The sequence below is a fragment of the Pristiophorus japonicus genome, chromosome 23 (assembly GCF_044704955.1).
Source record: "Pristiophorus japonicus isolate sPriJap1 chromosome 23, sPriJap1.hap1, whole genome shotgun sequence".
Taxonomy (NCBI): Eukaryota; Metazoa; Chordata; class Chondrichthyes; family Pristiophoridae; genus Pristiophorus; species Pristiophorus japonicus.
In genome coordinates, this window is record NC_091999.1 from 57323530 (window position 1) to 57395618 (window position 72089).

General features: G+C 49.3%; 1 pseudogene; it reads left to right on the forward strand.

The window, feature by feature from the left end:
- The first annotated feature begins 8595 nt into the window (after positions 1–8595).
- LOC139235554 (zinc finger protein 229-like) lies at positions 8596–34415 on the forward strand (annotated as a pseudogene).
- Positions 34416–72089: the final 37674 nt, after the last annotated feature.

Genomic DNA, 72089 nt, shown 5'->3' on the forward strand with positions numbered 1-72089 from the left:
AGTATATCCTTTCTTCAATACGGAGACCAAAACTGTACACAGTACTCCAGGTGTGGCCTCACCAATACTCTTTACAGTTGTAGCAGGACTTCTCTGCTTTTATACTCTATCCCCCTTGCAATACAGGCCAACATTCCATTTGCCTTCCTGATTACTTGCCGTACCTGCATACTGACTTTTTGTGTTTCATGCACAAGACCCCAAGTCTCTCTGTAATGCAGCTCTTTGCAATTTTTCTCCATTTAAATTATAATTTGCTTTTCTATTATTTCTGCCAAAGTGGATAACTTCACATTTTCCCACATTATACTCCATCTGCCAAATTTTTGCCCTCTCACTTAACTTTTCTATATCCCTTTGAAGATTTTTTGTGTCCTCCGCGCAATTTTTGTAACAGCAAACTCTTTCCCTTCATCCAAGTCATTAATATGGATTGTAATTAGTTGAAGACCCAGCACCGATCCCTGCGGCACCCCACTAGTCATGTTTGCCAACTGGAAAATTACCATTTATCCCGACCCTCTGTTTTCTGTTGGTTTGCCAATACTCTATCCACGTTAATACATAACCTCCAAACCTGTGAGCTTTTATCTTGTGCAGAAACCTCTTATGTGGCACCTTATCGAATGCCTTCTGGAAATCCAAATACACCACACCCACTGCTTCCCCCTAATCCACCCTGCTCATTACATCCTCAAAGTACTCCAGTGAATTTGTCAAACATGATTTCCCTTTCATAAAACCATGTTGAATCTGCTTGATTGAATCATGCTTTTCCAAATGTCCTGCTACTGCTTTCTACTCCAGCATTTTCCCAATGACAGATGTTAGACTAACTGGTCTCAATTGTTCTGCTTTTTGTCTGCCTCCTTTTTCAAATAGGCACGTTACATTTGCGGCTTTCCAATCTGTTGGGACCGCCCTAGAATCCAGGGAATTTTGGTAGATTACAACCAATGCATCCACTATCTCTGCACCCACTTCTCTTAAGACCCTGGGATGCAAGCCATCAGGTCCAGGGGACTTGTCTGCCTTTAGTCCTATTATTTTACCTAATATTACGTCATTAGTGATAGTGATTGTATTGTGTTCCTCCCTATCTATAGCCTCTCGCTTATCCACTGCTGGGATGTTTTTAGTGTCTTCTACCATGAAGGACTCTTACTATCTGTTTTTATATTTTGTGCTAGTTTTCTTTCATAATCTATCTTCCCTCTCAATCATTTTTTTAGCCGTTCTCTGCTGCCTTTTAAAAATGTCATAAACCTCTGGCCTCCCACTGGACTTGGCCACACTGTATGCCTTTGTTTTCAATTTGATACCTCCTTTATTTCCTTAGTTAGCCACGGATGGTTATCCCATCTCTTACAGTCTTTCCTTCTCATTGGGATAAATTTTTGTTGCAGGTTATGAAATATCTCCTTAAATGTCTGCCACTGCTCATCAACCGTCTCATTTATTAATCTATTTTCCCAGTCCACGTTAGCCAACTCTGCCCTCATACCATTGTAGTCTCCTTTATTTCAGCTTGGGACCCTGGTTTGAGAACCAACTTTCTCACCAACCAAAATATGGTTGAATTTGAAATTCAACCATATTATGGTCACTCATTCTGAGAGGATCTTTTAGTACTAGATCATTTATTAATCCTGTCTCATTACACAGTACTAGATCTAAGATAGCCTGCTCCTTGGTTGGTTCCACAACATACTGTTCAAGGAAACTATCCCAGATACACTCTATGGACTCCTCCTCAAGGCTACCCTGGCCAATGTGCTTTGTTCAATCAATACGAAGTTTAAAATCACCCATAATTATTGCCGTTCCTTTATTACAAGCCTCCATTATTTCTTGATTTATACTCCGTTCAACAGTGTAGCTACTGTTAGGGGCCTATAGATTCTGCCCACCAGTGACTTTCCCTTTATTATTCCCCGTCTCCATCCAAACTGATTCAATATCTTGATCCTCTGAGCAAATATCGTTTCTCACCAACGCACTGATCTCATCCTTTATTAACAGAGCTACCCCACCTCCTTTTCCTTTCTGTCTGTCCTTCCAAATTGTCAAATATCCCTGAATATTTAGTTCCCAGTCCTGGTCACCTTGCAACCACGTCTCTGTAATGGCTATCCGATCATACCCATTTGTATATATTTGTGCCGTCAACTCATCTATTTTGTTCCAAATGTTATGTGCATTTAGACAAAGAGCTTTAAAATTGTTTTTATTTTACCTGTTTTTCCTGCTTTTTTCCTCTGTCCAACCCTCCCCAACAGCACTGACAACCCCCCCCCCCCCCCCATGGCGAGGATATTGGTCCCGGCTCTGTTGAGGTGCAACCCGTCCGGCTTGTACAGGTCCCACCTCCCTCCAGAAGCGGTCCCAATGCATTAGGAATCTAAAGCCCTCCCTCCTGCACCATCTCTCCAGCCAGGCATTCATCTGCTCTATCCTCCTATTTCTGTACTCACTAGTTAATGGCGCCAGGAGTCATTCTAAATATTACCCTAGATCATGTCACTGTTTATAATTACACATGACCCAGTCTCGGTTTATATTACATTCGACCCTGCCTCTGTTTATATTACACTAGACCCTGTCCCTGTTTATACTACACTTGACAGTATCTCTGTTTATAAATAGAAGTATAGAGTACAAACACATGGATATTATGATGAACCTGTACAAAACACTGGTTCGGCCTCAACTGGAGTATTATGCCCAATTGTGGGCAACGCACTTTAGGAATAATGTGAAGTCCTTGGCGAGGGTGCAGAAAAGATTTACGAGAATGATTCCAGGGGTGAGGGACTTCAGTTACCTGGACAGACTGGAGCAGCTGGGGTTGCAAATGGGATGGAGTATAAAAGCAGAGAAGTCCTGCTACGACTGTACAGGCTATTGGTGAGGCCACACCTGGAGTACTGTGAACAGTTTTGGTCTCTGTATTTAAGGAAGGATATACTTTCATTGGAGGCAGTTCAGAGAAGGTTCACTCGGTTGATTCCTGAGATGAGGGGGTTGACTTATGAAGAAAGGTTGAGTAGTTTGGGCCTATACTCATTCGAGTTCAGAATAATGAGAGGTGATCTTATTGAAACATAAAACATATTGGAGGGCTTGTCAAGGTGGATGCAGAGAGGGTGTTTCCATTCATAGGAGAATCTAGAACTGGGGGCATAGTTTCAGAATAAGGGGTTGCCCATTTAAAACTGAGATGAGGGGGAATTTCTTCTCTGATGGTTCTAATTCTGTGGAATTCTCTGCCCCAGAAAGCTGTGGAGGCTGGCTCATTGAATATATTTTAGGAGGAGAAAGACAGATTTTTTGAGTGATATGGGAGCAAAGGTTTATGGGGAGCAAGCGGGGAAGTGGAGTTGTGTCCATGATCAGATCAGCCATGATTTTATTGAATGATGGAGTAGGCTCGAGGGGCCAAATGGTCTCCTCCTGCTCTTATTTCTTGTGTTCTCTTTGGAGCAGGGAAGATTGAGAGGAGATTTGATAGAGGTGTTCAAAATCATGAGTGGTCTTGCAGAGTAGATCGAGAGATACTGTTCCCATTGGCAGAAGGGTCGAGAACCAGAGGACACAGATTTAAGGTGATTGGCAAAAGAACCAGAGGTGACACAAGAAGAACCCTTTTTGCGTAGCGAGTGTTTAATATCCGGATTGCACGGCCTGAAAGGGTGGTGGAGGTAGACTCAATCACGGCTTTCAAAAGGGAGTTAGATAAGTATCTGAAAGAAAAACATTTGCAGGGCTGTGGGGTAAGGGCGGGGGAGTGGGAGGAGCTGAGGTGCTCTTACAGAGAGCTGGCACGGTCTCGACGGGCCGAATGGTCTTGTTCCGTTCTGTAACCGTTCTCTGATTCTATGGTTCTAACTCTCTCAGCATAATCCTCTATTCACTTCTCCCTCATATGCTGATCTTCAGTGCATCGATACTGGAAACACAGAGCGACCAATCCAGAGCCGCTCTGTATCAGGGTGGGTGCTGGATACGGAAGTCACTCCCTGGCCTCCTGTGTGGGTCTGTTTGTTCCATCAGTTTGACCTGGAGTGGTGAGGGTGGAGAAGCTGCTGGGTTTAACCCCCAGTACCTCTGGGCCCAGTTGGGACCAACAATTTCCGATGAGAGACTGTCAACGGCGGTGGATTCTAGGGGAGATTAGGTTGTGAAACAGACACTGCCCGCACAATGTAGAATTGTATTGTTTTCGGAACAAGTATTTCTGTCGGGGCTTTCAATATACAGATTTGTTTTAATCCATTCTTGGGATGTGGATGTCACCAGTCGGGCCAGAATATATTTCCAATTTCCATTTGCCCCTTGACAAGGTGATGGTGGGCCTTCTCGAACTGCTGCAATCCGTGTGGTGAAGGCCCTCCCACAATGCTGTTAGATGAGGAGTTCCAGGATTTTCACCCAGTGATGATGTAGGAACGGTGATATATGCCCAAGTCAGGATGGTGTGAGACTTGGAGTGGAACTTGGAGGTGATGGATTTCCCAAGCACCTGCTGCCCTGGTCCATCTGGGTGGGAGAGGTTGTGGGTTTTGAAGGTTCTGTCAAAGTTCTGGTCGAGTTGCAGATATATGAAGTCTCTCCCCTTCATCCCGCCCACCCCTCCCTCCTCCCATAGAGGCTAGAGTCTCGTGTCGGCCCAGACCGGGTGGTGGGTTCCTGTCCCTGAAGGACATTCAGGGTGTGGTGGGTTTGTCAGCCTTTTCTGACCTTGATGGTCCAAATTGTCCCACTCCCTGATTCTCTGGCTTGGAATTATTTAGGAGATGTGATAGATGTAGACAGACAACTGTTTGGTGCAAGAACAAATATTTTATTTAGAAACTAGCGCACCACACTAATTACCTGAATAGCATATAACAAAATGTACAGAAAAAGGGCGAAAACGAATACGCAACGGGTACAGAGGCTATGCAGTGAAAAAAAACATCTCCCACCACTACACTAACTGAGCTCGGCTCTGAAATTGCAGGGACTATGCTCACCAAAGGATTTCTCCACAGTTTAGACCAGTTGCACACTGCTTTCTCTCTCCAGAAGTTATCATGGGCAACTTTAATCTACATATTGATTGGGCAAATCAAACTGGTAGCAATGCAGTGGAGGAGGATTTCCTGGAGTGTATTAGGGATGGTTTTCTAGACCAATATATCAAGGACCTAACTAGAGGGCTGGCCATCCTAGACTGGGTGATGAGTAATGAGAAAGGACTAATTATCAATCTTGTTGTGCGAGGCCCCTTGGGGAAGAGTGACCATAATATGGTAGAATTCTTTATTGAGATGGAGAGTGACACAGTTAATTCAGAGACTAGGGTCCTGAACTTAAGGAAAAGTAACTTTGATGGTATGAGACATGAATTGGCTAGAATAGACTGATGAATGATACTTAAAGGGATGACGGTGGATAGGTAATGGCAAACATTTAAAGATCACATGGATGAACTTCAACAATTGTACATCCCTATCTGGAGTAAAAATAAAACAGGGAAGATGGCTCAACCGTGGCTAACAAGTGAAATTCAGGATAGTGTTAAATCCAAGGAAGAGGCTTATAAATTTGCCAGAAAAAGCAGCAAACCTGAAGACTGGGATAATTTTGTAAAAAAGCAGAGGAGGACAAATTGTTTTATTAGGAGAGGGAAAATAGAGTATGAGAGGAAGCTTGCTGGCAACATAAAAACTGACTGCAAAAGCTTCTATATATATATGTGAAAAGAAATAGATTCGTGAAAACTAGTCCCTTGCAGTCAGATTCAGGTGAATTTATACTGGGGAACAAAGAAATGGTGCACCAGTTAAACAAATACTTTGGTTCTGTTTTTTATCAAAGGAAGACACAAATAACCTTCCGGAAATACTTGGGGACCGAGGGTCGAGTAAGAAGGAGGAGCTGAAGCAAATGCTTATTCGGTGGGAAATGATGTTAGGGAAATTGATGGGATTGAAGGCCTATACATTCCCGGGGCTTGATAGTCTGCATCCCAGACTACTTAAGGAAGTAGCCCTAGAAATAGTGGATGCATTGGTGACCATTTTCCAACAGTCAATCGACTCTGGATCAGTTCCTATGGATTGGAGGGTAGCTAATGTAACACCACTTTTTTAAAAAAGGAGGGAGAGAGAAAATGGATAATTATAGACTGGTTAGCCTGACAGCAGTAGTGGGGAACATCTTGGAATCAATTATGAAAGATGAAATAGCAGCACATTTGGAAAGCAGTGACGTGATCGGCCCAAGTCAGCATGGATTTATGAAAGGGAAATCCTGCTTGACAAATCTTCTAGAATTTTTTGAGGATGCAACTGGTAGAGTGGACAAGGGAGAACTAGTAGATGTGGTGTATTTGGACTTTCAAAAGGCTTTTGACAAGGTCCCACACAAGAGATTGCTGTGCAAAATTAAAGCACATGGTATGGGGGTAATGTACTGACGTGGATAGAGAACTGGTTGGCAGACAGGAAGCAGAGAGTCGGGATAAATGGGTCCTTTTCAGAATGGCAGGCAGTGACTAGTAGGGTACCGCAGGGCTCAGTGCTGGGACCACAGCTATTTACAATATACATTAATGATTTGGATGAGGGAATTGAGTGCAGTAGCTCCTAGTTTGCAGATGACACTAAGCTGCGTGGCAGTGTGAGCTGTGAGGAGGACGGTAAAAGGCTGCAGGGTGACTTGGACAGGTTAGGTGAATGGGCAAACACGTGGCAGATGCAGTATAAGGTGAGGTTATCCACTTTCGTGGCAAAAACACGAAGGCAGAATATTATCTGAATGGTGGCAGATTAGAAAAAGGGGAGGTGCAGTGAGACCTGGGTGTCATGGTACATCAGTCATTGAAAGTTAGCATGCAGGTTCAGCAGGCGGTGAAAAAGGCAAATGCTTTGTTGGCCTTCATAGCGAGGGGATTTGAGTAGAGGGGCAGGGAGGTCTTACTGCAGTTGGACAGGGCCGTAGTGCGGCCTCACCTGGAATATTGTGTTCAGTTTTGTTCTCCTAATCTGAGGAAGGACATTCTTGCTATTGAGGGAGTGTAGCGAAGGTTCACCAGACTGATTCCCAGGATGGCAGGACTGACATATGAGGAGAAACTAGATTCACTGGGCCTGTATTCACTGGAGTTTAGAAGGATGAGAGGGGATCTCATAGATATATATAAAATTCTGACGGGACTGGACAGGTTAGATGCAGGAAGAATGTTCCCGATGTTGGGGAAGTCCAGAACCAGGGGACATAGTCTAAGGATAAGGGGTAGGCCATTTAGGACTGAGATGAGGAGAAACGTCTTCACTCAGAGAGTGAAATTCCCTGTGGAATTCCCTACCGCAGAGAATTGTTGATGCCAGTTCATTTGATATATTCAAGGGCAAGTTAGATATGGCCCTTACGGCTAAAGGGATCAAGGGATATGGGGCGAAAGCAGGAAAGGGGTACTGAGGTGAATGATCAGCCATGATCCTGTTGCATGGTGGTGCAGGCTCGAAGGACTGAATGGCCTACTCCTGCACCTACTTTCTATGGTTCGATGTTTCCTCAATCTTGTGGAGTCTTTGGCTGGTTGCAGTGTCTTCGGTATTAGCACTGGTCGAAGGTTTGACGGTAAATACGTTTTTTTCCTTGAGTCAGTGCTGGATGATTGTTGGGTTTTCAGTGACTCCGAGGCTTCTTGTTCAGTTCTTCTTGTTGCGTTGCTGTAACCTCGTGGGGCAAGTTAGATATTTCAAACCAAAAGAGCCCAGAGTCCAAGTGCTTTTCAAGAGTGTTCTCGGATACGTTTCTTCAGAAGTGTTTCCTCAGCCCAAAAGTTACCACAGCCCAAAAGTTATACCTGAGTGCACAATTGTTTTCCGATGACTGCTTTTGTGCGATTTTGGCAGGTTGATCAACTCTAATGTGATCCCTTTGTGAGATATTTTGGTGGGCTGATTGAGCATTAGCCTGATACAAGATTCCCAAATGTGTTGATGGGGTTTTCAAATGGTGCCATTATAATGTAATCAGGTCTTGATACTGTCCATTGTGTGTTTTGCTGAATCCAGGGTTTTTCTGTGTAGCTGCTTTAAGAACTATTAAAATATGTATCTGGGTCCCTGGTAAGTGGGCTTTTGTTAGACTGCTAATGTCTCCCTGGGGCCTGCCTCCCATGTGGGGTAGCAGCCCTATGCCGACCCAGCATACAATTTAAAATGTCCAAACTCAATCTAAAAGGCACTAGTTTAATCCAAAGGCACCTAATAGTGGGATATTTCTGTCCACATTTCTCCTCCAAAAGTCTAACACAGTTCCGATTTAAATTCCAGACACATGTCCATTGAGTAGGGGGTCCCAGAATTTTGTGAATCCTACAGACATTAGTGACCAGTTGGGTCATTACGACAATCCAATAGCTTTCATGGTCACTTATTTTCTGCTGATGGCCGCACAAATAGCCAGGTTCATTCAGTTCAATTTCACAACCTGCCCTTGTGTTTTTGTGGGTTATCTCTCACCCACCCTTTTTCCTGTTTGAAACTCACTTTACAGGGTATTAAAAGGGGAGGATTTGTCGACCAGAGGCTCAAACCAAACATCACATTAAGATCTGATAGAGTCACTCGATTCATCGGGAACGGAATATCATCGGCCTTTGACCATGGAAGCGAAAAGCACTGTTCACAGTGGGGAGAAACAGTACACGTGCTCTGTGTGTGGACAAGGCTTCAGCCGATCATCCAACCTGGAGAGTAACAAGTGCAGTCATACTGGGGAGAAACTGTGTAAATGTGGGGACTGTGGGAAACAATTCAACTACCCGTCCCAGCTGGAAATACATCGGCGAGTTCACATCGGGGAGAGGCCATTCAGCTGCTCAGAATGTGGGGACGGATTCAGTTGTTCATCCCACCTGTTGAGGCACCAGCAAGTTCACACGAGGGAGAGGCCGTTCATCTGCTCCGAGTGTGGGGAGGGATTCACTCATTCATCTACCTTGCTGAAACACCACCGAGTTCACACTGGGGAGAGGCTGTTCACCTGCTCTGAGTGTGGGAAGGGATTCACTACATCATCTCATTTGCTGACACACCAGCGAGTTCACACTGGGGAGAGGCTGTTCACCTGCTCTGAGTGTGGGAAGGGATTCACTCAGTCATCTAACCTGCTAACACACCAGCGAGTTCACACTGGGGAGAGGCTGTTCACCTGCTCTGAGTGTGGGAAGGGATTCACTCAGTCATCTAACCTGCTAACACACCAGCGAGTTCACACTGGGGAGAGGCCATTCACCTGCTCTGAGTGTGGGAAGGGATTCAGTACGTTAGCCCATGTGTTGAGGCACCAGAACGTTCACAAGTGACTACAGGGGTGGGATATGCTGTTATTGCTGCTGTTAATCACATCCCGACTGAACCATGTTCATTCTGACAGTTGGGGTTTGTTTCTGCTGATGTTAATAACTCCTGTAACTGGACTTGAGTTTAATATTTGGGATATAGACAAATAAATTCCTGTTGCTTTCAACACATTGCTGTAGATTTTTTTCTTTCCCACCTGTGTGTTTATCTTCACCTGGCTGGAGCTCAGTGAGGACAATCTGGGGGAAGATCGTATGGGGGGAGAACTTCAGCCTCGACACAGTCCTTCAGGGTCACACTGAGAGGGGCAAACGGCACTTTGGTCTTTCTCATCTCTCTTCACCGTTAGCAAAGTCACCGTGCGGGTTAATCTTGACGGTGTAAGGCGTGGATGATATCCACCCAAGGGTGTTTAAAGAGATGGGACGTGTGCTCTGTCAGCCCCTTGCCCATATCTCCAACAGCTCAGTAGAGTCATGGGTTGTTCCCTGAGATTGGAAGGTAGCACACGCAGTTGCCATTTTCCAAATTGGCCACAAGTCAGAGCTCAGGAACTGAAGGCCCATCAACGTGACCTTGATCACTGGGAAGGTGCTTGAAGGGATCCTGAGAGATGCTGTTTTCCATCATGAGGAAAGGGAAGGGGCCATTACAGATACTGAACATGGATTCCAGTAAACATGGTCACATCTGACAAACTAGCTTCAGTTTGTAAAGAAGTTGTTAGGTTGGTGGATGGGGGAATCCGGTTGACATTGTCTACCTCAGGATGTCAAACTCATTTTCTATGGTGGGCCTGGTCCAATATCCTGGCACTTGGCTTGGGCCACATTCAGCAAAAGCTATTAAAATAGGAATAAATGAAGATAAACTACATCGGAATTTACATTTAGATTTTATTTACTGCCGCTGCTCCCGATCCCTGGCACATCTTAGCTTGAGCATTCATGAACTGACCCTGCTCAAACCATAACCAGAAGGATATCGGCGCATGGTTCTGCCTGTAACCACAAGGCTGTGTCACTGCCACACACAGATACCGTTTCCTTGTTTCACATCTCCATACAAACACCATCTCCTCACAGATCCTCTTTCTACACAATAGCAGTAGACATGAGCAAGGACATGAGGCTTATTAAAAGACACATTTCATTACAGCAAAGGTTACACTGGGAGAAATGTTCAGTTATTTTCCATTACCAACAAAATGCCGGACAAACCAGCAGCACACTTACACCTGAACAGTGTCTCATCGGCCTACAGGCTTTTCTTAAAAAGATTTTCTGCCTGGATATAAACTTAAACCAGCTTTGCAGGCATGATGTCCTATTCACACATTGAAGGTGAGAGAGATGCTGTGGGGCACACACTCAGTCCAATAGCTGAAAGTGATTAACAGACTGGGTTTTGTATTTAGTGATCCCGGGCATGTTACCAATACCAGCAAAGATGAAGCCCATGGAATAAAAGGGACAGTGGATACTGTCTCACTGTGAGCGAGTCAGAATGAGAAGCTTTAACAACAGCCGATGTTTCACAAAGGGAGACCTCACCAGACCAAAGGACATTGGTGGCGTTTAATGGGCTGTTTGTGTCACTGGGCGACAGGAGGCTATTTGTGACAGAAGGAAAGCTGGTCACAGCAAACAAACAGTTTCCCGGCATGTCCAGGGCCCACTCTGACCCCCACCTTCTCTCTCTCACTATTGGTGGACACTGCTAATACACGGCCCAACACAATCCCCCTCCCCCTACATCCTCACTGTGCTGGAATCCACACCAATCGCCCCATCTGCTCCTTGTTCTCTCCCTGGATCCTGAAACTACAGAACTTACTGATCCATCCTGAAGTCTCCAGGCTCTAAAACTGAAGCTTGGTGGCCCTCAGTCCCCACTCCTTGATTTACCTCCCCTTCTCTTTCCCCCTTGGTTGTGTTCCACACTCTGGGCCTTCCCCGGGGATTCTCAGTATGAATAGGGGGATGTGTGTTGAGACAGGATGTCTCAGCTCTCCACCTTTAAAGGGACAAGTGGATGACCAGCTGGGCTGAATGGCCCTCCTTTATGACATCACTGCAGTGCCTAGCAACCACCCTCCCTGAGCCCTGTGCATTATGGGCTGTATTGAGCTCAGTGCTGTTGCAGGAAGGGAAACAAGAGCAGGATTCGACCCGTGTGGAGCCCAGGATTAATGGGGAGAGGTACAGGATCAATTTATACCTTATTGAGTGAGAAATGTCAGTGTCCCGGACACTCCCTGTCCCTCAGTATCTGTGTCGGGGAGAGACCGATGGGTTCACTCTGTATCTAACTCGTGCTGTGCCCGACTGGAGAGTGTTTGATGCTGACATGGGCTGCTCAGCTCAATGAGCACAACATTTAACCCAAAGATGATCAGATAAACCCATTAGCTTCTCCCCTGGACACAGGTACTGAAGGACATGGAGTGTCTCTATTAATTTGGCTGGTGTCCTTGATCAAATTTAAACATCTCGCATCTCTTTTTAAAAATTTGTTCATGGGATGTTGGTGTCGCCTCTCATCTCTCATTCTTCTAAATGCTGGAGAATATCGGCCTGGTCTACTCAATCTCTCATAGGACAATCCCCCCATCCCAGGAATCAGTCTGGTGAATCTTCATTGCACTCCCTCTACAGCAAGTTTATCTTTCCTTAAAAGCATCTGAAGGTAACAATGATGTAATTTACTGTGTTCTGTAAGCATGTGCTATTTTGTTTTATTTTATCTGCATTGTATTGTGTTTAGTTCATAAAATATTGGTCCGAATTAAATTGGAGTTATTGAAATTAACAAAGCTATGCTTTATTCAAGGTTAATAATGATAGCTTTACGAATAATTTCTGCTGTTTTAACGAATTTTTAATTCCGAAGGAAGTTTTGAAGTTCCAAACTTTAAAAAAAAGAACCAAGTGTTGATTTAAAACAAACTTCTGTTTGTTCACTTCAGTAGTAACGAATTCAGTCTTCTGTTTATAATCAATTTACAACTGGAGTATAGTCACAGATGGAGCACGTGTAACCAGGCACGGGTATCTCCATGCTTACGAACAAAGGAAAAAGCTTACATTTATAGACTGTTTTCTTATCAAACTGGAGCCGGCATTGCCTAATATGGTAGTCTCTGGCTACTGCATTGTCCAGAGACACAAGTTTACATCAGCAACACATTTAGAAGCATTGTGGCCTGACCAGGGTGATCACAAACCACCAGTTCTGGACTTTTCTTATCCAAACAATATTTCTAATCAATTCTATTATTAATATCGAAGCCTGGTTGGTCGCAAAACACCAGCTGTTGCCCAGTGAAATCTGTCTCTCTCTCCCTAATAATACGAACCACATTTTTTCCTCTATCAAATGAATTAAACATCAACCCCTTTCAGAAGCCGAATTAACCAGGGTCCACATGTTAACCTGTCCCACAGGTTTCTTTATGGGTTACATTCCCTGTTGACAGTGTTTTATATCTTTCTTTGTCTTTACTAATCCTGGTTTCCTCTCAGCATCCTTCCCTTTCCTTATATTTTCAATGTCCCTTATTGACTTCCTTACAGCATAATGCAATGACCAGAATCCCTGAAGCTATTATCCGTGCTATCACCAATCCCAGCTGGAACAATCTAACTTGATACTACTTTCCTCCATTCCTAATTGGCAAGTATTGGGATTGCCCGTTCTGTCTCTCTCTTCCTCTGTATGATTTGCACTGTGTGTTTCTGGGATGTCCTAATTCGCTGAATTATGAGCTTTAAAGCCAGAAACAGGGAGAATATAGTGTCCAATATGTGGAATGACTCGAATGGCTTCATCCTCCAGAGGCAGTCTCATCTGCAGATAAGTTGCGTTGTGATGATGTACCAGAACCAACGTTTAGCACCGATGCATGTGTTCCTCGGTGGAATCAAGCTAAAGTGATGTTCTAGTATGGGGCATCGGGTTGAACCCACATTCATATACGTGACAGTAGTAGTCACACAATACTGTCCTTTTCCTTTATACACGGTATTAGTTTGGCCTTCGCCCCATTTACTTATTTCAATCTGGCATTCTGGAGATTCTTTCTCGAGGGTGAACCCACAAGCTGGAACATCTACAAACCCATGTTGTCCCTTTCAGAGTACAACACTGCATATCTGGTGCTATCCAAGTTCCTCCCTTCTTAATCAGATATCTTGGATATTCCTCCTACTGTTTATGGATCGGACCTAACTCAGTCTTCCAACCTTGCAAACGATTCCACCCTGCACACCGTCCAAGGTTTCGTTTCATTTCCATTTTTCCTGAGCAAAGGCAAGACCAATCCCACTGGTCTAATATCTTCACTTCTTTCTCCTTCCCTAGGGGCCAAAATCCCCATTCCTATTGGCTGCATCACATCAAAGCCTGTGACTTGGTTCCCCTAAACCATTTTCTCAGTTGTTCTTCATGAATAAACAAAGGGATTTGATTACTCTCTCTCTTGTCCAGTCCCTTCTGTACCACATTCATCATAAATGTCACAGAGGTACACATTATACCTCTTGTAAGCCACATTGTGTTCCCATTCACTTTCTATATCTGTTCTGTTTACTCCTGTTAACCTTGCTGTGGCTCCTATTCTGAGCTATCCTGTCAGCTCTCACTTTCCTTGTGATTTAAGCTGATTCTCCTGGTGTTCCCCATCTTCCTCATCCCTTGGTTCCTGTTTTCTATTCTTTCCTAATACATCCTTTTACAAATTATCTTCCCATTTTATCTATTAATTGTGAATATCTCTCTTCACAAAATCTAGTTGATAGATTCAAGCTCATGTTTAAAACCTTTGATTTCAATTAACAATTTAAAAACACACATTGTTACATAATACATTTCCTGATTCAGTTACTTCTAGTCCATTAAATGTGGGTTCTTTTACTGGATGGGACAGGTCGTGTTCTTTTTGTGAGGTGGGATGTCATTTTATTTCAGTCCCAGATATGATCACTATCAGCGTTTGTACTTGGCAAACCAATAGTTAACATTACTGATCAACATACGACATTTCTTACTTTAAAATAACCTGCCGTCATTACCTTTTAAGTTTGTATTGAAGTATTTTATAATTGTCTTGAATTACTTATTGTCCTGGTGTGATACTAACACTTTAAGTGAACACTATTAATTTAGTGTTTGGGGTCAGGGTGTGTCCCAACCCACCTGGTTCAGGGGAGTCTTCCTGGTCTCCCAATCTTCCCAAGGAGCAGGCTTTAGGGTTCTTTCTCTATTACCACCAAAATTATGCTTTTGAGGGTCTATACCTCGGTTTATCAAGGATTACAAAACTAACCCTTTTGAGGTGCTCGGCTTCCTGCTGGAGATGGCCTCTCACTTGGATCCATGTTTTGTTATGGAGCCTGTGAGGTCTGGCCTCCTGATCTCCCACCTTCAGCTTGTAGCTGATCTGTACACAGCTATGGCTACCTTGTCCAGACATAGACAGGCTGGCTTTTTTTGTTTTTAGCCTCTCTACAAGCTTTCTTTGTTCAGTACTTAGTGGAGGCCTTGAATCTGACGACCATTCTAGCTGTAAGGAAATCCTAATTTGATCAGCATTCTCGCTCCTGTTAATTCTAATGCCTCTGACAGGTAGCAGTGTGTTTAACTCTATCCTGATTATTTCAAAGTCGCTTTCTCTATGGAGAATGTGTCACGACCTTGATGGTTTAAAAAGTTCACTCACTCTCCTGAGCCACATTAGCCATTTCATGTTGTGCTGTTGTCGACAACTGAGCATGCCTGAGACTCGTTCACACACACACACGCAGCGGTATCCCAGTATCATGCCACATGTGACATCTGATCCAAGCCATTTGAGGTGATCTTATCAAAAGATCGTGGGGTGTCTGAAGATCTTTGCTCATCTCCCTCTGCACGGTCCCAATGTCTCGGGTCGTGGCCAGGTGATCAAATTCAGTTTTCTTATTGTTCAGTATAGGCAATGACACAAACATCTGAGAGAGAAATCTTAGCAATTTCCAACACTTCCCTGACTTTAACAAGAAGTTACATTAACACCAGATTGTACCCAGGTGATTTATGACAATTCACCCAGGAACAATGAGTGAAGAAACATTTCTATTTGGAGGTGTAACTTTCCTGTTTTCCTCTTATATCCTCACTCATTTCCTCTCATTACATTTTATACAGTGTTCACCATTTCATTCATGAGCCCGGAGGAACTTTACTGTCTGATACAATATTATCATACTGTCTTTAAACATCGATCAAACATTCCCACTTGGTCCAAGTTTTGAAATAGTTTCTTTGTTGAATTTTCTTTAACCGAACCTCTTCTTGGACCTTTTATTCTCCAAAATATGCCAGAGAGCAATTCAATCCACAAGAGGAAGGATGTTAGTTACATTTAGCATAACAGTCGCCCCCAAAAATTTATTTCTGAATACATAGTTTGGACAGAACCACAGAGACGGGACTTTTTCAAAAATAAAACTTAATTATCTCAATTTTCAGTAAATTTTCCTTCCCATGTGTTTGACCAGCGAAGCTTAGCAATATATATATATATATATAAAATCAGTTTTAATTTCACAAACAAATTATGCCCAGACTAAGTCATTTTACAAAGAAGACAAAAGTAACAATTGCGTTTGGATGCAAGTCATTTATCTTCCCCTTCGAGCAGTGTGACTTGGACAATAGGATAACATCGGATATACGGCACAGAAACAGGCCATTCGGCCCAACCAATCCATGCCGGCGTTTATGCTCCACTCGAGCCTCCTCCCTTCTTTCCTCATCTAACTATATCCACATAACCCTCGATTCCCTTCTCCCTCATATACTTGTCTAGCCTCCCCTTAAATGCTTCGATACTATTCATTCAACCACTCCCTGTGGCAGTGAGTTCCACATTCTCACCACTCTCTGGGTAGAGGTTTCTTCTGAATTCCCTATTTGATTTCTTGGTGACTATCTTATGTTAATGGCCTCTAATTATGCTGGTCCCCACAAGTGGAAACACTGTATCTATTCTATCAAAACCTTTCATCATTTTAGAGGTATTAGGTCACCCCTCAGCCTTCTTTTTTCAAGAGAAAAGAGACCCGGCCTGACCATCCTTTCCCGATAGGTATACAATCGCCTTTCTGGTATCATCCTTGTAAATCTTCTCTGCACTCTCTCCAGTGCCTCTGTATCCTTTTTATAATATGGTGACAAGAATTGCACACACAAAGTCTAACCAAGGTTCGATACAAGTTTAGCATAACTTCACTACTTTTCCATTCGATAACAATTCAATTCTATAACAATCGATCCCAATAATTTAACTCAATACTTTAAATTCTTAAGTCCAACTTTGTCAGCATGCTGCGCCATTCGATGTCTGCAGATAACTGGAGATAATTTTGTGTTAACTGCTGGATCTTTTCCTATGCCATCAACCTCTTATCCAACTGGAACTGGCATTGCCTGATATAGTAGTCTTTAGCTATGGCATAGTCCAGAGACACAAGTCTGCATTTTCTTCAACATACATCAACAATGTTAGAAGCACGTAAAATACTGGTCTTCCTGTGGCAAGCACAAACCACGAGTATCTGAACTTTTCTTATTCTAACATAATATTTCTAATCTAAATATTCTATGATGAAAATATCCATGGCCAGTTGCAAACACCAACTGTTGCTCAGTGAAATCCCTCTCTAATGATAACAACCACATTTTCCCCGATATGGAATGAACTAAACATGAACACCTTTCAGAAGCTGAATTAACCGAGTTCCCGATGCCAACACCCCTCACATCTTCCATTCACTTCAACTGAAAGGAAAACCAGATTGCATCAGTCGGGATTTGAAAGATATTTACAACAGATGCTAGATATTCTTAGAGTTAGCATTGATCTATATTCTGTCTACTCGAGGAGTTTGATAACAGACTTTCTCCTTTGAATGTAGAGCTGGAATATTGGGCCAGGATGTATTTACTTGTTCATCTTGTTGACTCTAAACCGTTGCCAATTATTTGATGTGACCTGTATTTTCTTAAATACATTTCCTGAATGGATTCAAATTTAAATTGAACCCAGGTTTGCAGGCGTGATGCTCCATTCACACATCGAAGGTGAGACAGATGCTGTGGGACACACGTTAAGTCCAGTATCTGAAAGTGATTCACAGACTGGGTTTTGTGTTTAGTGATCCCTGGTATGTTACCGACACCTTCCCTCAATACCAAAGCTAGGAGAGGCACTCTGGAAGGTATGGGAAACTTGAACTAGTCCACAAGAGTAACCAAAGGTATGAGAACTGAAATAATCAAGAGTTAGAAAGGAGAAAAGGCCCCAAAATGGTGCACTCAGTAACAGGACATCAATTAGTGTCCTCTTATCTTGGAACATTAAATACCGACACACTCTGTTATTGAAACATCAAAATATTATATTCCAGCCCAGTTAAAAGGTTATTATCATCAGAAACAAACTTCAACTGTCGGAATGGACACGATTCAGTCGGGATGTGATTAACAGCAGCAATGATAGCAGAATCCAACCACTGCAGTCACTTGTGAACTTGCTGGTGTCTCAGCAGGTGGGATGACCGAGTGAATCCCTTCCCATACTCGGAGCAGGAGAACGGCCTCTCCCCAGTTGAACTCACTTGTGCCTTAGCAGGCTGGATGACAGTGAATCGCTTCCACCACACGGGGCAGGTGAACGGCCTCTCCCCAGTGTGAGCTCGCTGGTGTGCCACCAGGTCGGATGACTGAGTGAATCCTTTCCCACATTCAGAGCAGGTGAACGGCCTCTCCCCAGTGTGAACAAGCTGGTGTTTCACCAGGCTGGATGACTGAGTGAATCGCTTCCCACACACGGGGCAGGTGAACGGCCTCTCCCCGGTGTGAATGTGTTGATGAATTTCCAGTGCAGATGGGTAGCTGAATCCCTTCCCACAGTCCCCACATTTCCACGGTTTCTCCGTGGTGCGGGTGTGCTTCCGTCTCTCCAGGTTGGATGGATCAGTTGAAGCCTCCTCCACACACAACACGTTTACAGTTTCTCCCCGCTGTGAATGGTTCGAGGGTTTTTCAGGCTGTGTAACTGGTTAAAGCTCTTTCCACAATCAGTGCACTGAAACACTCTCACTCGGGTGTGTGTGTCTCAGTGCTTTTACAGTCACACTGATGTTTGTAATCTTTCCCCACAGACAGAATAAACAAACATTTATCCTTCCACATTCAAAGGCCGATGATATTCAAGTCCTGATGAATCGTGTGACTCTATCAGATCTTGACGTGACGTTTAGTTTGAGTTTCCCTCCTTCAAATCCTCCCCTTCAAACACCCTGCAAAAGGAGTTTACAAAAGTCATCACTGTAAGTACAGGATCGAAATTCAGAAGAGACAATTCTAGTTTCTATGGAACATTCTTTCCTTCTGCTGTGTGGTTTTAAGTATTGTCTTAATAAAAATAATAAAGAGGGAGAAGATAGACTGAGAGTAAACTGGCAAGAAATATAAGTACAGTCAGAGCTTCTAAGATATATAAAAAGGAAGAGATAGCTAAAATAAACGTTGGTCCCTTCGAGGATGAGACGGGGAATTAATAATGGGAAACGGGGAAATGGCAGAGACTTGAAACAAATATTTTGTGTGGTCTTCACGGTGGAAGACACTAAAAGCATCCCAATAATAATAGATAATCAAGGGGTCACAGGGAGCGAGGAACTTAAAACAATCACTATCACGAGAGAAAAAATACTCGACAAACTATTGGGACTAAAGGTGGACGTCCCCTGGACCTGATGGCCTGCTTCCTGGGGTCTTAAAAGAAGTGGCTGCAGAGAAAGTGGATGGATTGGTTGTAATCGACCAAAATTCCCTGGATTCTGGCAAGGTCCCAGTGTATTGGAAAAACTCAAATGCAACACCCCTATTCAACAAGGGAGGGAGGGAGAGAGAAAGCAGGAAACTATAGAGCAGTTAGCCTAACATCTATCATTGGGAAAATGCTGGAGGCCATTATTAAAGAAATAGTAGCAGGACATTTAGAAAATCATAATAGTCAAGCAGAGACGGCATGGTTTTATGAAAGGGAAATCACGTTTGACAAACTTGCTCGAGTTCTTTGAGGATGTAACGAGCAGGGTGGATGAAGAGGAACCAGTAACAGTTGTGTATTTGGATTTCCAGAAGTCATTCGATAAGGTGCCAGATAAAAGGTTACTGCACAATATAAGAGCTCACAGGATTGGCGGTAATATATTAGCATAGATGTAGGATTGGCTAACTAACAGAAAACACAGAGTCGGGATTAAATGGTTCATTTTCAGGTTGGCAAACTGTAACTAGTGGGGTGCCACACGGATCAGTGCTGGGGCCTCAACTATTTACAATCTATATTAATGACTTGGATGAAGGGACGGAGTGCACTGCGGCCAAATATGCTGCTGATACCAAGATAGGTGGGAAAGCAAGTTGTGAGGAGGACACAAATAATCTGCAAAGGGTTATCGACAGGCTAAGTGAGTGGGCAAAAATTTGGCAGATGGAGTATAATGAGGGAAAATGTGAGGTTATGCACTTTGGTAGGAAGAATAAAAAAGCAAATTATTATTTAAATGGCGACTACAAAATGCTGCGGTACAGAGGGATCTGGGGGTCCTTGTGCATGAAACACAAAAAGTTAGCATGCAGGTACAGCAAGTAATCAGGAAGGCAAATGGAATGTTGGCCTTTATTGAAGGGGAATGGAGTATAAAAGTAGAGAAGTCTTGCTGCAACTGTACAGGGTGTTCGTGAGACCACACCTGGAGTACTGCGTACAATTTTGGTCTCCTTATTTAAAGAGGGATATACTTGCATTGGAGGCAGTTCAGAGAAGGTTCACGAGGTTGATTCCTGAGATGAAGGGCTTGTCTTATGAAGTAAGCTTGAGCAGGTAAGGCCTGTACTCATTGGAGTTTCGAAGAATGAGAGGTGATCTTATTGAAATGTGTAAGATTCTGAGGGGGCTTGACAGGGTAGAAGCAGAGAGGATGTTTGCCCTCGTGGGGGAATCTAGAACTAGGGTGCATCGTTTCAGAATAAGGGGTCGCCTATTTAAAACGGAGATGTGGAGGTATTTCTTCTCTGAGGGTCATGAATCTTTGGAATTCTCTCCCCAGCGAGCTGTGGAGGCTGAGTCAGTCAATATATTTAAAGGGGAGATAGACAGATTTTTGAATTATAAGGGAGTCAAGAGTTATGGGGAGCAGGCAGGAAAGTGGAGTTGAGGTCAAGATCAGATCAGCCATGATTTCATTAAATGTCAGAGCAGGCTCGAGGGATCAAATGGCCTACTCCTGCTCCTATTTCTTATTGTTAATCTGTGAACCTTGACCTGAACGTTCCAAACTGTTACTGATTTTGAGGAATAGACAAAATATCTAAGCTTTGATAAATGCATCATCTCACATATCCAACTGAGCTAACCTGCTCTAACTATGTCAGTATTTGTGTCAGCTGTGACTCAGTGGGTAACACACTTGCCTCTGGGTCACAAGGTTGTGGGTTGATGTCGCACTCCAGAGACATGAACACAAAAATCTCGGCTGATGCTCCAGTGCAGTGCTGAGGGACTGCTGTACTGTCGGAGGTGCTGTCTTTTGGATAAGATGTTAAACCGAGGCCCTGTCTGCTCCCTCAGGTGGACGTAAAAGGTCCCATTGCACTATTTCAAGCAGAACAGGGGAGTTATCCCCGATGTCCTGGCCAATATTTTCCCTTAACATCAGTGAAGCAGATTATCTGGTCATTATCACATTGTAAATTGGTTGCTGCATTTCCTACGTTACGATAGTAACTACACTTCAAAAAGAACTTAATTGACTGTAAAGTGCTTTGGGGCATCTGGTGGTCGTGAAAGGTGCGAAATAAATGCAAGTCTTTTTATTTTCTATGTGTCTTTTATTACTCTCCCTTCTCCCATTGTGCCTCCTTTTGTCTGCTGTCACTTCCCACCTCCTCTTCCCCACCCAACTTTACAGTTCATTTCTTGTGTACATGGTCTCTCTCTCTCTCTCTCTCCTTTCCCTCACTCTACCGCTCCCTATAAGCTGTCCATCTGCCATATCTCCCAGTTCTGATCAAATGCTCTCCCTAACCCATCACCATTTCTCCTTCCTTTATAGACGACAACAACTTTCATTTATATAGCACCTTTAAGAACATAAGAGTTATGAGCAGGAGTAGGCCATACGGCCACTCGAGCCTGCTCCACCATTCAATAACATCATGACTGACCATCAACCTCAACTCCTCTTTCCCGCCCGATCTCCATATCCCTTGATTCCCCAAACACCAAAAATGTATCGATCTCAGCCTTGAAATAACTCTGTAAAATGGCCCCTGGTGCTTCACAGGAGCATTATCAGATATAATTTGACTCCGAGGGTCAAAGAGGCACATTTTAAAGAGGTTTAAAAAGGAAAAGAGTGGCTCAAGTAAATGTTGGTCCCCTGGAGGATGAGACTGGGGAATTAATAATGGAGAACAGGGAAATGGCAGAGACTTTGAACAAATGCTTTGTATCGGTCTTCACGGTAGAAGACACTAAAAACATCCCAATAGTGGATAATCAAGGGGCGATAGGTAGGGAGGAACTTAATACAACCACTATCAGTAATGAAGTGGTACTAGGTAAAATAATGGGACTAAAGGCAGACAAGTCCCCTGGGTCTCATGCCTTACATCCCAGGGTCTAAAGAGAAATGGCTGCAGAGATAGTGGATGCATTGGTTTTAATCTACCAAAATTCCCTGGATTCTGGGGCAGTCCCAGCAGATTGGAAAACCACAAATGTTACGCCCCTATTTAAAAAAGGAGGGAGACAAAAAGCAGTAAAATACAGACCAGTTAGCCTAACATCTGTCGTTGGGAAAATGTTGGAGTCCATTATTAAGGAAGCAGCAAAGGGACATTTGGAAAAGCATGATTCAATCAAGCAGTCAGCATGGTTTTATGAAAGGGAAATCAGGTTTGACAAATTTGCTGGAGTACTTTGAGGATGTAACGAGCAGGATGGATAAGGGGGAACCAGTGGATGTGGTGTATTTGGATTTCCAGAAGGCATTCGATAAGGTGCCACATAAGAAGTTACTGCACAAGATAAAAGCTCACTGGGTTAGGGGCAATATATTAGCATGGATAGAGGATTTGCTAACTAACAGAAAACACAGAGTCGGGATAAATGGGTCATTTTCCACTTGACAAACAGTGATTAGTGGGGTGCCACAGGGATTGGTGCTGGGTCATCAACTATTTACAATCTATATTAATGATTTGGATGAAGGGACAGAGTGTAATGTAGCCAAGTTTGGTGATGATACAAAGATGGATGGGAAAGTAAATTGTGAGGAGGACACAAAAAATCTGCAAAGGCTCAATGAGTGGGCAGAAATTTGGCAGATGGAGTATAATGTGGCAAACTGTGAGATTATCCACTTTGGCAGAAATAATAAAAAAGCAAATTATAATTTAAATGGAGAAAAATTGCAAAGTGCTGCAGTACAGAGAGACCTGGGGGTCCTTGTGCATGGAACACAAAAAGTTAGTATGTAGGTACAGCAAGTAGTCAGGAAGGCAAATGGAATGTTGGCCTTTATTGCAAGGGGGATAGAGTATAAAAGCAGAGAAGTCCTGCTACAACAGTACAGGGTATTGGTGAGGCTACATCTGGAGTAGTGCATGCAGTTTTAGTCTACTTATTTAAGGAGTGATATCCTTGCATTGGAGGCTGTCAGAGAAGGTTCACTAGGTTGATTCCGGATATGAGGGGGTTGTCTTATGAAAATAGTTTGAATAGGTTGGGCCGATACTCATTGGAGTTCAGAAGAATGAGAGGTGATGTTATTGAAACATATAAGATAATGAGGGGGTTCGATAAGATGGATGCAGAGAGGATATTTGCATCCACTCATAGGGGAAACTAAAACTAGAGGACATAGTCTTAGAATAAGGGGCCACTCATTTAGAACTGAGATGGGGAGAAATTTCTTCTCTCAGAGGGTTGTAAATCTGTGGAATTCTCTGCCCCAGAGAGCTGTGGAGGCTGGGTCATTGAATATATTTAAGGTGGAGATAGACAGATTTTTGAACGATAAGGGAGTAAAGGGTTGTGGGGAGCGGGCAGGGAAGTGGAACTGAGTCCATGATCAGATGAGCCATGATCTTATTGAATGGCGGAGCAGGCTCGAGGGGCCAAATGGCCTACTCCTGCTCCTATTTCTTATGTTCTTAGGGTCTTAAAGGAGGAGGGAGAGGTTTAGGGAAGAAATTCTGGAGCTTAGGGCTGAGGCAGCTGAAGGCATGGCGACCAATGGTGGTGTGATTAAAACCAGGAATGTGCAGGAGGCCAGAGATCCTGGAGGGTTGCAGGGCTGGAGGAGGTTACAGAGATAGGGAGGGGCGAGGGCACGGGGGGATTTGAAAATAAGGATGAGAATTTTTAAATTGAGCTTCGTGCCCAGTCATCATTTCTCCTGCCTTTATAGACGCTCCCTGACCACTCTCCATTTTTCCTTCCTTTACAGACGCTCCCTGACCACTCTCCATTTCTCCTTCCTTTACAGACGCTCCCTGACCACTCTCCATTTCTGCTACATTTTTTGAAATATTTGAAGAGTTTAATAAATCTTTGAAGGTCGCAGGACAGGTTAACAAAGCTGTTAATAAAGCATAAAGGATCCTGGGCTTTATAAATCGAGGCACAGAGTACTAAGGCCGGGAAGTTATGCTAAAGCTATATAAAACACTAGCTCGACCCCAGCTAGAGGATTGGGTCCAATTCTGGGCACACTTCAGGAAGGACACAAAGGCTTTGGAGAGGGGACAGAAAAGATTTACTGGAATGGTGCCAGGGATGAGGAACTTCATTTATGTGGAGACTGGAGAAGCTGGGATTGTTCTCCTTGGAGCAGAGAAGTTTAAGACAAAATTTGATAGAGGTGTTAAAAATCATGAAGATGAGATAGAATCAATAGAGAAACTCTTTCTAACACAGATAACCAGAGGGCACAGATTAGAGACGATTGGTAAAAGCATAGGTCACATGAGGAAAACCATTTCCACACAAGGAGTGGTGAGGGTTTGGAATGCACTGCCTGACGGAGCGGTGGAGACAGAGTCAATAGTAGCCTTCAAAAGTGAATTGGACAAACACTTGAAGCAGAATGATATTGCAGGGATTTGGGGAAAGAGCGGGGGAAGTGGGATAACCGGATTGCTTCCCGAAAGTATCGGCGCAGACTCGATGGGCCGAATGGCCCCTTCTGTGCTGTAATATTCTGTGATTCTAGAATTCTTTATAGACGCACCCTGCTCTGTCACCATTGCTCCTTCATTTACAGACGCTCCCTGGTCCATTACTATTTCTCGTTGATTTACATACACTCCCTGAGAGTTTGACGCAGACACAGCGCATGCACTCACCGTTCCTTCGGGCTGGAGCGGACCCCGGACCCGGCAGGCAGGTGGAGAATGTTCCCCGGTTTATATCCCCCCTCCCCCGGTGTGGGCAGAATGTTCCCCGGTTTATATCCCCGCCCCCCGATGTGGGGAGAATGTTCCCCGGTTTATATCCCTCCCCCCGCGGTGTGGGGAGAATGGTCCCCGGTTTATATCCCCCCCCGCGGTGTGGGGAGAATGTTCCCTGGTTTATATCCCCCCTCCCCCCCAGTGTGGGGAGAATGGTCCCCGGTTTATATCCCCCCCCGCGGTGTGAGGAGAATGTTCCCTGGTTTGTATCCCCCCCCCCAGTGTGGGGAGAATGGTCCCCGGTTTATATCCCCCCCCCCGGTGTGGGGAGAATGGTCCCCGGTTTAAATCCCCCCTCGCGGTGTGGGGAGAATGTTCCCCGGTTTATATCCCACCCCGTGGTGTGGGGAGAATGTTCCCCGGTTTATATCCCTCCACCCCTGGTGTGGGGAGAATGTTCCCCGGTTTCTATCCCCCCCAGGTGTGGGGAGAATGTTCCCTGGTTTATATCCCCCGGTGTGGGGAGAATGTGCCCCGGTTTATATCCCCGGTGTGGGGAGAATGTGCCCCGGTTTATATCCCCCCCCCCCGGTGTGCGGAGAATGTTCCCCGGTTTATATCCCCCAGTGTGGGGAGAATGTTCCCCGGTTTATATCCCCACCCCCGGTGTGGGGAGAATGTTCCCTGGTTTATATCCTCCCCTCCCGGTGTGGGGAGAATGTTTCCCGGTTTATATCCGGGCCCGGGGCTGCACTCGGTGTTGTTTTCCCCAGCATTTCTTTAACCCGCTCCCTGGAGCTCGCTCACCTCCTGTGTCATCGTCTGCCACCGCCGCCTGCACATGCTCAGCTCACACTGCCCGGGTGATTGATGACAGCTCCCCACCAATAGGAAGAGCGGGGCGGGGCTGGAGGACCGAATGTGCAGTTGGACCTCCAACCAATTGGAGTGTGTGAGGGGCGGGGCTTCCGGCAGGCTGCAACGAGTGGGGTGCAGGCAAGGATCAGTGCTGGGGCCTCAGCTATTTACAATCTATATTAATGACCGAGATAAAGGGACCGAGTGTAATATTTGCTAACGATACAAAGCTAGGTGAGACAGTAAGCTGTGAGCAGAACACAAGAGTGCAAAGATATATAGACAGACGATGTGAATGGGCAGTAAGGTGGCAGATTGAGTATAATGTCGGGAAATGTGAGGTTATTCACTTTGGTCGGAAGAATAGAAAAACAGAATATCTTTTAAATGGTGAGAAACTTTAAATGTTGGTGTTGAGAGAGATTTGGGTATCCTTGTGCAAGAAACACAGAAAGCGAGCATGCAGGTACAGCAAGCAGTAAGGGGGTGGAGTATAAGAGTAAGGATCTATTGCTACAATTATACAGGGCCTTGGTGAGACCACACCTGGAGTACTGGGCAGTTTCGGTCTCCTTATCTAAGGAAAGATATACTTGCCTTGGAGATGGTGCAACGGAGGTTCACAAGATTGATTCCTGGGATGAGAGAGCTGTCTTACGATGAGAGATTGTGTAGAATGGACCGATACTCTCTGGAGTTTAGAAGAATGAGAGGGGATCTCATTGAAACATACCAGATTCTGAAGGGTATTGACAGGGTAGATGCTGAGAGCTCGATTCCCCCGGGCTGGAGTGACTAGAACTCGGGGGCTCAAGATAAGGGGCAGGCCATTTAAGACAGAGATGAGAAATTTCTTCACTGAGGCTTGTGAATCTTTGGAATTCTCTGCCCCTGAGGGCTGTGGATGCTCAGTCTATTCAAGGCTGAGATAGATAGAGTTTTGGACTCTCGGGGAATCAAGGGATATGGCGATCAGGTGGGAAAGTGGAGTTGAGGGCGATGATCTTATTGAATGGCGGAGCAGGCTCGAGGGGCCGTATGACCTACTCCTGCTCCTATCTCTGATATTCTAATATTGACATCTAAGGGGCTCTAGATTTATTAGTCCCACCCTTTATCTAAAGGGAACACACTTGCTCTGAACCCTCGCTATCTCCTCCTTGAATGCCTCCCACTGCTCTGACACTAATTTACATTCAAGTAGCATTTTCCAGTCCACTTTGGTTAAATCACATCTCTGCAAAGTAACATTTGCTTTACCCCAATTGAGAACTTTTATTCCTGGTCCATCTTTGTCCTTTTCCATAACGACCCTAAATCTAACTGAATTATGATCACCAGCACCAAAATACTCTCCCACTAATACCCCTTCCACCTGCCCAAGCTTCATTCATTAAACCTAAGTCCAGAACCACTCCCTCTCTTTTTGGGCTTGCTACGTAATGGCTAAAAAAGTTCTCCTGGATGCATTTTAAGAATTCTGCTCCTTCTATATCTTCAAACTAATTCTATCCCAGTTAATATTTGGGTAGTTGAAATCCCCGACTATTACTGCCCTATTATTTTTGCACGTATCAGAAATGTGCCGACATATTTGCTCTTCTGTCTCCCTCTGACTGTTTGGGGGTCTATAGTACATCCCCAGCAGTGTGATCGACCCTTTTTTGTTCTTCACTTCTCCCATGTGGCCTCATTTGATGATCCTTCAAACATATCATCCCTCCCCACAGCTGGAATTGTTTCTTTAATCAACACTGCGACACGCCCGCCTTTTTTTATCCCCGTCTCTATCTCGTCTTAAAACCCTGTGACCCGGAATGTTGAGCTGCCATTCCTGCAGTTCTTTTAGCCGTGTTTAACTAATAGTTACAATATCATACCCCCACATGTCTGTCTGTGCCCTCAGCTTATCTGCCTTAATCCCCAGACTCCTTGCATTGGCATTGAAGTATTTCTAGATTGATTCCTGTGATGAGAGAGCTGTCTTATGTTGAGAGTTTGTGTAGAATGGGCCTATACTCTCTGGAGTTTAGACGAATGAGAGGTGATCTCATTGAAACACATTGGCACTGGCATTTAGTGCTGCCAAACTCCCTTATTGTCTATTTTCCAGCCTTTGTTGGCTCTGCCTTCCAAACACTAGCAAAACCCCAGTGAGGATATTGTCCGGTCCTGATGAGGTGCAACCTGTCCGGCTTGTACTGGTCCCACCTCCCCCAGAAACACTCCCAATGCCTCAGGAATCTAAAGCCCTCCCTCGTGCACCAAACTCCAGCCATGCATTCATCTGCTCCATCCTCTTATTTCTGTACTCACCAGCACGGAGCACCGGGAGTAATCCGGACATGACTACCTTTGAGGTCCTGTTTATTAATCTCTTTCCGAGCTCCCTAAAATCTGCCTGCAGGATCTCATCCCTCTTTCTACTGATGTCATTGGTCCCGATATGGACCATAACCTCTGGATGTTCATCCTCCCCCGTCAAAAATGTCCTGCAGCCGCTCAGTGACATCCTTGACCCTGGCACCAGGGAGGCAACATGCCATCCTGGAATCATGTCTGTGCCTGCAGAAGCGCTTGTTTGTTCCCCTAACCATCAAATCCACCACCACTATTGCTTTTCCACTCTTCTTCCTCCCCGCCCTGTGCAGCTGAGCCACCCACGGTGTCGTGGATATGGCTCTGGTTGCACTCCCCAGAGAAACCATCGCCCTCATCAGCATCCAGAACTGAAAACCGTTAGCGAGCGAGATGCACTCAGGGGACTCCTGTTCTACTCTTGCCCCATAACGCTGAAAATTTTTTCAACTCATGTTTATCTCTTCCGAAAGTTACAAGTGAATCTGCTTCCAGCACCCTAACAGGCAGTGCGTTCCAGGCCAGAACATCTTGCTGCTTCATTAGTCCCCTCATGTAGCATCTGGTTCATTTGCCAATCACATTCAATCTGTGCCTCTGGTTACTGAACTTTCTGACACTGAAAATTGTTTCTCCTTATTAAGAGGATTGGAGGGCTGGAGGAGGTTACAGAGATAGGGAGGGGCGCGACCTTGCAGGGATTTGAACAAGAGGATGAGAATTTTAAAGCCTGAAGCCACCAGCCGTCTCCTCCAGTGCAGAATGTGACTCACTGCGAACAGAAAGGATTTTTGTTTACTTACAAAAGATGCATAATGAAGGGAAGTCAATCTCTGTATCTTCAACTGACAGCGACATGAGGGAAATGAATGACCTTTAAACACCTGGCCCACTTGGCACTGACGTGTCTGAAACTCATAATATTTTGTTTCCCTGGAGTTCCTATTGACAAATGTTAAACTGTTTTACTGACAAAAGAAATCTCGATTTAACTTTAAAAGATGAATTGTTTAACAGGGGTTCACACAGACTCACCTGATAGGCCGACTCAGGATCCACCCCAAAAGCACCGCGATTGGTTGCAGAACACGCTGCTCCCTCGGCCCTCCGACCTCTGAGCTCTCTTCCTGTTGGTTCCCAGGTCAATCAATCACCACTCGCCAACATTACACTGCCACATTAAGTTGAGGGGCTCGGAGGAAGAAATAAAATGGGGTCGTGAATCTGAGTTAAGAAATAAAATTAGAGAAGCATGATTAAATTTATAAACAAAACAATTAAAATCAAATCAAATGAATTGTTGCATTGAATACATCCTTCTGGGACAAGTGTGAAACAAGTGATGTGTGGGCTGTGCAGAGTGTCTGTGCCCGGTTACACAGCGTGTCCCTGGCTCCCCGCTCCAAGTGCACATGTTTCAGCTCACATCCAACTGACTGGATAAACCTCGCCCGTCTAAACCCCATCACACAAATAGCAGCATTTGATGTTTAGTTATGCTCAACCTTAATAAAACACTGGTTAGGCCTCAGCTGACACATTGTGCTCAATTCTGGGCACCACACTTTCAGAAGGGTGTCGACACCTTAGAGAGGGACCAGAAGAGATTTACTAGAATGGTACGAAGGAGGAGGGACTTCAGTTATGTGGAGATAGTGGAGAAGCTGCGGTAATTCTCCTTGGAGCAGAAAAGGTTAAGAGGAGATTTGATAGTGTTCAAAATCATGAACGGTTTTAACAGACTAAATAAGGAGAAACACTTTCCAGTGGCAGAAGGGTCGGTAACCAGAGGACACAGAGTTCAGGTGATTGGCAAAAGAAGCAGAGGCGACATGAGGAACCATTGTATAAGCAGCGAGTTGTTGCAATCTGGAATGCACAGCCTGATAGGGTGGTGGAAGCAGATTCAACAGTGGCTTTCAAAAGTGAATTGGATACATACTAAAGGGACAATATTTGCAGAGCTATGGGGAAAGAGCAGGGGAGTGGAACTAACTGGATAGCTCGACCATAGAGCCAGCACAGGCACTTGGGCCGAATGGCCTCCTGCGCTTTAATTCTATGAAAATGGCGGATGATCTGATCCAGAATGCTGCGACCACATATCCCCCGAAAACCAAGACCGCCTATTTCCACCTGTGTAATATCGGCCATCTCCATCCCTGCCTCAGATCACCCTCTGCTGAAACCCTCATCCGAAACCCTCATCCATTCCTCGGTTACCTCTAGACTTGACTATTCCAACACATTCCTGGCTGGCCTCCCACATTCTACCCCACGTAATCTTCACCTCATCCAAAACTCGGCTGCCCATGTCCTAACTCGCACCAAGTCTCGTTCACACATCACCCCCTGTGCTCGCTGACCTACATTGGCTCCTGATTAAGCAACGATTCGATTTCAAAATTCTCATCCTGGTTTACAAATCCCTCCATGGCCTCGCCCCTCCCTATCTCTGTAATCTCCTCCAGCCCCACAACCCCCAGAGATGTCTGCGCTCCTCTAATTCTGCCCTCCTGAGCATCCCTGATATAATCGCTCCACCATTGGTGGCCTTGTCTTCTGTTGCCGAGGCCCCAAGCTCTGGATCGCCCTCCCTAAACCTCTGTGTCTCCTCCCCTGAAGGTACTGACTCTGGCTGGGTTCAGTTCTACATTCACTAGTTCCCCTCCCCTGAAGGTACTGACTCTGGCTGGGTTCAGTTCTACACTCACTGGTTCCCCTCCCCTGAAGGTACTGACTCTGGCTGGGTTCAGTTCTACACTCACTGGTTCCACTCCACTGAAGGTACTGACTCTGGCTGGGTTCAGTTCTACACTCACTGGTTCACCTCCCCTGAAGATACTGACTCTGGGGGTCTGTGCTCTCGTCACCTCTTTATGCACTCGACCCTCCCTATATATCTGTAATATCTCCCTGTTTTGATGATGGGCTCTCCCTGACCACTCACTCCCTGAATCTCACCATTTCAGGGAATCATACGGCACAGAATTAGACCATTCGGCCCATCGAGCCTGTCCGACTCACTGAAAGACCCACTCCCTGCACCTGCCCCAAAACACCAGAAAATGTTCCCTTTGAACATTGCTGGTTTTGAAAGTTATTATTGATGTCCCAGAATTGAGGCCAACCCTCAATATCTGAGTCTAACTAGTGAGTGATAAAGGTTGACCAGAACTTGCTTGTTGTACTCTATACTGTTATTAATGCTGGAACAGATTGATCAGCGGACCCTGCCCCCTCTCAGTCCCGCCCCTCGCACACTCCGATTGGTTGGAGGACCCACCGCCCGCTCGGTCCACCAACCCCGCCCCTACTCTTCCTATTGGCCCGAGCCGCCGTCAATCACCCGGGCAGCGTGAGCTGAGCATGCGCGGTGGAACGGCTGTGTCTGAGGCAGCGGCTGAGAGATGGGCGGAGGGAGGGAGCGGGTTAATAAACCCCGGGGGGCCGCGGGCCTCACACACACCGAGTGCGGGCCCAGGCCCCGCCCGCCCGAGACACAACACTCCGCATTATCCGCTTCACACACACCCGCTGTGGGCCTCAGGCCCCGAACAACAACCTGCGGCTCCGGCCTTTCCCCGAGCGGGGCCCCCGGGGAGGTGGGCTCTGGGCCCGTGCGGGGACCCCGGGGAGTTGGGCTCTGGGCCCGTGCGGGGCCCCCGGTGAGGTGGGCTCTGGGCCCGTGCGGGGCCCCCGGGGAGGTGGGCTCTGGGCCCGTGCGGGGCCCCCGGGGAGGTGGGCTCTGGGCCCGTGCGGGACCCTCGGGGAGGTGGGCTCTGGGCTCGGGGCCCCCGGGGAGGTGGGCTCTGGGCGCGGGGCCCCCGGGGAGGTGGGCTCTGGGCCCGTGCGGGGCCCCCGGGGAGGTGGGCTCTGGGGGAGATTAGATTATTAAACACACCCTGTCCACACAATGGAAAAGTGTTTGAGGAACAAGTATTTCTGGAGCGACTTTTAATCCATTGAACATTTACAGATTTTTAAATTTGTTCCAGGCTGTGGCCGTTGCTGCCAAGGCCGGCATTTATTGGCCATTTCTAATTACACTGGAGAAGGTGGTGGGGAGTCACCTACTTGAACCGCTGCAGTCCGTGTGGTGAAGGTACTCCCACAGTGCTGTTAGGGAGCCAGTTCCAGGATTTTGACCCAGTGACGATGAAGGAACGGCGATATATGACCAAGTCCGGATGGTGTGTGACTTGGAGGGGAACTTGCAGATGATGGTGTTCCCATTCACCTGCAGCCCTTTTCCTTCTGGGTGGTAAAAGCCATGGGACAGGTTGGGTGGCAGGTTCCCTTCCATCAGAACATCAGGATTAGGAGCAGGAGTCAGCCATATGGTCCTTCGAGCCTTCTCCACCAGTCAATACGACCATGGCTGATCTTCGACCTCAACTTGACTCACCCGCCCGATCCCCATATCGCTGAAGGACATTAGTGCGCCAGTTGGGATTTTAGTGACAATCCGCTTTCATGGTGACTCTTTTTCTAGAGCCTGTCCCACAAATTTCCCGATTTATTAAACTCAATTTTACAACAAGCCTTTGTGTTTTTCTGGGTTCTCTCACTTCTTTTTATTTGATTTATATTCATTTTACAGGTTATTAGAACGAGAGGACTTGTAGACGGGAAATTTAACTCCAACATCACATCAAGGTCGGCCAGTCTATTCATCGGGACCTGAATATCATCAAACATAACATGGAAGCAAAAAGCAGAGTTGACAGTGGGGAGAAACCGAACACGTGTTGAGTGTGTGGACGAGGATTCAGCCGATCCTGTGGCCTGGCCAAACACAAACGCAGTCACACTGGGGAGAAACCGTGAAAATGCTGGGACTGTGGCAAAGGATTCAATTACCCGTCTGAGCTGGAAAGTCATCAACACATTCACACTGGGGGGGGGGAAGCTGTTCAGCTGCTCCGTGTGTGGGAAGAGATTCACTTGGTCATGTGAGCTGCTAACACACCAGCGAGTTCACACTGGGGAGAGAGACCTTCACCTGCTCCGTGTGTGGGTCAGGATTCATTTCTTCATCCCACCGACTGAGACACCAACTTGTTCACACCAATGTGAGACCTTTTAAATGTTCTGCCTGTGAGAAGAGCTTTAAAAGCAAAAAGGAACTGCTGGCACACCAGCGCACTCACACTGGGGAGTGGCCGTACACCTGCTCCGTGTGTGGAAACAGATTCAACAGTAATTACTGTAGTGTTTGCCAGCACTCTAGTAATGACTCCACGAGGTAAGGTATTGCACTTGCACTGTTGTGACCTTAGTCCTTTTATTGCAGCTCCTGAATGAGGTAACATTAAGGAGGGTTCCCTTTTATACCTGCAGTGTGCAGGTGACCTCTCGGTCTCCACCTGTTGCACCCTCTGGTGGTACAGGTATATTGTATACAGTATAAAGATACACTCATAGGTCTTATGTAACTGTACATTGAGTGTACAGGGTATATACACGCACAACAATTATCACCTTCTGAGACACCAGCGAGATCATACCGGGGAGAGGTCATTCACTTGCTCCATGTGTGGAAAGGGATTCACTCGATCATTCAGCCTGCTGAGACACTAGCGAGTTCACAAGTGACTGCAGGGTTTGGATTCTGCTGTTATTGCTGCTGTTAATCACATCCAGGACTGAACCATGTTCATTCCACTGTGGAACTCCGCTGACCCCGCTGAAGGTTGTGAGCTCAGGGAGTGGGACCTCCAGGAGTGGAGTGTAAGAAAGCTGGGTTTCAGTATCCTGACACATATATGGCGCGATACCAGAGGAATCCTTACTGGTTAGGATCTGGAATGCACGGCCTGAGAGGGTGGTGGAGGCAGACTCAATCACGGCTTTCAAAAGGGAATTGTATAAGTGCCTGACAGAAAAAGATTTGCAGGGCTACGGGGAAATGGCGGGGGAGTGGGACTCGCTGAAGGCTCTTGCAAAGAAATGGCACAAACTTGATGGGCCAAATGGCCTCCTTCTGTGCTGCAACCACTCTGATTCTCTACTAAGGAACCGTCCAGCGTGTGCCTCGGGGTGAATGATGCCTGATTCCCTGAACTGTTTCACATTGAACCCAGTTCAGATCCAGATGAATTTAGTTTACAGAAGAATAGAGAGAAATATCACCCCCAACTGAGGGAGACAAAAGCAGCCATTAGAGAAGCTCAGAGATCTTTGGAAAAGAGAGTGCTCAATTATGGTAATCATTGCAAAAGCTTTTCCAGCTACGTCAGGAGGCAGAAGACGGTGAAAGATGGTTTCGTGCAGGGGTGGGCCATTATTTGGGCTGGAGGGCCACTGAACAAGTTTTGCTGAGCTGTTGAGGGCCGCCCGCTAATGTTCCCCCTAAGGTGGGCGGCTGCACGGTCACGCATCAATCGCGGGGTCCCGCGCAGCGTGCTCACCAGCTCCCACCGCTGGAAGAGACGCCGTGCAGCAGATTTAAAGGGACCGCTCACCAGCTCCCACCGCTGGAAGAGACACCGTGCAGCAGATTTAAAGGGACCGCTCACCAGCTCCCACCGCTGGAAGAGACACCGTGCAGCAGATTTAAAGGGACCGCTCACCAGCTCCCACTGCTGGAAGAGACACTGTGCAGCAGATTTAAAGGGACCGCTCACCAGCTCCCACCACTGGAAGAGACACCGTGCAGCAGATTTAAAGGGACCGCTCACCAGTTTTCACCGCTGGAAGAGACACGGTACAACAGATTTAAAGGGACCGCTCACCAGCTCCCACCGCTGGAAGAGACACCGTGCAGCAGATTTAAAGGGACCACGCACATTGGTGAGAACAAAGTGCTAAATTGGTAAATTTGAAACAGTCCCACTCTTGGGGCCCAAATTTGACCAGTAGAGATTTCTGTCGAACTCACCAGAGGTGCGCCGCTTTTCTATACCGATTCGGGTGCCAAAAATCTTCAGGCCGAGTTTGGCCGCTCCCCAGCCTCGCCTCGATGGAGGCGCAGCCAGGTCCCGGTGCTGAAAACAGTGCCAGGACCTCTGCACATGCACGCTAGAGTGTGCACGCATGTGCAGTAGCTCCTCGCCCCCAGAATCTCTGCGTGTGTTCAGCAGGCTGTGTGGGAGGGGCCCGAAGCACACCGCCCCTATCCCTGGCCCAATGGGCTCCCTCATCGGCGGCCCGCTGAAGGTAGGACTTCTATTTTTTGTGTGTTTATTTATTTATTGATTTATTGCGGTCTATTTTTCTTTTTGCTTTCTGGGTTGCAAGAGATCTCGAGACCCCAGTTTAAGTTCACTAAAGAGATTCTGAGCTTTCTCTGAGTTTTGACTGCACATACATGCAAGTTGAGTTGCAGTCAGTCAGAGGTTGAGGGTATATCACCAGGAGCAGATCTACACAGTGAGAAAGAACCGATTCTCCGACCTTTTTATTTGTTATTGATTGATTGATTATTACATAGAAACATAGTAAATAGGTGCAGGAATAGGCCATTCGGCCCTTCGAGCCTGCACCACCATTCAATAAGATCGTGGCTGATCATTCACCTCTGTACCGCTTTCCTGCTTTCTCTCCATACCCTTTGATCCCTTTAGCCGAAAGAGCCATATCTAACTCCCTCTTGAATATATCCAATGAACTGGCATCAACAGCTCTTTGTGGTAGGGAATTCCACAGGTTAGCAACTCTCTGAAGACATTTCTCTATCCTTGACTATGTCCCCTGGTTCTGGACTTCCCCAACATTGGGAACATTCTTCCTGCATCTAACCTGTCCAGTCCCGTCAGAATTTTATGTGTTTCTATGAGATCCCCTCTCATCCTTCGAAACTCCAGTGAATACAGGCCCAGTGAAGTCCAAAAACCATAGGGCAGTAATAGTAGGGGATTTTAACTATCCTAATATTGATTGAAGCAAATATGGTGTGAAGGGAATAGAGGGTGCGGAATTCTTAAACTGCATTCAAGAGAACTTATTTAGTCAGTATGTAATACGCCTAACACGAGAGGGGGGGGTTTGGATTTAGTTTTGGGGAATGAAGCTGGGCACGTTGAAGGGGTATTAGTGGGAGAGCACTTGAGTGCCAGTGACCATAATTCAGTCAGATTCAAGTTAGTTATGGATAAGGACAAGGATAGGCCTCGAATAAATGTTGCAAATTGGGGAAAAGCTAACTGTGCTAAGTTGAGGAGTGATTTGACCACAGTGGACTGGAAACTGCTACTTGTAGGTAAATCAGTGTCGGAACAGTGGGAGGCATTCAAGGAGGAGGCCTGGAAGGCTCAGGCCAAACATGTGACTTTAAAGAAAAAGGGTGGAATAACAATTCTAGAACCCGCTGGATGTTCTGGGACTTACAGGGGAGGATAAAGAAAAAACGGGAAGCTTGTGTCATACACCAATGGCTAAATACTGTAGCATCTTTGGACGAATATAGAAGTTAAGAGGTAAAATTAAAATGATATTAAGAATGTTAAGAGAGAGCATGAAATATTATTGGCTCGTAAAATTGAAACCCAAATATGTTCAATAAATATATTAAGAGCAAGAGGATAACTAAAGAAAAGGTAGGGCCTATTAGAGACCATGAGGGTAATCTTTGTGTGGAGGCAGAAGATGTTATCATTTTGAATGAATTTTTTGCGTCTGTTTTCACAAAGGAAAGGGGCAATGCAGAAACTGGTATTGAGGAGGATTGTTAAATTCTGGATGAAATAAACAGTGAGAGAGGAGTATTAAGGGGTTTAGCAGCTTTGGAAGTAGCTAATTCCCCAGGCCCAGATGAAATGCATCCCAGGCTGTTGAGCGAAGTTAAAGAGCAAATCGCAGATCCCTTGATCATCATTTTCCAGTCCTATTTGGATTTGGGCATGGTGCCAGAGGACTGCTAATGTGGTACCCTTGTTAAAGGAAGGAGCAAGGGACAGTCAGCACAGATTTGTTAAGGAAGATCATGTTTGACTAACCTGATTACCTCCTCAAAAAATTCAACCAAGAGGGTCGATGAGGGTAGTGCACACAATGCAGTGTATATGGCCTTTAGCAAAGCTTTTGATAAGGTCCCACATGGTAGACCAGTCACAAAGGTTAAAGCCCATGGGATCCAGAGCAAAGTGGCAAGTTGGATCCAATATTGTCTTTGAGGTGGGAAGCAAAAGGTAATGATTGATGGATGTTTTTGTGACTGGAAGGATGTTTCCAGTGGGGTTCTGCAGGGCTCAGTCATGGGTCCCTTCCTTTTTGTGGAATATATCAATGACCTAGATTTGAATCCAGGGAGTAAGATTAAGACATTTGCAGATGACACTATAATTGGCTGTGTGGTTGATAATGAAGAGGAAAGTCATGGACTGCAGGAGGATATCAATCTACTGGTCAGGTGGGCAGAGCAGTGGCAAATGGAATTTAATTCGGGGAAGTGTGAGGTAATGCACTTTGGGAAGGCTAATAGGGAAAGGGTATACACATTAATGTTTGAAGATCAGTCCCTCAAAACTGTCACCAAGCTCATGGTCTACAGGGCCATAGTGATACCCACCCTCCTGTATGGCTCAGAGACGTGGACAATGTACAGTAGACACCTCAAGTCACTGGAGAAATACCACCAGTGATGTCTCCGCAAGATCCTGCAAATCCGCTGGGAGGACAGACGCACAAACATTAGCGTCCTCGTCCAGGCCAACATCCCCAGCATTGAAGCACTGACCACACTTGATCAGCTCCGCTGGGCAGGCCACATAGTTCGCATGCCAGACACGAGACTCCCAAAGCAAGCGCTCCACTCGGAACTTGTCCACGGCAAACAAGCCAAAGGCAGGCAGAGGAAACGTTACAAGGACACCCTCAAAGCCTCCCTGATAAAGAGCGACATGCCCACTGACACCTGGGAGTCCTTGGCCATAGACCGCCCTAAGTGGAGGAAGTGCATTTTGGAGGGTGCTGAGCTCCTCGAGTATCGTCGCAGAAAGCATGCAAAAATCAAGCGCAGGCAGCGGAAGGAGCGTGCGGAAAACCAGGCTCCCTGCCCACCCTTTCCCTCAACGACTATCTGTCCCACCTGTGACAGAAACTGTGGGTCTTGTATTGGACTGTACAGGCACCTAAGAACTCAGGCGAAGAGTGGAAGCAAGTCTTCCTCGACCCCGAGGGACTGCCTATGATGATGATGATGATGATGATGATGATGATACACATTAAGCGGTAGATGATCAAAGTGACCTTGGATTGCTTGTCCACAGATCCCTGAAAGTAGCAGGCCAGGTGGATAAGGTGGTTAAGAAGACAGACAGAATGCTTGCCTTTATTGGCCGAAGCACAGAATACAAGAGCACGGAGGTTATGCTTCAATTGTATAACACTCTGGTTATGCCACAGCTGGAGTTCTGGTTGCTGTATTATAGGAAGGATGTGATTGCACGAGAGAGGGTGCAGAGATTTACTAGGATGCTGTCTGGAATGCAGCATCTTAGCTGTGAGAACAGATTGGATAGGCTGGGTTTGCTCTCATTGGAACAGTGGAGGCTGAGAGGAGACCTCATTGAGGTGACAACATTTTGAGAGGCCTGGATATAGTGGATAGCAAGGGTCTATTTCCCTTGGTGGAGGGGTCAATTACGAGGCATAGTTTTAAGGTGGTTGGTGGAAGGCTCAGAGGGGATTTGAGGGGAGGCTTCTTCACGCAGAGGGTTGTGGGGGTCTGGAACTCACTGCCTGGAAGTGCGGTGGCTGCAGAAACGATCACCACATTTAAAAGGTGCTTGGATGGGCACCTGAAGTGATGTAATCTGCAGGGTTACGGACCTCGAGCTGGTAATTGGGATTAGACTGGATAACCTCCTGTTGGCTGCCGCAGATACGATGGTAAGTACTGCAGCGAATCGAATATGGCCAGGGTGATCTCCTGGGCTCGTTTCGATCGCCTGGATGGGTCAGAGAGGAATTTTCCCAGATTTCTTTCCCCAATTGGCCTGGGTTTTATCTGGTTTTTGCCTCTCCCAGGAGATCACATGGCTCCGGTTGGGGTGGAGTGTAGAATGTTTCAGTGTAAGGGGTGTCGCAGTTGTGTGAGGCGGACTGGTTGGCCCGGGTGCTCTTTACCTTTCCGCCATTGTTCATTGCTCACAGGTTTATATGTAACCTTCAGGGCTGCTGACCGAGGGCCGTGCGGCTCTTTATCGGTCGGCGTGGACACGATGGGCCGAAATGGCCTCCTGCACTGTTCATTTCTACGTTTCTACCAATTACTTTAAATCTATGCCCCTAGTTATTGACCCCCTCTGCTAAGGGGAATAGGTCCCTCCTATCCACTCCATCTAGGCCCCTCATAATTTTATAAACCTCAATCAGGTCTCCCCTCAGCCTCCTCTATTCCAAAGAAAATAACCCCAGCCTATCCAATCTTTCCTCATACCTAAAATACTCCAGTCCAGGCATCATCCTGGTAAATCTCTTCTGTACCCTCTCTTTTCTGTTATGTGATGACCAGAATTGCACGCAGTATTCGAGCTGTGGCCTAACTAGTGTTTTATACAGTTCAAGCTCTTGTATTCTATGCCTTGGCTAATAAAGTCTAGTATGCCGTATGCCTTCTTAACCACTTTATCGACCTGTCCTGCTACCTTCAGAGATCTGTGGACAAGCACGCCAAGGTCCCTCTGTTCCTCTACACATCTCAGTGTCCTGCCATCTATTGTGTATTCCCTTTCCTTGTTAGCCCTCACCAAATGCATTACCTCACATTTCTGTGGATTGAATTCCCATTTGCCCCTGCTCTGCCCACCTGACAGGTCCATTGATACCTACCTGCAGTCTACAGCTTTCTTCTTCATTATTAACCACACGGCCAATTTTCCTATCATCTGCAAACTTCGTAGTCATACCCCTTACATTCAAGTCTAAATCATTGATGTATACCAGAAACATCCTTCCAGTCACAAAAAACACCCATTGACCATTAACCTTTTGCTTCCTACCTCAGCCAATTTTGGATCCAAGTTGCCACTTTGCCTTGTATCCCATGGGCTATTACTTTCATGACCAGTCTGCCATGTGGGATCTTATCAAAAGCCTTGTTAAAATCCACATACAAAATGTCAAACACAACACCGTCATCGACCCTCCATGTGACCTCCTCAAAAAATGCAATCAGGTTAGTCAGACACGATATTCCATTAACAAATCCGTACTGAATGTTCCTGATTAATCCGGCTCTTTCAGAATGAAGATTTATCCTGTCCCTCAGAATTTGTTCCAATAATTCAAAGTCCAAATTGGGGGAACTGAATTTTATTTTGTCATGCTATTGAGATTGGGGCCAGAGGGACAATAAATAATAATAAATAAATTATTTTAAAAATCGGTGATCAGACCTGCAGTATGATCAAAATCTCCAGATGATGCCAAAAATGGGGAGCGTGGGGCTCTGTGAAGAGGACTGTAAGTGAGCTCAGTCTGAATGCACAGGTTTGTAAATGGGCTGGATTGATGGCAGATGAAATTTAGTGTAGATAAATCTGATGCAAAACATTTTGGAAGAAAAATGGAGGAAATGTACATTAAATGGTAACATTTTAAAAGGAGTGGAGGGGAAGAGAGATTTGGGGATGTAAAAGTCGAGCTAATCCCTTGTCTTATTAATTAGCAAGTTCCAGAGTCCAGTGTCAGCAACTTTAATACCTTAATAAGAAATATAAGATGAGCAGTTTCTCCGTCACCCACCGTATCTTATACTGATCCAACAATCAGAGTAAAGATGCAAATCCCACGTGTCCACAGTAACTGACACTAGGTCAGCCCGCTGGATGGAACCTCGGGCGCCCTGAGCTTGATCTCCGGTGTCTCCAGTCCCCACTGCCCCCTTACATCAGTCTCCCTCACTTTTATACCCTGCACTGATCCACCTCTGGCACCGGACTCTTCTTTGTCTTCTCTGCTGGAATTGGGCAGGAAGTGAGGAAATGACAGATGGAACTTCTCTAATCTGAGATTTACAAGGACACTTTCCCTGGCTCCCAGCACTTACTTTTCTTCAGTAATTTTCTCATTATGCCTCAACTACCCTGCATGCTGCTGGTGCTTATAGTTTCAAAATTATAGGTTAAAACATCTCACATTATAATCTAATCTATTCTATTACTCACACTGGTTTAAGCTTGGAAGAAGCACTGAGGGTAGCAAGGGCACAGAATGTACTCTGGGTAGGGAACTTCAATGTCCATCACCAAGAGTGACTCGGTAGTACCACTACTGACTCAGCTGGTCGAGTCCTGAAGGACATATCTGCCAGACTGGGCCTGCAGCAGAAGGTGAGAGAACAACACGAGGAAAAAACCTACTTGACCTGGTCCTCACCAATCTACCTCTTGCAGATACGAACAATGATGGACAGGTAAAGACCATCGGGTACATCCAGCCTGTTCCACATGGAGCTGCCTCTGTCTATGACAGCATTGGTAGCAGTGACCACCGCACACAGTCATTGTGGAGACAAAGTCACACCGAACACGCTCTCAAATGTGTTGTGTGGCACCATCACTGTGCTAAACGGGATAGATGCAGAATAGATCTGGCAGCTGAAAACGGGGCATCCTTAGGGTGCTGTGGGCCATCAGCAGCAGCAGCATTGTATTCCACCACAATCTGTAACCTCATGGTCCGGCATATCCCTCACTCTAACATTACCATCAAGTCTGGTTCAATTAGGAGTGCAGAAGAGCATGCCAGGAGCAGCACCAGGCGTACTGAGAAATGAGGAACCAGCCTGGGGAAGCTGCAACACAGGACTACATGTATACTAAGCAGCGGGAGCAGCATGGTATAAACAGGGCTAAGCAATCCCACAATCAATGAATCAGATCAAAGCTCTGCAGTCCTCCCACATCCAGTCGTGAATGAACACAAGTACATACATAACAACTAGGAGCATGAGAAGGTCATACGGCCCCTCGAGCCTGCTCCGCCATTCAATAAGATCACAGCTGATTTTCTACCACAACTCCACTTTCCTGCACGATCACCATATCCCTTTATTCCCTTCATACCCTATGCTGCGTTCAGTTCTACACTCACTGGTTCCGCTCCCTCTCCTCCACTGAAGGTGCTGACTCTGGCTGGGTTCAGTTCTACACTCACTGGTTCCCCTCCCCTGAAGGTACTGACTCTGGCTGGGTTCAGTTCTACACTCACTGGTTCCCCTCCCCTGAAGGTGCTGACACTGGCTGGGTTCAGTTCCACACTCACCAGTTTCTCTCCAATATGTGGCCCATGTGCCCAAACTCCATGTGTGAACCTCGACAGTGAGTGTCGACCAGCTATTCCACTGTCCTCATCTGAGGCCTCACACATGCATTTTCCAGTAGGGCCACCGGACCTTCCTCCCAATGGCTCAGTGGATAAAGGCATGTAGGATCTGTTCCCCACCACCCCCTCACCCCAACTGTAAAATGGATTGTCGAATGGAATATTAAACCTTCGGTCGGTGGGACGGGTTAATAAAAAACAAACCTCAGTACAAAAACCCAGAGGGTGGGCTATACAGTAAGGGGTTCATTCAAACATTGCAGCAAAACGATGATTCATTGAGAGACTGGAAGGACATCCTCAGAGACAATGATACAGAATACCTGCCATCGATCGAATCAACAGAGGCAATAGCACCAGACGCCGGCCATGCACACCTTCAATGGACCCTGGTCCCTGGCAAGAAGGAAGAGGGACATTCACACATTCCTCAACTGTGGAGCCAGACCTATTCCCAAGGAAGGTTTGCATTGTACTACACTGCAGGAGAGCTGATCGTGCCCCTGTCTGGGCCAGGAAGTGGAATACACTGATGATCAAGAGGTTATTAACCATCGGAAGAGTCGACAGGGCAACAGAAGGAAATATATTTGATGCTGTGATTATGAAGCCCCATAAAAAGAGGACCACTTCGGAGCGAGGGCAGTGCAGTGAAGGAGGATGCAGGGTGGTCATCTGGTCCCGGCCTACAATCCACACCACAACCACCAGCTGTGTGGGTGATCATCAGTTTCAGTCAAACCGTCGAGGAATTTGTCCGAGTGGTTTTATAATCATAGTCGAATCGCGGAAGGGTGTTAAACTGTGATATTTCCTGTTAGGTCTCAGGTAACCTTGTGTGGGGGGTTTGTATTATGGGTTCGGTGTTATTCCGGTCGGAACCTCAGGGAGGTTGTGTACTGGGGAATAACGCAAGTTCAATAAACATACATGTTTAAGGTTGAGCCAAAACTCTGTGCCGAGTGTATTTTGTTCTTGTAAATCCTGAAGTCAAGAACTGTTGGTGATGGTTTACCGAATCTCTCTCAGACACCACCCAGTGTGACTGAGTCATAGTTCCACCATTCAATTAGATTGTGACTGATCAGTATCTTAACTCCGTCTACCTGCCTTGGTTCCATCACTCTTAATACCCTTGCCCAAGAAGAATCTATCAAGCACAGTTTTGGAATTTTCAATTGGGCCCCAGCCTCAGTTTTATGGGGAACAGAGTTCCAGATTTCCACAACCTTTACGAACATAAGAAACAGGAGCAGGAGTAGGCCATACGGCCCCTCGAGCCTGCTGCACCATTCAATAAGATCCAGGATGATCTTGTACTTCAGCTCCACTTTCCCGCACTATCCCCATATCCCTCGATTCTTTTAGTGTCCAAACAGCTTTCTATCTCAGCCCTGAATATACTCAATGACTCAGCATCCACAGTCCTCTGGGGTAGAGAATTCTAAAGATTCACGACCCTCTGAGTGCAGAAATTTCTCATCAGCTCAGTCCTAAATGGCCGAGCCCGTATCCTGAGACAATAACCCTTAGTTCGAGACTCTCGAGCCAAGAGAAACAGATTCTCACCATTTGTGTGAGGAAGTGCTTCCTGACATCACCCCGGAACCTCAGTGGTGGGAATATTATTGGAAACAAATCCTGAGGGACAGGATAAATCTTCATTTGGAAAGACACGGATTAATTAAGGAAAGTCAGCATGGATTTGTTAAGGGAAGGTCGTGTGTGACTAACTTGATTGAATTTTGAGAGGAGGTAACCGTGAGGGTCGATGAGGGTAGTGTGTATGATGTAGTGTATATGGATTTTAGCAATGCTTTTGATGTAGTCCCACATGACAGACTGGTCACAAAAGTAAAAGCCCATGGGATCCAGGGCGAAGTGACAAGTTGGATCCAAAATTGGCTCAGGCTGGAAGCAAAAGGTAATGGTAGATGGGTGTTTTTGTGACTGGAAGGCTGTTTCATAACTTAAGAAATAGGAACAGGAGTAGGCCATCTCGCCCCTCGAGCCTGCTCGTCCATTCAAAAAGATCACAGCTGATCTGGCCGTGGACTCAGCTCCACTTACCCGCCCGCTCCCCATAACCCTTAATTCCCTTATTGGTTAAAAATCTATCTATCTGTGATTTGAATACATTCAATGAGCTATCCTCAACTGCTTCCTTGGGCAGAGAATTCCACAGATTCACAACCCTCTGGGAGAAGAAATTCCTTCTCAACTCGGTTTTAAATTGGCTCCCCCGTATTTTGACGCTGTGCCCCCTAGTTCTAGTCTCCCCGACCAGTGGAAACAACCTCTCTGCCTCTATCTTGTCTATTCCTTTCATTATTTTAAATGTTTCTGTAAGATCACCCCTCATCGTTCTGAACTCCAGCGAGTAAAGACCCAGTCTACTCAATCTATCATCATAAGGTAACCCCCTCATCTCCGGAATCAGCCTAGTGAATCGACTCTGTACCCCCTCCAAAGCCAGTCTATCCTTCCTTAAGTAAGATGACCAAAACTGCACGCAGTACTCCAGGTGCGGCCTCACCAATACCCTGAACAGTTGCAGCAGGACCTCCCTGCTTTTGTACGCCATCCCTCTCGCAATGAAGGCCAACATTCCATTCGCCTTCCTGATTACCTACTGCACCTGCAAACTAACTTTTTGGGATTCATGCACAAGGAACTCAAAAGAGTTTCATGCACAAGGATTTCCCCAGATCGGGGAGCATGGTTTAATGTTTTTGTTGTTTACTCCAAAAAAGAGTTTCATGCACAAGGACCCCCAGGTCCCTCTGCAACGCAGCATGTTGTAATTTTTCCCCATTCAAATAATATTCCCTTTTTACTGTTTTTTTTCCCCCGAAGGTGGATGACCTCACATTTTCCGACATTGTATTCCATCTGCCAAACCTTAGCCCATTCGCTTAACCAATCTAAATCTCTTTACAGCCTCTCTGTGTCCTCTACACAATCCGTTTTCCCACTAATCTTTGTGTCATCTGCAAATTTTGTTACACTACACTCTGTTCCCTCTTTCAGGTCATCTATGTATATTGTAAGCAGTTGTGGTCCCAGCACCGATCCCTGTGGCACACCACTAACCACCGATTTCCAATCCGAAAAGGACCCATTTTAGCCGACTCTCTGCTTTCTGTTAGCCAGCCAATTCTTAATCCATGCTAATACATTTCCTCTGACTCCACGTACCTTTATCTTCTGCAGTAACCTTTTGTGTGGCGCCTTATCGAATGCCTTTTGGAAATCTAAATACACCACATCCATCGGTACACCTCTATCAACCATGCTCGTAATATCCTCAAAGAATTCCAGTAAATTAGTTAAACATGATTTCCCCTTCATGAATCCATGTTGTGTCTGCTTGATTGCAGTATTCCTATCTAGATGGCCCGCTATTTCTTCCTTAATGATAGCTTCAAGCATTTTCCCCACTACAGATGTTAAAATAACCGGCCTATAGTTACCTGCCTTTTGTTTGCCCCCTTTGTTTTAAAAACAGAGGCATTACATTAGTTGCTTTCCAATCCGCTGGTACCTCCCCAGAATCCAGAGAATTTTGGTAGATTATCACGAATGCATCTGCAGTAAATTCCACCATCTCTTTTAATACCCTGGGATGCATTTCATCACGACCAGGGGATTTGTCTACCTTGAGTCCCATTAGCCTGTCCAGCACTAGCCCCCTAGTGATAGTGATTATCTCAAGCTCCTCCCTTCCCACATTCCCGTGACCAGCAATCTTTGGCATGGTTTTTGTGTCTTCCACTGTGAAGACCGAAGCAAAATACATTCCACATTTCCCATTATTAAATCCCCCTTCTCATCTTCTAAGGGACCAACATTTACTTTAGTCACTCTTTTCCGTTTTATATATCGGTAAAAGCTTTTACTATCTGTTTTTATGTTTTACACAAGTTTACTTTCGCAATCTATTTTTCCTTTCTTTATTGCTTTCTTAGTCATTCTTTGCTGTCGTTTAAAATTTTCCCAATCTTCTAGTTTCTCACTAACCTTGGCCACCTTATACACATTGGTTTTTAATTTGATGCACTCCTTTATTTCCTTGGTTATCCACAGCTGGTTATCCCTTCTCTTACCGCCCTTCTTTTTCACTGGAATATATTTTTGTTAAGCACTATGAAAGAGCTCCTTAAAAGTCCTCCACTGTTCCTCAATTGTGCCACCATTTAGTCTGCGTTTCCAGTCTACTTTAGCCAACTCTGCCCTCATCCCACTGTAGTCCCCTTTGTTTAAGCACAGTACACTCGTTTGAGACATTACTTCCTCACCTCAATCTGTATTATAAATTCAACCATACTGTGATCACTCATTCCAAGAGGACCTTTTACTAGGAGATTGTTTAGTATTCCTGTCTCATTGCACAGGACCAGCTCAAAGATAGCTTGCTCCCTTGTAGGTTCTGTAACATACTGTTCTCAGAAACAATCCCGTATGCATTCTATGAATACCTCCTCAAGGCTACCCCGTACGATTTGATTTGAGCAATCGATATTTAGGTTAAAATCCCCCCTGATTACTGCCGTTCCTTTTGCACATGACTCCTTTATTCCCTTGATTATTGTCCGCCCTACCGTGAAGTTATTATTTGGGGGCCTATAAACTACGCCCACCAGTGACTTTTTCCCCTTACTATCTCTAATTTCCACCCACAATGATTCAATATTTTGTTCATTAGAGCCAATATCGTCTCTCACAACTGCCCTGATATCATCCTTTATGAACAGAGCTACCCCACCTCCTTTCCCTTCTTGTCTATCTTTCCGAATTGTCAGATACCCCTGTATGTTTAATTGCCAGTCTTGGCCACCCTGCAACCACGTTTCTGGAATGGCCACCAAATCATACCCATTTGTAATGATTTGTGCTGTCAACTCATTTACTTTATTTCGAATGCTGCTTACATTTAGGTAGAGTGTTTTAATACTAGTTTTTAAACCATGATTTTTAGTTTTGTCCCCTCCTGCAGCCCCTTTATATTCATACATATTGTCCCTTCCTATCACCTTGTGGTTTACACTTACCCCAGTGCTACTCTGCTCTGTTGCCTCCCGCCTTTTGCATTCTTTCTTGGGGTCCTGTTCATCTGAGCTCTCACCCACTCTAACTACCTCAGAGCCCTCTCCTGTGTTCCGAATACTCCTCGCAATGAGGCACCGAGCTTCCATGCTTGCCTTTTTATTACACTTTGACACTTTAAAATGTTGTTATACAGTGGCCCTATTTGTTTTTTGCCTTGGGTTTCGCTGCCCTCCACTTTTACTCATCTCCTTTCTGTCTTTTGCTTCTATCTCCATTTTGTTTCACTCTGTCTCCCTGACCTGGTTCCCATCCCCCTGCCATATTAGTTTAACTCTTCACCAAACACTACCCCTAGGGCATTAGTTCCTGCCCAGGTGCAGAGCGTCCGGTTTGTACAGGTCCCACCTCCCCCAGAACCGGTTCCAATGCCCCAGGAATTTGAATCCCTCCCTGCTGCACCACTGCTCAAGCCACGTATTCGACTGAGCTATCCTGTGATTCCTACTCTGACTAGCACGTGGCACTGGGAGCCAACCCGAGGTTACTACTTTTGAGGTCCTACTTTTTAATTTAGCTCCTTAAATTCTTCTCGTACGACCTCATCCCTTTTTTTTTTTACCTTTATCGTTGGTACCAATGTGCACCACGACAACTGGCTGTTCATCCTCCCTTTTCAGAATGTCCTGCACCCGCTCCGAGACATCCTTGACCCTTGCACCAGGGAGGCAACATACCAGCATGGAGTCTCGGTTGCGGCTGCAGAAACGCCTATCTATTCCCCTTACAATTGAATCCCCGATCACTATTGCTCTCCCACACTTTTTCCTGCCCTCCGGTGCAGCAGTGCCAGCCACGGTGGCATGAACTCGGCTGCTGCTGCCCTCCCCTGATGAGTCATCCCCCTCAACAGTACTCAAAGCGGTGTATCTGTTTTGCAGGGGGATGACCGCAGGGGACCCCTGCACCACCTTCCTTCCAGTGGGGTCCTGCAGGGCTCAGTGCTGGGTCCCTTGTTTTTTGTGGTATATATCAATGACTTGGACTTGAATGTTGGGGGTATGATTAAGAAGTTTGAAGGTGACACTAAAATAGGCTGTGTGGTTGAGAATTAAGAAGAAAGCTGCGGACTGTAGGAAGATATCAATGTCCTGGTCAGGGGGGCAGTAAAGTGGCAAATGGAATTCAATGCGGCTAAGTGTGAGGGAATGCATTTCCAGAGGTCGAACAAGGCAAGGGATTACACATTTACTGATACAACACTGAAAATTGTAGAGGAACAAAGGGACCTTGGAGTGTAGGTCCGCAGATGCCTGAAGGTGGCCGGCCAGGTAGATAAGGTGGTTAAGGCAGCATATGGAATACTTACCTTTATTAGTCGAGGCATGGAATACAAGAGTTGGGAGGTTATGCTTGAACTGGTTAGGCCGCAGTTGGAATATTGTGTGCCGTTCTGGTCACCACATTACAGGAAAGATGTGATTGTACTGAAAAGGGTGCAGAGGAGATTTACAAGAATGTTACCTGGACTGGAGAATTTTGGCGATGAGGAAAGATTGGAGATGCTGCATCTGTTTTCTTTGGAACAGAGGACACTGAGGGGAGACCTGATGAAAATGTATAAAATTATGAGGGGCCTGGATAGAGTGGCTAGGAAGGACCTGTTTCCCTTGGCAGAGGGTTCAACAACCAGGGGCATAGATTTAAAATAATTGATTTAGAGGAGATACGAAGGGAAATTTCTTCACCCAGAGAATGGTGGGTGTCTGGAACTCACTGCCGGAAAGGGTGGTAGAGGCAGAAACACTTAACACATTTAAAAAATACTTGGATGTGCACTTAAAGTGCCATCACCTACAGGGCTACGGACCGAGAGCTGGAGAGTGGGATTAACTGGATAGCTGTTTGTCTGCCGGCACGGACACGGTGGGCTGAAATGGTCTCCTGCCATGCTGTAAATTTCGATGATTTTATGATTAATGACCTCGATTAATGGACCGAGTTTAATGTATCCAAATTTGCTGATGATGCAAAACTAGGTGGGACAGTAAGCTGAGAATACAAGAGTCTGCAACATATCTGTATATAAATGTAGACTATGTGATTGAGCAGTAAGGTGGCAGATGGAGTATAATGTCAGGAAATGTGAGGCTATTCACTTTGGTAGGAAGAATAAAAAAAAACAGAATATCTTTTAAATGATGAGAAACTTTTCAACGTCAGTGTTCAGAGAGATTTGGGGTGTCCTCGTGCAAGACACACAGAAGGTGAGCATGCAGATACGCAAGCAAAAAGGAAGGCAAATGGTTTGTCTTTTATTGCAAGGGCTTGGAGTATAAGAGAAAGGAGGTCTTGCTACAACTGTACAGGGCCTTGGTGTTACCACATCTGGAGTACTGCGCACAGTTTTGGTCTCCTTATCTAAGGACGGAAACACTTGCCTTGGAGACGGTGATACAAAGGTTCAAAAGATTGATTCTTGGAAGGAGAGGGCTGTCTGATGGAGATAGTGTGCCTATACACTCTTGAGTTTGGAATAATGAGGTGTGATCTCATTGAAACATACACGTTTCTGAAGGGGACTGACAGGTTAGATGCTGAGTGGTTGATTCCCCTGGCTGGACTGTCAAGAACTAGGGGGCACAGTCTCAGGATAAGGGGTAGGCCATTTAAGACAGAGATGAGGAGGAATTTCTTCACTCAGAAGGTTGTGAATCTTTGTCATTCTCTCCCCCAGAGGGCTGTGAATGCTCAGTCTATTCAAGGTTGAGATAGAGAGATTTTTGGACTCTAGGTAAATCAAGGGATATGGAGATCAGGCAGGAAATGGAGTTGAGGTCGATGATCAGCCATGATCTTATTAACTGGCGGAGAAGGCTCGAGGGATCTTATGGCCTACTCCTGCTCCTATTTATTTAAGGAAACATACTTCCTCTGAATCCTCATTATCTTCTCCATGAATGCCTCCCACTGCTCTGAGACTGATTTAACTTCAACATAAGAACACAAGATTTTAGAGCAGGAGTATGCCATTCGGCCCCTCGAGCCTGCTCTGCCATTCAATGAGATCATAGCTGATCTTCTACCTCAACTTCACTTTCCTACTATTCCATGTCCTTTGATTTCCCCGAATGTACAAAAGTCTATCGATCTCTGTCTTGAATATACACAAAGACAGAGCCTCCACAGCCCTCTGGGGTAGACAATTACAAAGATTAATGAGTAAATAAGTTTCTGCTCATCTCAGTCCTAAATGGCCAACCCCTTATTTTGAGACTGTGACCCCTGGTTCTAGACTCCTCAGCCAGAGGAAACATCCTCCCTGCATCTATCCTGTCAAGCCCTGTAAGCATTTTGTATGTTTCAATGACATCACCTCTCATTCTTCTAAACTCTATTGAATACATGCCTAGTCTACTCAATCTCTCCTCATAGGACAATCCTCCCATCCCAGGAATTCAGTTTGGTGAACGTTCGTTGCCATCCTCAAAGGCAAGTACATCCTTCCTTAGGTAAGCAGCCAAAACTGTACACAATACTCCAGGTGTAGTCTCACCAGGGCCCGATATAATTGCAGTAAGACGTCTTTACTCCTCTACTCAAATTCTCTTGTAATAAAGGTCAACATACCATTTGCTTTCTTCGTTGCTTACTGTATCTGCATATTAACTTTCAGTGATTCGTGTGCAAGGACACCAAGGTCCCTCTGAACAACAACGTTTCCCAATCTCTCAACATTTCAAGTAGCTGTTTCCAGTTCACTTTGGCTAAACCACATCTGAGCTTCGTAAAATTGACTTTTCCCCAATTGAGAACTTTTACTCCTGGTCTATCTTTGTTCTTTTCCATATCTACCCTAAATCTAACTGAATTCCGACCATTAGCACCAAAATGCTGTCCCATCGATAACCCACCCACCTGCCCAGCTTCAGTCCCTAATACTAAGTCCAGAACTTCCCCCTCTCTTGTTCGGCTTGCTACGTACTGGCTAAAACGTTCTGCTGGTTGCTGACCCCTCTGCGAAGAGAAATAGATCCTTCCTCTCCACTCTATCTAGGCCCCTCATAATTTTATACACCTCATTAAGGTCACCTCTCAGCCTCCTCTGTTCCAAAGAAAATAAACTATTAAGAGGGTTGGTGGGCTGGAGGAGGTTACAGAGATAGGGAAGGGTGAGACCCTGGAGACATTTGAAGAAGAGGATGTGTATTTTAAAGGCTGATGCCACCAGCCATCTCGCCCAGCACAGAATGTAACTCACTACTAACAGGAAGGATGTTACTTTAAGTACTAAAGATGCATAATGCGAGGAAATCAATCTCTGTCCCTTTAACGAACAGCAACATGGAAAGAGGGAAATGAATGACCTTTAAACACCTGGTCCACTTGGCAATCAAGTGTCTGAAACTCAGAATAGGAACTCCAGGAAAACAAAATACTGACAAATGTTAAACAGCTTTGTTGACAAAAGAAATCTCGATTTAACTTTAAAAGATAAATTGCTTAACAGGGGTTCACACAGACTCACCTGACAAGCCGACTCAGGCAACACCCCTCAAGCACCGCGATTGGTTGCAGAACACGCTGCTCCCTGGGCCCTCCGGCCTCTGACCTCTCTTCCTGTTCGTTCCCAGGGCAATCAATCACCACTCGCCAACATTACACTGCCAGATTAAGTTGAGGGGCTTGGAGGAAGAAATAAAATGAGGCCGTGAATCTGGGTTAAGAAATAAAATTAGAAAAGCATGATTAAATGAACAAGGAGAGAAAATATTAACTAAAGGGTACAATCCTAAAGGGGGTGCATGAACAGTGAGACCTGCGGGTATATGTGCACAAATCACTGAAGGTGGCATCACAGAGTACAAAAGCAAGGAAGTTATGTCTGGACATCGCACATTAGGATGTGATGGCCTTAGAGAGGGTGCAGAAAAGATTGACAAGATTGATTCACGAGATGAGGGACTTCAGTTCCGTGGATTGACTGGAGAAGCTGGGGATGTTCTCCTTGGAGCAGAGATGGTTAAAAGGAGAATTGATCGAGGTGTTCAAAATCATGATAGGTAGAGAGATACTGTTCCCATTGGTGGAGGGGTCGAGAACCAGAGGAGACGGATTTAACGTGATTGGTAGAAGAACCAAAGGCAACGTAAGAAAAATCTATTTTATGCAGCGAGTGTTTAGGATCCGGAAAGCACGGCCTGAAAGGGTGGTGGAGGCAGACTCAATCACAGCTTTCAAAAGGGAAATGGATAAGTATCTGAAAGAAAACATTTGCAGGACCGGGGGAAAAGGGCGGGGCAGTGGGACTAGCTGGGAGCCGGCAAGGGCTCGACGGGCCGAATGGCCTTCCGTGCTGTAACCATTCTCTAATTGTGTGAGCAGAACCACTCTGTTCCCTGACTCAATCTAAAGCCTTCCTGATTGTGAACACCTCTTCGCCCTGTCTATCTCCACCTTAAATATATTCAATGACACAGCCTCCACAGCTCTATGGGGCAGCGAATTCCGCAGATTTACAGCCCTCAGAGAGAAGAAATTCCTCCTCATCTCAGTTTTAAATGGGCGGCCCCTTCTTTTAAGACAATGTCCCCTAGTAATAGTTTCCTCCATGTGGAAACATCTCCTCTGCATCCACCTTGTCGAGCCCCCTCCTTATCTTATAAGTTTCAATAAGATCATCCCTCATTCTTCTAAACTCCAAAGTGTATAGGCCCAACCTACTCAACCGCTCCTCAAAAGTCAACCCCTTCATCTCCGAAATCAACCTGCATTCATTGGTTCCACTCTGTCCCCTCCCCTGAAGGGAGTGACTCTGGCTCGGTTCAGTTCCACACTCATTGGTTCCCCTCCCCTGAAGGTACCGACTGTGGCTGGGCTCAGCTCTCGAAACATAGAAAATAGGTGCAGGAGTCGGCCATTCGGCCCTTCGAGCCTGCACCACCATTCAATGAGTTCACGGCTGAAAATGCAACTTCAGTATTCCCATTCCTGCTTTCTCGCCATAACCCTTGATCCCCCTCGTCGTAAGGACTACAACAAACTCCTTTTTGAATATATTTAGTTTTGGCCTCAACAACTTTCTGTGGTAGAGAATTCCACAGGTTCACCACTCTCTGGGTCAAGAGGTTTCTCCTCATCTCGGTCCTAAATGGTTAACCCCTTATCCTTAGACTGTGACCCCTGGTTCTGGACTTCCCCATCATTAATAAGAACATAAGAATTCAGAACAGGAGTAGGCCATGTAGCCCCTCGAGCCTGCTCCGCCACCCAACAAGATCACAGCTGATCTGGGCGTGGAATTAGCTCCACTTACCCGCCCGCTCCCCATAACCCTTAATTCTCTTATTGGTTAAAAATATATCGATCTGTGATTTGAATATATTCAATGAGCTTGCCTCAACTGCTTCCTTGGGCAGAGAATTCCACAGATTCACAACTCTCTGGGGGAAGAAATTCCTTCTCAACTCGGTTTTAAATTGGCTCCCCCGTATTTTGAGGCTGTGCCCCCTAGTTCTAGTCTCCCCGACCAGTGGAAACAACCTCTCTGTATCTATCCTGTCTATACCCTTCATTATTTTAATCTTTCTATGAGATCACCCCTCATCCTTCTGAACTCCAACGAGTAAAGACCCAGTCTACTCAATCTATCTTCATAAGGTAACCTCCTCATCTCCGGAATCAGCCTAGTGAATCGTCTCTGTACCCCTTCCAAAGCTAGTATATCCTTCCTTAAATAAGGTGACCAAAACTGCACGCAGTACTCCTGGTGCGTCCTCACTAATACCCTGTACAGTTGCAGCAGGACCTCCCTGCTTTTGTACTCCAACCCTGTCGCAATGAAGGCCAACATTCCATTCGCCTTTCTGATTACCTGCTGCACCTGCAAACTAACTTTTTGAGCACGGTTTAAAGTTTTATGTTTTGTAGGTAGACTCTAAAAGAGTTTCATGCACAAGGCCCAATTGTGGAGCAGTGGAGACGTATCCTGCACAGTTGGAGCTGAGCTGCTGAGCGAGGAGCAGCTATCAACTTTTGCTCCTGCCTGGAGAGCCCTGAGAACAGCCCAGGAAGAGGAGGAAAGGGCTAGCTTGCTACCCATTCAGCATCCGGAGGGAGAGGAGGAGCACAGAAACAATTTAACATTTATTACAACTACAGAGAGTTGGAGAGAGGGGGAAAAAACAAAAACCTGTGTGGAAGGAGGGAGAGTCTACAACATTCTACAGGTGGATGTTGGTGCATTTCCCCATAAAAACTTTGCTGTATCGGTGGGGGGAGGAAAGAAGACCACTGAGGGCCGGAACATCGCGGGGTGTGTGTGTGTGTGGAAGTGTGTGTGGGGGCCTTACTTACAACTAGGCCCCACACACAATTGAACCCCCCCCCCCAATTGCCTAGCCTGGGATAGCTGGAGCTACCAGGCTGAAGATTTTATTTACCACCTCTTTAAACATCGTTAGGAGTGTGTGCCTGGTGGCTCTAGGTGCCCCAGGTGAAGACATCTTCTCCCCTCACTCGAAGACCACCCCAAAGACTATTTTGTGTTTTGCCATCTGGGGATTGCACCCACCCACAGCTGCGAGGGGAGACCTGCCCTCGCAGTTCCACCCCCCTTCCCACCCCCCTCTCTCTTTCTCTGTTACTCTCTGTTTCTCCCCTCTCTCTCTGAGAGCCCTTTTTCTCCCAAATTAATTGAGAAAAAACAATTGAGACAACTGAGCAGAGGGAGCAAGGCCCCTCCCCAATTGCCAACTAGGGGAGAGGTGTGCCTCGTTAAGAGCTCCTCTGATCAGTCTTACTATAAGAGGCCAATTAAGACCATTAAGGCCTGTGACTTTGGGGTGGGTGTCGCCCTTAAAGGGACCCCGTGATGGCGACCCCATCCACGCCGGTGGCAGGGCCAGCGAAGACATATGCGCAGGTGGCAACCGCTTCCACGGCACCTCCTGCGCCACCCGCTGCCCTGCCACCTTTCAGATTAATTACAAAAAAACACGGGGTCAAGAGCTACACTCACCCCACAATGAGCATCGAGGAGTGCGTGCGGGAGATGGCTAGGGTAATCGGCCCCTCGGCCATTGTCGCAGCCTCCAAGATGTCTGGGAAGGCCGTGTTCTTCCTGGGGTCGGAGCGGGCGGTGTCCCTGGCCCTTGAAAAGGGGCTCACGTTGGGCGGGACGTTCCTGCCGGTGGACCCTCTTGAGGCCACCGCGCAGAGGGTCATCATTTCAAACGTCCCGCCCTTTGTTCCCGCTGAGCTCCTCCTCCCTCACCTACACCAACTGGGGGAGGTAAGGTCGGGGATCAACCCCATACCACTTGGCCTCAGGGAGAACAGCCTGCACCACGTGTTCTCCTTCCGCCGCCAGCTCTTTGTCCGGCTGGTGCGGGAGGAGACGATGGAGGGAAGTTTCAATGTGGTGCATGAGGGGACAGCCTATCGCGTCTTCTGGACGTCGGACGGCGTGCGGTGCCATGCCTGTAGGGAGGTGGGGCATGTTCGTAAGAACTGCCCCGCCTCCAACGCCGCCAAACCACCGAGGGCGGCCAAGACTGGCGCCGCCGCCACCCCTCCCACTAGTTGCGTCCGCGTGCCGGGAGCCGTAGGTGCGCGGGCATCGTCGGAGGCCTTTGTTTTCACAGCCTCCGGCGGGGGGGAGGGAGAGCGTCCGATCGAAAAGAAGGCGCGGAAGAAGACGAGACATCTAGAGGCGGGTCCCCTCAGTGCGCTGGAACGTTTGACCACCGCGTTCAGCCCAACCCAGTCACTGGCGAGCGCCGGGTGCCCTGAGCCCGTGCCCGAGCCCTTGACCAATACCGCAGAGGGGCTCGGGCGAGGGCAAGATAAGGAGAAGGGGGGGGTGGAGCGGGAGGCCTCGGCAGACATGGAGGTCTCCCTGCCTCCGCGCACCCCCAGGAACAAAAGGAGGCACCGCCCCAATGAGGCGGAGGGGGAACAACATCCCTCCACGGAGGAGGCGGTGCCTGCCGCGTGTCCCGCGTCCCCCACCAGCGCCCCCAAATTGCGCTGTAGGCGCGAGGAATCTGTCACCCGGGAGGGTGAGGCAGTCGAGGCTGCCCAGCCGCTGCCTCCTGGGGAGGGCATGGAAGATCTGGCTGTCGTGGGGGGCGTGGGGCCAGCGGAAGAATGTGTAGCCGCCGGGTCGAGCGTCCCGGGGACTGAGGCGGGCGGGGCCGAAAAGGCCGAACCTGAGCCCGCCCAGCCAATACCCAACGTCCCCCGGGATTTGCTCGACTCGGCAGAAACTGAAAATGCCAATTTTAATATACATCCACACGCTGGGCCGGGGGGTGGCGGCGGGGAGGGGGAAGAACGACAACCCTCGCCCCCTACTTTGGAGCTGGGGGACTTGTGGACCTGCAGAACTTCCTAAACCAGGTCTCTCCGTGTTCCCCGGCTCCTGGGGCGGAGGAGGAACCCCTTCCGCTGTCGCTTCCCGACCCAGCACCAATTTTAAAAGAGCCCAGTGGGGACTCCTCTGCCGACGATCCTGGGGGTGGGATCGGGGCAGAGCCAGGACCAGATGGAGCGGCCGGGCCGTTTGCCGTACCTCGTGCAGTCGACGGGCCGGCTGCTAGCGGCGACCTCCCGGAAGGGGACGGGGACTCGGTGTAGGACGCGGGTGAAGATCTCGAGTCCATCGCCAGTGAGGTGGTGGATCTGCTCTCGGCCGCCACTGAGACCCTCCTCATTCTCGCAGAGGAACTCCGGGACTTTTTGGTCCAGTGCCGGGGTCACCGCGACCAAGCCCGTCTGGCCCTGGAAAGATGGTCCGAGCCGGGGCTGCTCATCGCGTCCGTCCGCGCCGCCGCTAAAACCATGGCCGGGGGCGGGCCCTTATCAAAGGCTCAAGGCCTTGAGCTGCGCCAGCTCAAAAAGTTCCTCGCTGGGCTGCTGAAGGAGTGGAGGTCAACAAACGACTCCACTCCCCCTCCCACAATAGGTTAGATAGAGGTTGCACCATGCTCTAGTCATGAAGATAACCATAGCCAACCTCAACATCAACGGCAGCAGAGAGGCACGCCGTAGATTTAACAAATTTTCGCTCCTGCCGGAGGGGAAATATGCAGTGTGCTTCCTGCAAGAAACCCACACCGTTCCGGGAGACTTAGCCACGTGGCTCCTGGAATGGCAAGAAGAGGTCCGCTTGAGCCACCTCACCGCAACTTCTAGTGGGGTGGCCATCTTGCTGGGCCCGCATTTTCAGCCGGAGATCTTGGGGGTCGAGGAGCCCGTGCAAGGCCGCTTGCTACACGTAACGGTTCGCCTGGGGGACGTGCCGCTCCATCTCGTGAACGTGTACGCCCCTCAGCCCGGCCCGCAGCAAACGCGCTTCTTCAAAGAAGTGTCCGCTCTTCTTGGCTCCGTCGACGTCGGCGACTGCATTGTCCTCGGGGGGGATTTTAACTGCACCCTCGAGGCGAGGGACCGCTCCGGTGCCCCGCAGTGCATGACGGCGATGGAGAAGTTGAGGGACCTGGTCGGGTCTTTCAACTTGGTGGACGTCTGGCGAAATCTCCACCCCGACTCCAGCGCCTTTACTTGGGTGAGGCCTGGAGTAGGAAGGTCTAGAGTCGACCGCCTTTACGAGTCTCGGGCGTACGTTTCCTGCGTCCCGGCGGCCTCCATGCGGCCGGTGCCGTGTTCGGACCACCACCTGGTGTGGGCAGAGCTCGATTCGCTCCGCGCGATGACGGGGTCCGCGTACTGGCACTTTAACAATCGGCTGCTGGAGGACGTGCGGTTCCAGGACTCATTCCGTCGATTCTGGTCCGACTGGAGAAGGAAGCAGGGGGGCTTCCCCTCCTTGAGGCTATGGTGGGACGTGGGCAAGGCTCCCGTCCGCATCTTCTGTCAAGAGTACGCGAGGGGGTCGAACAAGAGGCGGGCGACCAGGGACGGGCGCCTAGAAAAAGAGGTGCTCGACCTGGAATCCCGTCTTGGTCAAGTGGTCCAGGACCCGGCCCTGCGGACGGTGTATGAAGGGAAGAAGGCCGCGCTGAAGGACCTGCAGCTCGTCGGGTCCCGAGGTGCGTTTGTGAGGTCGCGGATCCGGTTCCTGCGGGATCTGGACCGCGGCTCCACCTTCTTCTACTCGCTGGAAGAAAGGCAGAGTGTCCGTAAGCAGCTCTTGACGCTGCTGGCCGACGAGGGCTCTCTCGTCTCGGATCCGGAGGGTGTCAACAACAGGGCCCGTGAATATTACGGGGCTCTGTTCTCTCCGGATCCGTCCAGCGAGGAAGCGCATAGAGTTTTGCGGGAGGACCTGCCGAAGGTCAGCCCGGAGGGCGCCGAAAATCTGGAAGCTCCGCTAAGCCTGGCGGAGCTGACCGGTGCCCTCGACCGGCTCTCGAGGGGAAAACCCCCGGGTCTGGACGGGCTGACCGTGGAGTTCCACAGGGCGTTCTGGGACGTCCTGGGTGGCGACTATGCGTGGGTCCTGGGGGAAAGTCTGGCGACCGGAGAGATGCCCCTCACATGGCGCAGGGCAGTCATCGTCCTGCTGCCTAAGAAGGGCGATCTCCGCCTCCTTAAGAGCAGGCGCCCGGTCTCCCTCCTCAGCACGGACTACACAATTTTCGCCAGGGCGATGACTGCTCGCCTTGGTGCCGTGCTGGACCACATGATCCACCCCGACCAGTCCTACACGGTCCCGGGCCGGACAATCCACGATAACATCCATCTGGTCCGGGACCTCATCCATTGTTCCCAGGAGGCTGATCTGTCGGTCGCCTTCCTATCCCTCGAACAAGAGAAGGCGTTCGACAGGGTGGATCACGACTATCTGCTCGGAAATCTGCGCGCTTTCGGGTTCGGGATGCATTTCTTCGCCCGGAACCGACTTTTGTACGCCGCCGCGGAGTGTCTGATTAAGGTTACCGGGTCCTTGACGGCGCCCCTTCTTTTTAGGAGAGGGGTGCGCCAGGGATGCCCCATGTTCGGCCAGTTATACGCAGTTTGCGTGGACACTTTCCTGCACCTCTTGCGGACGAGGTTGACGGGACTGGCTCTGCAAGGGCCGGGCGTGGAGGTCGTCATCTCGGCTTACGCCGATGACGTGCTCCTCGTGGTAGAGGATCCCGCTGACCTGCAGAGAATGCGTGAGTGCCAGGAGATTTACTCGGCCGCGTCCTCCGCCAGGATCAACTGGGAGAAATGTTCCGGACTGCTGGTGGGTCAGTGGCGGGTGGACTCCCTGCCGGAGGAGCTCAGGCCTTTTGCCTGGAGCACGACCCATATCCTCTATCTGGGAGTCTACCTTAGCCCCGACGAGGGAGCCTGGCCGGCGAACTGGCAGGAGCTGGAGGCCACGGTCGCCGCTCGCCTCGGGCGCTGGACAGGATTGCTCCGAGTGCTGTCCTACAGGGGTCGAGCGCTAGTCAAAAACCAGCTGGTGGCCGCAATGTTGTGGTACCGGCTGGTCATTTTGACCCCTCCCCCTGCGTTTGTCGCCAAGATACAGAAGAAGCTGGTGGACTTCTTCTGGAACAACAGGAAGCACGGGGTCTCTGCTGCGGTCTTGAGTCTCCCGCTTGAGGAGGGCGGTCAGTCGTTGGTGTGCGTCAGCGCCCAGCTCGCGACTTTCCGTCTTAAGACCCTGCAGAGATACCTTTACGTCGAGCCCCCTCCTAGGTGGTGCGCTCTGGCGACGTATTTCTTCCGCCAGCAGCGCGACCTCAACTACGACACGCAGCTCTTGTTTGTGAACTTGGGGGGTGTCAGGACCGCCCTCCGGGAGCTGCCTGTCTTTTACAGGGACCTCATCAGGGTCTGGAACAAAGTCTCCACCAAGCGGAGCTCTCCGCCGGCTGGACTGGCGGCTGTCCTGCAGGAGCCGCTGCTCGGGAATCCGTACCTACACGACCGAGGTTTTATGTGGCGGTCGGAAGAGAGGGCTGTGGCTGGTGAGGTGACCAGGGTCAGGGACCTGCTCGATGGCGGAGGAGCGGGCTGGATGGCGCCAGACACGCTGGCGTGGCGCCTAAATTCTGCCAACGTCCGCCACGCGGCCGATGCCATCGAGTCGCTAAAAACAGCTCTGGGCCCTGACTCCGTTATATGCATCGAGGAGCCTCAAGCACGTCGGGAGATCCCGTCCGAACTGACCCCCGTCCGGACGGAATTCCTCATCGGCGCCAAACCCCGGAACCTCCCTCGGGGGCCGGCGCCTCACAACTTGAGCCACCTCGGGGAAATCCCCTCCATGCCTTTCAGTTCCACGCGGAGGGGTTTCTTGTACGGGCTGCTCCTGCACACTCTCAACTATGCCATCCTCGCCTGCCGTCCGGACATGCCATGGAGTATATCTTGCCGTCCGGAGGAGGCGGAGGTCCCCGATGGAGGGCACTCTACGCAGGGGTCCTCCCACTATTCATCGGAGACTTGGCCCGGAGGGTGGTGCACGGAGCAGTGCCATGCAACAAATTTTTAAGCCGGTTCACGGACTCCCAGGCCGCCTGCAATTTCTGCGGTCTGGAGGAGTCCGTGTTCCAATTTTTTATTGAGTGCACAAGGTTGCAGCCCCTGTTCCATTATTTGAATGGGCTGCTCCTGAAATTCTGGCTGCACTTCAATCCCACTCTCCTGATCTTTGGGCACCCTGTGCGGCGGGCAGCGGGTAGGTCCGAGGGCCTCCTCGTAGGACTGCTCCTGGGCACGGCCAAGGGTGTCATCAGCCGGTCCAGGCAGCGGGCGGTCGAGGGGGTCGTTCAACCTGACTGCCTGCCTCTCTTCCGCTCTTACATCCGGTCCAGGGTGTCCTTGGAGATGGAGCACGCGGTGTCCACCGGTACGCTCGCGGCCTTCCGCGAGAGGTGGGCACCGGAGGGACTCGAGTGCATCATCACGCCCGGCAACCAAATTTTAAATTGATTTTACGTTTTAAAGTTTAATTTGTTTTAATTGCCGGTGTTTTTAGTGTCCCCTTCCCTTTTATAGGGGGCACTGGGGAAAAAAGGTGATTTTAGTGCCCCAAAAAAAAACCCCAAAAAAAAGAAAAACACAAAAAAAAAACCAAAAAAAGGAAAAAAAAGGGCCTTGTAAATGTCTGGTGTGTCATCCAGGTCGGGTGGCACGGTTTAATGTTTTATGTTTTATAGGTAGACTCTAAAAGAGAGTTTCATGCAGAAGGACCAATTGTGGAGCAGTGGAGGCGTGTCCTGCACATTTGGAGCTGAGCTGCTGAGAGAGGAGCAGCTATCAACTTTAGCTCCTGTTTTTGAAGGCCTGGAGAGCCCTGAGAACAGCCCAGGAAGAGAAGGAAGGAATGGGCTTCACCACCAACTTTCACCCAGAGGGAGAGGAGGAAGGCAGAGAACTTTCAACAACTTTTTACCATTTCTGCAGAGAGTTGGAGAGAGGGGGAAAGAGCAACAACAACATCCAGTGTGGAAGGAGGGAGACTCTACCATTCTACAGGTGGGTGTGGGTGCATTTCCCAAAAAGACTTTGTTGTATCGGTGGGGGGAGGAAAGAAGACCACTGAGGGCCGGAACATCGCGGGGGGTGTGTGTGTGTGTGTGGAAGCGTGTGTGTGGGTCTTGCTTAAAACTAGCCCCCCCCCCCACAATTGGACCCCCCCCCATTGCCTACCCTGGAATAGTTGGAGCTACCAGGCTGAAGATTTTCTTTAAATCACCGATTGAACATCGTTAGGAGTGTGTGCCTGGTGGCTCTAGCTGCCCCAGATGAACACATCTTCTCCCCCCACCAGAAGACCAACCCAAAGACTGTGCTTGTGTGTTTTGCCATCTGGGGAGTGCACCCCAAGAAAAACACCCACCCATCGCTGTGATGGGAGACCTGCCCTCGCAGCCTCCCTCTTTCCCGCACCCCCCTTTCTCTACCTCTCTCTCTCTGTCTCTCCCCTCTCTCTCTGAGAGCCCTTTCCTCCAAATTTTAACAAAAAACCCAAAAAAATAACACAACTGAGCAGAGGGAGCAAGGCCCCTCCCAAATTGCCAACTAGGGGAGAGGTGCGCCTCGTTAAGAGCTCCTCTGCTCAGTCTATATACGAGGCCAATTAAGACCATTAAGGCCTGTGACTTTGGGGTGGGTGTAGCCCTTAAAGGGACCCCGTGATGGCGACACCATCCACACCGGTGGCAGTGCCAGCTAGGACTTATGCGCAGGCGGCATCCACATCCACGGTGCCTCCTGCGCCACCTGCTGCCCTGCCACCATTCAAACTAACAACAAAAAAACACTGGGTCAGGAGCTACACTCACCCAACAATGAGCATCGAGGAGTGCGTGCGTGTGATGGCTGGGGTAGTCAGCCCCTCGGCCATTGTTGCAGCTCCAAGATGTCTGGGAAGGCTGTGTTCTTCCTGGGGTCGGAGCGGGCGGTGTCCCTGGCCCTCGAAAAGGGGCTCACGGTGGGCGGGACGTTCCTGCCGGTGGATCCTCTCGAGGCCACCGTGCAGAGGGTCATCATTTCAAACGTCCCGCCCTTTGTTCCCGCTGATCTCCTCCTCCATCACCTACACCAAATGGGGGATGTAAGTTCAGGGATCAACCCCATTCCGCTCGGCCTCAGGGAGAACAGCCTGCGCCACGTGTTCTCCTTCCGCCGCCAGCTCTTTGTCCGGCTGGCGCGGGAGGAGACGACGGAGGGGTATTTTAATGTGGTGCACGAGGGCACTGCCTACCGTATCTTCTGGACGTCGGACGGCGTGCGGTGCCATGCCTGCAGGGAGGTGGGGCACGTTCGCAAGAACTGCCCCGCCTCCAAGGCCGCCAAACCACCGAAGGCGGCCAAGGCTGGCGGCGCCGCCACCCCTCCCCCTAGTTGTGTCCACGTGCCGGGAGCCGTAGATGCGCGGGCATCATCGGGGGCCTTTGTTTTCACGGCCTCCGGCGGGGGGGAGGGAGAGCGTCCGATCGAAAAGAAGGCACGGAAGAAGACGAGACATCTAGAGGCGGGTACCCTCAGTGCGCCAGAAGGTTTGACCACCGCGCACAGCCATAATCCAGTCACCGGCGAGCGCGGGGTGCCCTGAGCCGGTGCCCGAGCCCTTGACCAATACCGCCGAGGGGCTCGGGCGAGGGCAAGATAAAGAAAAGGGGGGGGCGGAGCGGGAGGCCTCGGCAGACATGGAGGTCTCCCTGCCTCCGCGCACCCCCAGGAACAAAAGGAGTTCCGCCCCAATGAGGCGGAGGGAGAACAACATCCCTCCGCAGAGGAGTCGGTGCCCGCCACGTGTCCCGCGTCCCCCACCAGCGCCCCCAAATTGCGCTGTAGGCGCGAGGAATCTGTCCCCGGGGAGGGTGAGGCAGTCGAGGCTGCCCAGCCGCTGCCTCCTGGGGATGGCGTGGAAGATCTGCCTGTCTTGGGGGGCGTGGGGCCAGCGGAAGAATGCGTAGCCGCCGGGTCGAGCATCCCGGGGACTGAGGCGGGCGGGGCCGAAAAGGCCGAACCTGAGCCCGCCCAGCCAATACCCAACTTCCCCCGGGATTTGCTCGAATCGGCAGAAACTGACACTGCAAACAATTTTAACATACATCCACACGCTGGGCCGGGGGGTGGCGGCGGGGAGGGGGAAGAACAACAACCCTCGCCCCCAACTTTGGAGCTGAGGGACTTGGTGGACCTGGAGAATTTCCTAAACCAGGTCTCTCCGTGTTCCCCGGCTCCTGGGGTGGAGGAGGAACCCCTTCCGCTGTCGCTTCCCGACCCAGCACCAATTTTAAAAGAGCCCAGTGGGGACTCCTCTGCCGACGATCCTGTGGGTGGGATTCGGGCAGAGCCAGGGCCAGATGGAGCGGCCGGGCCGTTTGCCGTACCTCGTGCGGTCGACGGGCCGGCTGCTAGCGGCGACCTCCCGGACGGGGACGGGGACTCAGTGGAGGACGCGGGTGAAGATCTCGTCCATCGCCAGTGAGGCGGTGGATCTGCTCACGGCCGCCACTGAGACCCTCCTCATTCCCGCAGAGGAACTCCGGGACTTTTTGGTCCAGTGCCGGGGTCGCCGCGACCAAGCCCGTCTGGCCCTGGAAAGATGGTCCGAGCCAGGGCTGCTCGTCGCGTCCGTCCGCGCCGCCGCTAAAACCATGGCCGCGGGCGGGCCCTTATCAAAGGCTCAAGGCCTTGAGCTGCGCCGGCTCAAAAAGTTTATCGCTGGGCTGCTGAAGGAGTGGAGGTCAACAAACGACTCCACTCCCCCCCCACAATAGGTGAGGTAGAGGTTGCACTATGCTCTAGTCATGAAGATAACCATAGCCAGCCTCAACATCAAAGGCAGCAGAGAGGCACGCCGTAGATTTAACAATTTTTCGCTCCTGCGGGAGGGGAAATATGCGGTGTGCTTCCTGCAAGAAACCCACACCGTTCCGGGAGACGAAGCCACCTGGCTCCTGGAATGGCAAGGAGAGGTCCGCATGAGCCACCTCACCGCGACTTCTAGTGGGGTGGCCATCTCGTTGGCCCCGCATTTTCAGCCGGAGATCTTGGGGGTCGAGGAGCCCGTGCCAGGCTGCTTGCTGCACGTAACGGTTCGCCTGGGGGACGTGCCGCTCCATCTCGTGAACGTGTACGCCCCTCAGCCCGGCCCGCAACAAACGCGCTTCTTCGAAGAAGTGTCCGCTCTTCTTGGCTCCGTCGACGTCGGCGACTGCATTGTCCTCGGGGGAGATTTTAACTGCACCCTTGAGGCGAGGGACCGCTCCGGTGCCCCGCAGTGCATGACGGCGATGGAGAAGTTGAGGGACCTGGTCGGGTCCTTCGACTTGGTGGACGTCTGGCGAAATCTCCACCCCGACTCCAGCGCCTTTGCTTGGGTGAGGCCTGGAGTAGGATGGTCCCGAGTGGACCGCATTTACGTGTCTCGGGCGTACGTTTCCTGCATCCCGGCGGCGTCCATGCGGCCGGTGCCGTGTTCGGACCACCACCTGGTGTGGGCGGAGATCGCTTCGATCCGCGCGAGGACGGGGTCCGCGTACTGGCATTTTAACAACTGGCTGCTGGAGGACGTGCGGTTCCAGGACTCGTTCTGTCGATTCTGGTCCGACTGGAGAAGGAAGCAGGGGGGCTTCCCCTCCTTGAGTCTATGGTGGGACGTGGGCAAGGCTCACGTCCACGTCTTCTGTCAAGAGTACGCGAGGGGGTCGACTAAGAGGCGGGCAGCCAGAGTCGGGCGCCTAGAAAAAGAGTTGCTCGACCTGGAAGCCCGTCTCGGTCAAGTCGTCCAGGACCCGGCCCTGCGGGCGGTGTACGAAGCAAAGAAGGCCGCGCTGAAGGACCTGCAGCTCGTCGGGTCCCGAGGCTCGAGGTCGTGGATCCAGTTCCTGCGGGATCTGGACCGCGGCTCCCCCTTCTTCTACTCGCTGGAAAAAAGGCAGAGTGTCCGTAAGCAGCTCTTGACGCTGCTGGCCGACGACGGCTCTCTCATTTCGGATCCGGAGGGCGTCAACAACAGGGCCCGTGAATATTATGGGGCTCTGTTCTCTCCGGATCCGTCCAGCGAGGAAGCGCGTAGAGTTTAGCGGGAGGACCTGCCGAAGGTCAGCCCGGAGGGCGCCGAAAATCTGGAAGCTCCGCTAAGCCTGGCGGAGCTGACCGGTGCCCTCGACCGGCTCTCGAGGGGAAAATCCTCGGGGCTGGACGGGCTAACCGTGGAGTTCCACAGGGCGTTCTGGGACGTGCTGGGGAGCGACTACGCGCGGGTCCTGGGGGAAATTCTGGCGACCGGGGAGATGCCCCTCTCTTGGCGCAGGGCAGTCATCGTCCTGCTGCCTAAGAAGGGCGATCTCCGCCTCCTTAAGAACTGGCGCCCGGTCTCCCTCCTCAGCACGGACTACAAAATCTTTGCCAGGGCGATGTCTGCTTGCCTTGGTGCCGTGCTGGACCACATGATCCACCCCGACCAGTCCTACACGGTCCCGGGCCGCACAATCCACGATAACATCCATCTGGTCCGGGACCTCATCCATTGTTCCCAGGAGGCTGGTCTGTCGGTCACCTTCCTAACCCTCGACCAAGAGAAGGCGTTCGACAGGGTGGATCACGACTATCTGCTCGGAACTCTGCGCGCTTTCGGGTTCGGGACGCATTTCGTCGCCCGGATCCGACTTTTGTACGCCGCCGCGGAGTGTCTGATTAAGGTTAACGGGTCCTTGACGGCGCCCCTTCGCTTTAGGAGAGGGGTGCGCCAGGGATGCCCCATGTCCGGCCAGTTATACACCGTTTGCGTGGAGCCTTTCCTGCGCCTCTTGTGGACGAGGTTGATGGGACTGGCTCTGCAAGGGCCGGGCGTGGAGGTCGTCCTCTCGGCTTATGCCGATGACGTGCTCCTCGCGGTAGAGGATCCCACTGACCTGCGGAGGATGCGTGAGTGCCAGGAGATTTACTCGGCCGCGTCCTCCGCCAGGATCAACTGGGAGAAATGTTCCGGACTCCTGGTGGGTCAGTGGCGGGTGGAATCCCTGCCGGAGGAGCTCAGGCCTTTTGCCTGGAGCACGACCCATCTCCTCTATCTGGGAGTCTACCTTAGCCCCGATGAGGGAGCCTGGCCGCCGAACTGGCAGGAGCTGGAGGCCAAGGTCGCCGCTCGACTAGGGCGCTGGACAGGACTGCTCTGAGTGCTGACCTACAGGGGTCGAGCGCTAGTCATAAACCAGCTGGTGGCCGCAATGTTGTAGCACCGGCTGGTCACTTTGACCCCTCCCCCTGCGTTTGTCGCCAAGATACAGAAGAAGCTGGTGAACTTCTTCTGGAACAACAGGAAGCACGGGGTCTCTGCTGCGGTCTTGAGTCTCCCGCTTGAGGAGGGCGGTCAGTCGTTGGTGTGCGTCAGCGCCCAGCTCACGACTTTCCGTCTTCAGACCCTGCAGAGATACCTTTACATCGAGCCCCCTCCTAGGTGGTGCGCTCTGGCGACGTATTTCTTCCGCCAGCAGCGCGACCTCAACTACGACACGCAGCTCCTGTTTGTGAACTTGGGGGTGTCAGGACCGCCCTCCGGGAGCTGCCTGTCTTTTACAGGGACCTCATCAGGGTCTGGAACAAAGTCTCCCCCAAGCGCAGCTCTCCGGCGGCTGGACTGGCAGCTGTCCTGCAGGAGCCGCTGCTCGGGAATCCGTACCTACACGATCGAGGTTTTATGTGGCGGTCGGAAGAGAGGGCTGTGGCTGGTGAGGTGACCAGGGTCAGGGACCTGCTCGATGGCGGAGGAGCGGGCTGGATGGCACCAGACACGCTGGCGCGGCGCCTAAATTCTGCCAACGTCCGCCACGCGGCCGATGCCATCGAGTCGCTAAAAACAGCTCTGGGCCCTGACTCCGTTAGGTGCATCGAGGAGGCTCAAGCACGTGGGGAGATCCCGTCCGAACTGACCCCCGTCCAGACGGAATTCCTCATCGGCGCCAAACCCCGGAACCTCCCTCGGGGGCCGGCGCCTCACAACTTGAGCCGCCTCGGGGAAATCCCCTCCGTGCCTTGCAGTTCCACGCGGAGGGGTTTCTTGTATGGGCTGCTCCTGCACACTCTCAACTTTGCCATCCTCGCCTGCCGTCCGGACACGCCATGGCGTACCATCTTGCCGTCCGGAGGAGGCGGGGGTCCCCGATGGAGAGCACTCTACGCAGGGGTCCTCCCACTATTCATCGGAGACTTGGCCCGGAGGGTGGTGCACGGAGCAGTGCCGTGCAACAAATTTTTAAGCCGGTTCACGGACTCCCAGGCCGCCTGCAATTTCTGCGGTCTGGAGGAGTCCGTGTTCCAATTTTTTATTGAGTGCACAAGGTTGTTCCATTATTTGAAGGGGCTGCTCCTGAAATTCTGGCTGCACTTCAGTCCCACTCTCCTGATCTTTGGGCACCCTGTGCGGCGGGCAGCGGGTAAGTCCGAGGGCCTCCTCGTAGGACTGCTCCTGGGCACGGCCAAGGGTGTCATCAGCCGGTCCAGGCAGCGGGCGGTCGAGGGGGTCGTTCAACCTGACTGCCTGCCTCTCTTCCGCTCTTACATCCGGTCCAGGGTGTCCTTGGAGATGGAGCACGCGGTGTCCACCGGTACGTTCGCGGCCTTCCGCGAGAGGTGGGCACCGGAGGGACTGGAGTGCGTCATCACGCCCGGCAACCAAATTTTAATTTGATTTTACGTTTTAAAGTTTAATTTGTTTTAATTGCCGGTGTTTTTAGTGTCCCCTTCCCTTTTATAGGGGGCACTGGGGAAAAAAGGTGATTTTAGTGCCCCAAAAAAAAAACCCCAAAAAAAGAAAAACACAAAAAAAAACAAAAAAAGGAAAAAATAGGGCCTTGTAAAAGTCTGGTGTGTCATCCAGGTCGGGTGGCACGGTTTAATGTTTTATGTTTTATAGGTGGCCTCTAAAAGAGAGTTTCATACACAAGGACCAATTGTGGAGCAGTGGAGTCGTGTCCTGCACAGTTGGAGCTGAGCTGCTGAGAGAGGAGCAGCTATCAACTTTTGCTCCTGTTTTTGAAGGCCTGGAGAGCCCTGAGAACAGCCCAGGAAGAGAAGGAAGGAATGGGCTTCACCACCAACTTTCACCCAGAGGGAGAGGAGGAAGGCAGAGAACTTTCAACAACTTTTTACCATTTCTGCAGAGAGTTGGAGAGAGGGGGAAAGAGCAACAACAACATCCAGTGTGGAAGGAGGGAGACTCTACCATTCTACAGGTGGGTGTGGGTGCATTTCCAAAAAAGACTTTGTTGTATCGGTGGGGGGAGGAAAGAAGACCACTGAGGGCCGGAACATCGCGGGGTGTGTGTGTGTGTGTGTGGAAGCGTGTGTGGGGGCCTTGCTTACAACTAGCCCCACCCCACAATTGGACCCCCCCCATTGCCTAGCCTGGGATAGCTGGAGCTACCAGGCTGAAGATTTTCTTTAAATCACCGATTGAACATCGTTAGGAGTGTGTGCCTTGTGGCTCTAGCTGCCCCAGGTGAAGACATCTTCTCCCCCCACCAGAAGACCAACCCAAAGACTGTGCTTGTGTGTTTTGCCATCTGGGGAGTGCACCCCAAGAAAAACACCCACCCATCGCTGTGATGGGAGACCTGCCCTCACAGCCTCCCTCTTTCCCGCACCCCCCTTTTCTCCATCTCTCTCTCTCTCTGTCTCTCCCCTCTCTCTCTGAGAGCCCTTTCCTCCAAATTTTAACAAAAAACACCAAAAAATAACACAACTGAGCAGAGGGAGCAAGGCTCCTCCCAAATTGCCAACTAGGGGAGAGGTGCACCTCGTTAAGAGCTCCTCTGCTCATTCTATATACGAGGCCAATTAAGAACATTAAGGCCTGTGACTTTGGGGTGGGTGTAGCCCTTAAAGGGACCCCGTGATGGCGACCCCATCCACACCGGTGGCAGTGCCAGCTAGGAGTTATGCGCAGGCGGCATCCACATCCACGGTGCCTCCTGCGCCACCTGCTGCCCTGCCACCATTCAAACTAACAACAAAAAAACACTGGGTCAGGAGCTACACTCACCCAACAATGAGCATCGAGGAGTGCGTGCGTGTGATGGCTAGGGTAGTCAGCCCCTCGGCCATTGTTGCAGCCTCCAAGATGTCTGGGAAGGCTGCGTTCTTCCTGGGGTCGGAGCGGGCGGTGTCCCTGGCCCTCGAAAATGGGCTCACGGTGGGCGGGACCTTCCTGCCGGTGGATCCTCTCGAGGCCACCGTGCAGAGGGTCATCATATCAAACGTCCCGCCCTTTGTTCCCGCTGATCTCGTCCTCTATCACCTACACCAACTGGGGGATGTAAGTTCAGGGATCAACCCCATTCCGCTCGGCCTCAGGGAGAACAGCCTGCGAAACGTGTTCTCCTTCCGCCGCCAGCTCTTTGTCCGGCTGGCGCGGGAGGAGACGACGGAGGGGTATTTTAATGTGGTGCACGAGGGCACTGCCTACCACGTCTTCTGGACATCGGACGGCGTGCGGTGCCATGCCTGCAGGGAGGTGGGGCACGTTCGCAAGAACTGCCACGCCTCCAAGGCCGCCAAACCACCGAAGGCGGCCAAGGCTGACGGCGTCACCACCCCTCCCCCTAGTTGTGTCCACGTGTCGGGAGCCGTAGGTGCGCGGGCATCATCGGGGGCCTTTGTTTTCACGGCCTCCAGCGGGGGGGAGGGAGAGCGTCCGATCGAAAAGAAGGCGCGGAAGAAGACGAGACATCTACAGGCGGGTCCCCTCAGTGCGCCAGAATGTTTGACCACCGCGCTCAGCCAAACCCAGTCACCGGCGAGCGCGGGGTGCCCTGAGCCCGTGCCCGAGCCCTTGACCAATACCGCAGAGGGGCTCGGGCGAGGGCAAGATAAAGAAAAGGGGGGGCGGAGCGGGAGGCCTCGGCAGACATGGAGGTCTCCCTGCCTCCGCGCACCCCCAGGAACAAAAGGAGGCACCGCCCCAATGAGGCGGAGGGAGAACAACATCCCTCCGCAGAGGAGTCGGTGCCCGCCACGTGTCCCGCGTCCCCCACCAGCGCCCCCAAATTGCGCTGTAGGCGCGAGGAATCTGTCCCCGGGGAGGGTGAGGCAGTCGAGGCTGCCCAGCCGCTGCCTCCTGGGGATGGCGTGGAAGATCTGCCTGTCTTGGGGGGCGTGGGGCCAGCGGAAGAATGCGTAGCCGCCGGGTCGAGCGTCCCGGGATTTGCTCGAATCGGCAGAAACTGACACTGCAAACAATTTTAACATACATCCACACGCTGGGCCGGGTGGTGGCGGCGGGGAGGGGGAAGAACAACAACCCTCGCCCCCTACTTTGGAGCTGAGGGACTTGGTGGACCTGGAGAACTTCCAAAACCAGCTCTCTCTGTGTTCCCCGGCTCCTGGGGCGGAGGAGGAATCCCTTCCGCTGTCGCTTCCCGACCCAGCACCAATTTTAAAAGAGCCCAGTGGGGACTCCTCTGCCGACGATCCTGGGGATGGGATCGGGGCAGAGCCAGGACCAGATGGAGCGGCCGTGCCGTTTGCCGTACCTTGTGCGGTCGACGGGCCGGCTGCTAGCGGCGACCTCCCGGACGGGGAGGCAGTGGAGGACGCGGGTGAAGATCTCGTCCATCGCCAGTGAGGCGGTGAATCTGCTCACGGCCGCCACTGAGACCCTCCTCATTCCCGCAGAGGAACTCCGGGACTTTTTGGTCCAGTGCCGGGGTCGCCGCGACCAAGCCCGTCTGGCCCTGGAAAGATGGTCCGAGCTGGGGCTGCTCGTCGCGTCCGTCCGCGCCGCCGCTAAAACCATGGCCGCGGGCGGGCCCTTATCAAAGGCTCAAGGCCTTGAGCTGCGCTGGCTCAAAAAGTTCCTCGCTGGGCTGCTGAAGGAGTGGAGGTCAACAAACGACTCCACTCCCCCCCCACAATAGGTTAGGTAGAGGTTGCACTATGCTCTAGTCATGAAGATAACCATAGCCAGCCTCAACATCAACGGCAGCAGAGAGGCACGCCGTAGATTTAACAATTTTTCGCTCCTGCGGGAGGGGAAATATGCGGTGTGCTTCCTGCAAGAAACCCACACCGTTCCGGGACACAAAGCCACGTGGCTCCTGGAATGGCAAGGAGAGGTCCGCATGAGCCACCTCACCGCGACTTCTAGTGGGGTGGCCATCTTGCTGGGCCCGCATTTTCAGCCGTAGATCTTGGGGGTCGAGGAGCCCGTGCCAGGCCGCTTGCTGCACGTAACGGTTCGCCTGGGGGACGTGCCACTCC